The 72,089-nt window shown below is 41.3% G+C and overlaps 2 protein-coding genes, 2 long non-coding RNA genes and 1 pseudogene across 4 annotated transcripts; 3 read left to right on the forward strand and 2 right to left on the reverse strand.

Moving 5' to 3' along the window:
* Positions 1–24,150: 24,150 nt before the first annotated feature.
* On the reverse strand, positions 24,151–25,399 carry LOC143364053 (defensin-like). The gene is made up of 3 exons (XM_076804566.1): positions 25,249–25,399; positions 24,861–25,044; positions 24,151–24,448 (listed from the first exon to the last, which is right to left on the reverse strand). Exons 1-3 carry the CDS (start codon positions 25,316–25,318, stop codon positions 24,418–24,420), a joined length of 285 nt encoding a protein of 94 aa, XP_076660681.1. The 5' UTR covers positions 25,319–25,399; the 3' UTR covers positions 24,151–24,417.
* Positions 25,400–30,862: 5,463 nt separating this feature from the next.
* Positions 30,863–31,558, reverse strand: LOC143364057 (uncharacterized; annotated as a pseudogene).
* A 4,988-nt stretch (positions 31,559–36,546) lies between these two features.
* Positions 36,547–39,106, forward strand: LOC143364055 (uncharacterized). The gene is made up of 3 exons (XR_013083976.1): positions 36,547–36,649; positions 37,624–37,798; positions 38,888–39,106. It is a non-coding gene; the product is annotated as an uncharacterized LOC143364055 (long non-coding RNA).
* Positions 39,107–45,224: 6,118 nt separating this feature from the next.
* Positions 45,225–54,850, forward strand: LOC143364058 (uncharacterized). Its single transcript, XM_076804569.1, is given in 6 exon segments — positions 45,225–45,851; positions 46,393–48,738; positions 50,825–51,139; positions 51,617–51,740; positions 52,128–52,887; positions 53,583–54,850. Coding segments are annotated over 6 exon segments (5,097 nt in total). The 3' UTR covers positions 54,508–54,850.
* A 12,728-nt stretch (positions 54,851–67,578) lies between these two features.
* LOC143364056 (uncharacterized) lies at positions 67,579–67,970 on the forward strand. The gene is made up of 2 exons (XR_013083977.1): positions 67,579–67,782; positions 67,899–67,970. It is a non-coding gene; the product is annotated as an uncharacterized LOC143364056 (long non-coding RNA).
* Positions 67,971–72,089: the final 4,119 nt, after the last annotated feature.

The following is a 72,089-nucleotide window of genomic DNA, read 5'->3' on the forward strand; positions in this document are numbered from 1 at the left end:
CCGGGCACGACGGGAAATTCTGCAGGAATCGTCCCCGTAGCCCGCGATTCCGACGAGATTCGCGAGATTCGCGAGATTCGTCCGTGGAATCGAAGAAATTTTTAAACTACGATCGCGCTCACCGTACAGGCGACACGATGAGCGAAAAGAAAGAAGATCGCCCAAGATCCGTCCGCTTCGAAGAGAAACCCTCATCAAGGAAGCACCTGCACCACGGATCAAAATTACGATCCCAGAACTGGAATCAGGAACGGGAGAATTTTTAATTGACGGTGGAGCGTCCGTAAATTTGGTGGTCCTCGACGCTCTAGAAAGAACAGCAGAGATTTCACGAGAGGAAATCGAAATAACTGGACTCACCACAACCCCGATTTTCACCGTAGGAACGACGATTCTTCATATCCATGAAGCCCCAGCAATATTTTACGTAGTAAAACACCTTGCCATAGAAGCAGATGGACTAATCGGAAGCCCATTCCTAAAACAAGAACAGGCTGAGATTTCCTATTACCATGGAACACTGGTATTAAAGAACAAACCTATCAGGCCTATTCGATTTTCAAATTATTTGGAAGCATCAGAAAAAACAACTAAACACCACATTCCAGCAAGAACCTCACAACAAATCGCTATTCATATAGCTAATCCAAAGATCAAGGAAGGCTACTTGCCTCGTATAAAAACACACGACCGATTGTACATAGGAGAAGCAGCTGTCATAAATAATCAAGGAAGGTGTCATGTTATGGCAACCAACACCAGCGAAGAAGACCTGGACGTAGAAATAGAACCACAAATTCTGGAACCCTATGACATTTTAAGCACTTCAGACGAAGATATCTACTCAGAGGTACAAGGTCACGCTAATTTCAATAACAGAGAAGATAGGACACAGGGAATCTCCCAAATATTAAATCTCAAGCACTTGAACAAAGAGGAACTGTGCAGCATCACCGCTCTGGTAAAGGAGTTTCCCGACCGATTTTATCTCCCTGGAGATAAGCTAGGGAAGGCCTCCAATTTCAAACACTCCATACACACGACCGACGAAATTCCGATCAACACGAGACAATATCGTTACCCTCCGATACATCAACACGAAATAAAAAAGCAGATAGACGCATTATTATCCGAAGGAATAATAACTCCGTCGAAATCACCATATAATTCACCCTTGTGGATTGTACCAAAGAAACCGGATGCACAGGGAAACAAACGTTGGCGTATGGTCATAGACTTCCGTGCGCTTAATGATAAAACAATTTCCGATAAATACCCGCTACCACAAATTACAGAAATATTAGATCGTCTCGGTGGAGCTAAATACTTCTCCGTTTTCGATCTCGCAAATGGTTTTCACCAAATAGAGATGGACCCGAAAGATAGGCAGAAAACAGCCTTTACCACGCCTAATGGACACTATGAATTTTCACGAATGCCGTTTGGTTTAAAGAATGCACCACCCACCTTCCAACGCCTCATGGATCAAGTTCTAACTGGACTTCAGGGAACGGACGTGTTCGTTTACCTGGATGACATCGTGGTTTACGCATCATCATTACATGAACACAACGTTAAAGTGAGGAAATTATTCAATCGCTTACGAGAACATGGCTTAACCCTTCAGACTAATAAATGCGAATTTCTACGAAAAGAAGTCACATACCTTGGACACATTATTTCAAGACAAGGAGTAAAACCTGACCCCAGAAAATTAAAAGCCGTCAAGGATTTTCCAAGACCCACCAATCAGAAGAATATACAGCAATTTTTGGGATTAGTAGGATACTACAGACGATTCATATCAGATTTCACCACTAAAGCAAAACCGTTGATTAGTCTCTTGGGAAAAGGCATAAAATTCAAATGGACCGAAGAACAGGAAAACAGTTTTAAACTATTACGCGAAGAATTATGCCAGGAACCTATTTTACAATACCCCGACTTCAGCAAACCATTCATCGTTACAACGGACGCATCAGAACATGCCATTGGAGCCGTGCTTAGTCAAGGCGAAATAGGAAATGATCTGCCGATTGCTTACGCATCACGCAGCCTAAATAAAGCAGAGAAAAATTACTCAGCTACAGAAAAAGAATGTTTGGCCATGGTTTACGCCGTTCAATATTTCAGACCGTATGTTTACGGAACCAAATTCACTCTGGTGACAGATCACAGACCCCTAGTTTGGCTACACTCTGTAAAAGATCCGACGTCAAGACTCATGAAGTGGAAACTGAGACTTTTGGAGTACGATTATCAGGTTGTCCATAAATCTGGAAAAACGAATAAGAACGCTGACGCGTTATCGCGTAATCCTACCTCCATCTGTCTACCACTTATCCCGCGAGAACTCAGAGATCCTGATTTCAAAATCCAGATACCGAAAACAGACACTGGCATTGATGCAATTGGACAACGTATCAGACAATTACGTCTAGACCGAGAAAAACGACCGAGATATCAGGAAACAAGCAGTTCAGATGAAAGAGAAGAGCCCGCTCTTGGAAAAGTGCGACAATCTCCCATAATAAATAAAAACCGATCTCTTCCGACCTTATCTCGAGAGGTGATGATGCCGGATGAAGACCAGGACACCACACACCATTTTTTACCCGCAGCAAATTCAACAGAAATTTTTTCTACAGATAAGAACCAAAGCTTATCTGGCGATTTAATTTCATTTGAGGAACCGCTTGAAAATACAGTCATCGAAAATACCAACAATTTGCAAGTGGATCCACCTAATATACCGCAGGAACCATTATACAGAACAAGCGGAATTTTACAACCCACCATAATTCAACTACCCACAAGCGAAACAAGTGCAAGGCAGCTACCTGACCGTACAGCAGACCCTTATCCATTCTTTGACACCGCTACCGACAGTTCTTCTACCGAAACTGACCTGGAAGCGCCGCCAGAACCAAAACAAAAGATCATCGTTTCTTCAAACACCCTCACAGCAAAAGAAGACAACTATGTGCACTTTATATCAGCCGATTGCAATTTAATAACCCCCATCGGAAAATTACTTTTGGACACTGAATTAATAAACAAACAGGAATTCCTAGCTTCAGGACCGAAGAAGGGACAAGTTGTAATTTCAAACAACGGATTATTTAAAACATTCAGTATAATAATTTCCGACAATTTTTATGATAAACCAAATAGAATGGACATAGTCAACGGATTGAAAACTCTCCAACCAGCGTTAAAAGGAAACAGGATCGAATCTTTTCGAATATCAGCCACCGGAGATTTGCATAAATTACCACTCAACGAATTTCTCAAGACACTAGAAGAGACCTTCACAGAGCACCTTCCCCAAATCACAATATGCAATTGCATTATCACCACTCCTTCTGTGGAAAATAGACACGAGATTATTCACGAAGCACACGATAGTCTAATCGGAGGACATAAAGGCGTCACGAAAACCTACAATCGTATTCGAGCAAGATTTCATTGGCCACACATGCGTAATGAAATTCAGGATTACATCCGAAAATGCAAAAGTTGTCAGGAACAGAAATTAGTCCGTATAAAAACTCGCCAGCCTATGCTGATCACCGACACACCTTTGGACGCATTTGACAAAATTTCCCTGGACACCGTTGGACCATTACCAGTCACACCAGGAGGAAATCGATACATCCTTACCATGCAGGACAATTTAACCAAATATTGTATTGCAGTAGCAATACCCAACATCCGAGCCACTACCATTGCCGATGCTTTCGCAAGGCATTTCATCGCAGTCTATGGAACACCTCGAGCCATACTAACAGACAAAGGAACCAGTTTCGTCGGAAACCTCATGAAAAATTTATCTGAGATTTTCAAAATCAAACAGATCACCACCTCAGGATACAGACCGCAAACCAATGGATCATTAGAACGAAGTCATATTGTACTCACGGAGTATCTCAAGCATTACATGGATAGCTACGAGGACTGGGATTTGCTAATTCCTTTTGCAATGCTCTCTTACAATACCTCAGTTCATGAAGCCACAAATTTTACACCATACGAATTAATTTTCGGTAAACAAGCTCGGGAACCAACCTCGTTCCCAACTGGTACGAACTTGGAAACATATGGAGACTATCTAACAGAGTTAATAACTAACATAGTCCGAATACGTAATCTGGCAGGCAGTAAAAATGGTGCTGAGGGGCATCCGCCCACGTAACAACAGAGCCATCCATCGAATAAACATCATCTTCGGGCTAGTAATGAAGGACCGAAGCGGCGACGCTAGCGGAGTGACCATCACCAGTACTGGCCACGCTGAGGGCCACCTCCTATTGGACCGATTACCTGATCAACCCCCACTGGATGTTGCGGAACACTGGACTCAAATGGGCTACACAATCGAGACCACACCTAAAAATAAGTACACTACACTACACTACACTACACTACACCCGAAATTTTGTTTATCATAGTTTCCAGGACGTTTTCCTTTCTCAGATCGAAAGCATCACGCGAACCGCGATGTTTCATTTAAGGGGGGAGATGTTACGTATGGAGACGTTCTCCACGTTTATTTCGATTAGAATTTCTAATCTCTTTTCTGAGAACGAAAAGCGTCCCAACAGGCCCCTTTTATTAACGAAAGATACTGTATGCCTTCTTTATACCAAAATCTCTAAACACTCCCTTCTGGCATCCGTTAATCAATATTCTGATAGGAAATAGCCCGGATAACCTTCATTAACCCCTTTCAACGAAAATCTAACTGAGCCCTGCTTTTCATTAGAAGTGACAAAAAATGTGACTGTGACCCTACGCGATATCAAATCTTAAACAGAGTACCCCTTTCATTTTCAAGGTATATAAACCCATTCGTTTTCATCCTCTTCGGTTAGTCGAGAAGCGGTTCAGTCAAGATTCAGACGCGGTTCAGTACTCGTGCAGTCACGTCGTGTCAAGTCTAGTGAGATCGGGTTAAAGTCCCTTTCGAATCAATTCGTAACCTTATAGATTCCGTCAGTTCGGTATATATTCTATTTGGCATTCAACAATCGCTATCTAACCCCGCATTGCCAGTGCGTCAACACCGTGCAACATAGGTAAACAATTCCTCTAATTGTACATTTATTATATTCATTCGCGACACAAACAACAACACTTGTAGCAATTTCAATTCAGAATAAATTGTCTTGTTTGTTAACTCGCGTACCCTTAATTATTGCCTAAAATCCTAATATAATAATTGAACGTTCCCACACGATACAATCTAACCGCTCGGATTGTATCAATTAAATTATATAGAAGTTACGAGGCTTACTAATACTTAAATTCGATTCAACGAAGATTTCTCCAACCTAGTGGCTCCTCGATTTCGCATTGAGTGCGTCCACGAAATTATACCATCCTAGGCGGATCCCCGATTTCGCATTGGGTTCTTCCGCATCCTAGCAGCTCCCTGATTTCGCATCAGGTGCGTCCGCGCTCTTATACAACCTCCTTTCGTATCGGGTTCGCCGCGTGTTCCCTAGTGACTCCTCGATTTCGCATCGGGTGCGTGCACGAAGTTTCATCCTCCTAGTAGCTCCTCGATTTCGCATCGGGTGCGTCTGCGTTTGACACCAACCTCCCAGAGGTTCCCTGATTTCGCATCAGGTGCGTCCTCGACGTCAACTATCCTAGCGGCTCCTCGATTTCGCATCGGGTGCGTCCGCGTACCTAACTAACAATTGAAACCATATTCCTGGGGTAAAAATCCCCTCGCCGGCCTCTCGCGCTGCTCATAGCCCTGGCTCGTAACAATGTCTTCAAAAAGAAGTATAATGAAAAAGCGAACTGTGATTCTGGACAGTTCTGATTTCGATTCTGAAAGCGATGAAATTCAACAACCGCAAACAGTAGCACCAAGTAAGTAGAAAAAATGATGCATATGTTAAATCTTATTGTAAACATAAAAGTATCATAATCAATGAAATATATAATGGTAAGTATACTATACATATATGTTAAATAATAAACGTAACGATACGAATATTATATTTTATGCAATTGTACAGATAAAAATATGAATGATACGTCGACGTCGTTCACTGAAGGACAATTGACACTATTAAATCGTCAATATATAGAATTAAAATACGAAATAAAACAAATTTTCAATAAATTAGAAGGAATTGAAAGCCTATTAAATAACATAGCAGTTAATACAAATGCGCCTCAAAATATCGTGTGTCATGGCGAGGAGAGGTCTTTCTTAGACCAATTGCCACTGAAATCTGTCCAAGAAGTAACGGATTTTGATACCACAATATCAGAAAGTTCTGAAAAATTTAATTCACTGGTTTGTATTCACATAAATCCAGAATAATAAAATCGTAGTGCTGTATTTTTACAACTAATTACACTGTCCAACAAAATTAAACTTTTTTCGAGTTTTGCAATACCTGTTGGGTGATTCTTATACACTTTGTCATCCTAAAACCGAATCTGAAAGTAGAATTGCTCCATCACGCAACGTTTTCGAAAAATTTTGGTTTTTGTAAAAATGCCCGATTTTTATACGAAACAACGTGTTACGCAAAAACTAAACACGCGAGAAAGTTCAAATTTGAGTCAAGAGATAGAGGGGACTCTCCTCTACATATTCATATAGTCAATTATATTTTTATGTACTTCCTAATAGTTGTAAATGGTTGTTAAAGTTTGAAAATGTGCCGACGCGGGTACTTTGTACGCTCTATTTTTGTATTTATGTGAAAAATCCTTTATCTAGCAGGAATTTACTATACAGGAATGCATTCTACAGACATTTCTGGTAAAGAAACCATTCACGAAAAGTATTTGGTTCCCTTAATGTACGAGAAGGATCAGAAAATGTTAATTCACAGCGTGTGCGCGACGCGTTCGCGCCAGACGGCCATTGCAGCCTTTTCGCGACTCGCCAGGGCCGTCGCTATGCGAGTTGTCGACGTTGGTACCACTCAAGTATGTCTTTGCTTACTATGCTTAATTAAATACATTTTTTTTTTGTCTTTTTGGGTGCCAATCATTACAAAAGATTATAAAAATACGAGTTATATTCACATTTCATTGTGGAAATGCTTAATAAAGAAAATTGAACGCAGCAATGCGGTGACTGGAAAATTTTATTTTCAGTAATTGTTGTCTTATCTTTATAATTGTAATACCAATGGACATTCAAGATTCTTCCGATTAAAATAAGTCCAAACACTATGTAAATGGGACTATTTTTATCGATTTTATTGATCGAAGTACATAATTAAGACATAGATCGCTCTATATTAAATCGATAAAATCTCGCGGAGGTATATAAATCAGCCGGACTGTTTTTGTTATATTCATGACGAAATTATTTTAAAATCAAAACAAGGAATACAATTCCAGCATTAATCTTTCATCAAGATATTTCAACAATGGAAAAACGTTACAAAGGAAAAGACTTATGTGCGGATGCTTGCTGATTACTGCTGGACACTTATTATTGAAAATCGGGATACCAGGAACAAACGTCAAGCAAGGCGGAAACATTTTTAATTTGTTTACATCTGAAATAGGTAAGTTTTTGTATTCAATTTTCTTTATTAAGCATTTCCACAATGAAATGTGAATATAACTCGTATTTTTATAATCTTTTGTAATGATTGGCACCCAAAAAGACAAAAAAAAATGTATTTAATTAAGCATAGTAAGCAAAGACATACTTGAGTGGTACCAACGTCGACAACTCGCATAGCGACGGCCCTGGCGAGTCGCGAAAAGGCTGCAATGGCCGTCTGGCGCGAACGCGTCGCGCACACGCTGTGAATTAACATTTTCTGATCCTTCTCGTACATTAAGGGAACCAAATACTTTTCGTGAATGGTTTCTTTACCAGAAATGTCTGTAGAATGCATTCCTGTATAGTAAATTCCTGCTAGATAAAGGATTTTTCACATAAATACAAAAATAGAGCGTACAAAGTACCCGCGTCGGCACATTTTCAAACTTTAACAACCATTTACAACTATTAGGAAGTACATAAATATAATTGACTATATGAATATGTAGAGGAGAGTCCCCTCTATCTCTTGACTCAAATTTGAACTTTCTCGCATGTTTAGTTTTTGCGTAACACGTTGTTTCGTATAAAAATCGGGCATTTTTACAAAAACCAAAATTTTTCGAAAACGTTGCGTGATGGAGCAATTCTACTTTCAGATTCGGTTTTAGGATGACAAAGTGTATAAGAATCACCCAACAGGTATTGCAAAATTTTTTTGGTGTTGGACAGTGTTATCAACGTATCCTATGGCGGTCGTCCCCGTCTGATTCCGTCGATCGGTATCAGTTGTTGACCGTAACCTATGGCACATCACCGGCCCCCTTCCTGGCTCTTCGGGTCTTGAAACAACTCGTCGAAGACGAAGGGTCAAATTTTCCGTTGGCCGTGAGCGTCCTCCAAAACCATCTTTATGTGGATGATTGCGTTTTTGGCGCGTCCGACGAGTCACGTTTAACCGAAACGCGTAATCAGTTGATCACGTTGCTCAGCAAAGCGCACTTCTAGTTGCATAAATGGACGACCAACGCCCCACATCTTCTTCGCGACATCAGTCCGCATGACCGTGGAACAGGGCTTGAGAAAATATTACAGTTCGACGAAACTATGAAAGTCCTTGGAGTCGCCTGGAGTCCAGATGCCGATGCATTTCGCTTCCGCGTGACGCTTCCCCATCATTCCGCAGGCACCAAATGAGCGATCCTGTCCACGATCGCTCGCCTTTTCGATCCCTTAGGCTGGGTCACTCTCACCACCGTCTATGCCAAAATTCTTATGCAACAGCTGTGGTTGAAAAAATGCAGTTGGGACGCCCCACTTCCATCAACCTTTCTCGATCGCTGGACGATATATAATGCGGAATTACCTGCCCCAAAGTCCCTTGCGATTCCTCGATGGACGCACCAAAATCTCGATATCGCCTCATGCGAACTCCATGGCTTCGCCGACGCATCTACCGTCGCCTATGCCGCTGTCGTGTATCTGCGCGTCGTCACCTCGTCCGGTCATATTGTCGTGTCTCTTCTCGCCGCCAAATCTAAAGTCGCTCCTGTCAAACCGCTGACATCCCGGTCGCATCGCCTGACGCGCGCGCGGAGGAACGTCCGACCCTCTCTGTTAACCTTGTACTGCTTAGTACACCGTGGGAGCTACGTGACCGGTTTTCATCCTGGCCAAAATTATTAAGGGTCACCGCGTATATTTTCCGTTTCGTCGAGCGAATTCGGAAACGTCCCGTTTCGCGTTTACGCGTTGTAAGCCGAGCTCTCGACGCGTCAGAAATCCGAGGTGCAAAGAATTTCTGGCTCCGACAAATACAACGTGACCTTTTTCCTGAAGAGATTCAGTCTCTTCGTCAACATCGTCCTCTCAACAAAAAGAGCTCCCTGCTCTCCCTTAATCCATATATAGACAAAGACGGCTTAATTCGCGTGGGCGGACGTTTAAAAAACGCAAAGTTATCGGAGCAAGAAAAACATCCGATTATCGTTAAGTCGCATCCACTCTTAGCAGTCATAACGCTGAGCATTCTTCGTCAAGAATATTGGATTCTACGCGCGCGTCCAATAGTAAGAGCCCTTCTTCATAAGTGCGTTGCATGCGTCCGCGAGAAAGCAAAGCAACAAAGCGCGCTTATGGGAGACCTCCCGGATTTTCGAGTTACGCGCTCGTCTCGTCCGTTTTTGCATTGCGGTCTCGATTATGCCGGCCTAATTCAAACACGCACATCTCCGGGTCGCGGACATCATTCTCGCAAATCCTACATCGCCTTATTTATTTGTATGGTCGTCAAAGCCGTTCATTTAGAACTTGTTAGCGATTATTCGACTGTAGCGTTCCTTGCCGCGTACAACCGCTTCTGCTCTCGGCGCGGTATTCCAAACGCCCTGTACTCAGATAATGGCACAACGTTTACCGGCGCGAATCGAGAACTCGCGACGGCATTTCGAGAAGCCACTCGCGATCCTACAATGCTCAATCGACTAGCCACCGATAATGTCACGTGGCACTTCACGCCGCCTTGCGCTCCTCATTTCGGAGAATTGTGGGAGGCCGGCATTCGTAGCGTCAAATATCACCTCAAACGGGTTGTTGGAGCCCATACATTGACCTTCGAAGAATTTTCAACTTTGCTCTGTCAAGTAGAAGCATGTTTGAACTCCCGCCCACTCGCCGCGGCGTCGGAGAATTTCGATGACTATTGTGCACTAACGCCTGGGCACTTTTTGATCGGATCCGCCTTAACCGCTGTACCGGTTCCATCGTTGCTCGATCAAAAGGAATCGCGCCTCTCGCGTTGGCAATTGTTCCAACAAATGATGGAAAGTTTCTGGCACCGATGGTCGCATGACTACATGCATGGTCTCCAACAACGCGTCAAGTGGAAAACCCCTCAGTCGAATATTACCGTCGGACAGTTAGTTTTATTGCGGCATGCGAATCTACCCCCGTGTAAATGGGAACTTGGTCGCGTCTCCGCTTGTCACCCAGGCGATGATGGAATTACGCGCGTTGTCACGGTGAAAACCGCTAATTCCGAATATAAGCGACCCATTGTTAAATTATGCGTGCTTCCGATCGATTTACCGTCCGATTAATCTTAATCACAGCGTTGCATCGTGAGACGCATCGACACCGCCTCTTAGAATGCAAGAGGTTGATTGTACATATCTGTAAATAGGCATAACCGCCGTTTCAGTTTCGTGTGCGTCTTATTAGACTTATCTGCGCTTCTTTCGTCGTGTTTACGTTCCCGACATTGTACATACGCGTCCTGTATATATCTATATATATAGGGTGAGTCACCAAACGTTAGCACCTCAAATATCTCTGTTGTTTCTAAAGATACGTAAAATATGGTAAGGACAAAGTTGAATGGTACAATGGGGCTGACACGATGCAAAAAAATTTTGTTTTTATGTCATTTTTTTGGAGATATCAAGGTCACCTTGACTTTTTTAAATGGAACCACCCTTTTTTAAACACCTACAATGATAGTCCCTTTCATTAGGAATTCAGTGACTATAATTAGTCCAAGGTCATTCAAGGTCAAGGACAGAAAAAACGTATAAAACTAAAATATGGAAGCAGAATACCTGTATTTTATAAATGTTCGAAATGATGGCCGTCTGCGTCGATACATTGTTGTAAACGAGCTCTGAAGGAATGTTGAACTCTGATAAGTGTATCCGACGTGATATTCGTACATGCTGTGATGATACGCTGACGCATATCTTCAACTGTTGTTGGAGCATCCGTGTACACGGTCTCTTTTAGCAGACCCCATAAAAAAGAAATCCAGTGGATTTAAATCAGGCGAACGTGCTGGCCATGAAACTGTTCCGCCTCGTCCAATCCATCGGTTCGGATATCGAGAATCCAACGTTTCTCTTGCTACTCGTGCATAATGAGCAGGACAACCGTCATGTTGGTACCACATATCGTAGCGGTTTTGTAAAGGGACATCTTCTAACAAAATTGGCAGATCTTCTTGCAAAAATTGAGCGTATTTCTGTCCCGTCATCATTCCGTTAACGAAATATGGTCCAATTACTTTGTCGTTCAAAATACCACACCACACGTTTATTCTCCATTGTATTTGATGATCAATTTCTCGCAGCCAGTGCGGATTATCCACAGACCACTAATGGGCGTTCCGTAGATTAATTGAGCCATGATTAGTAAATGTTGCTTCGTCCGTAAACAAGACATTAGAAAAAAATGAATGATTTTCAAGCAATCCCCATTGACAAAAGTTAATTCTATTTTGAAAATCATTCCCGTGCAATTCTTGATGGTGCGATATGTGGAACGGATGAAATTTATGTCGGGCCAGAATTCGTATTACGCTACTTTGACTTATGCCTGCTTCCCGGGCAATTTTTCTCGTACTCGCGTGAGGATTGACAGCTATAGCTGCTAAAATATTAATTTCATTGTCTTCATTAGTCGTGGGATTCTTCCGTTTGTACTGTCTTGCATGTACACTTCCAGTACTTCGAAACAACCTGTACGTATTAGTGAAAGTATGTCTAGAAGGAGTGTTTCGCTCGGGGTACCTTTCTTCATAAAGGAGTCGGGCCTGCACTGCATTTTTTCTACATTCACAGTAAATCGTGATCATATCACACTTTTCAGTCATCGAATATAACATAGCGGAATCGCGTTTGGAAACAAACTGATAGTAAATAAGAATGCTGAATAACATTGAAGGACCTTAGTATGTTTACTTTAACTACGACCATAGTATGTTTACTATTTGCTACAAGTCTCAACCGTGATAAACGTATTCTGCTTCCATATTTTAGTTTTATACGTTTTTTCTGTCCTTGACCTTGAATGACCTTGGACTAATTATAGTCACTGAATTCCTAATGAAAGGGACTATCATTGTAGCTGTTTAAAAAAGGGTGGTTCCATTTAAAAAAGTCAAGGTGACCTTGATATCTCAAAGAAAATGACGTAAAAACAAAATTTTTTTTGCATCGTGTCAGCCCCATTGTACCATTCAACTTTGTCCTTACCATATTTTACGTATCTTTAGAAACAACAAAGATATTTGAGGTGCTAACGTTTGGTGACTCACCCTGTATAATTATTTTTACTAAATAATTACATGGCAAGATGGTCAAGGGAGTGTTTGTCGACATCATTGGCGAAGGTAATTGTTATAAACATTAAACAGACAGAAATATCAAAGTTATCAATAATTACTATCGCGGCGATCGAAATCTAGCGAAGTTAGTTTGGGGTGGGGGAGATGCGCACCGCGTACCGCGCACCTGACCTCGGCGGCCGCGCTCAGTCAGTCGAGGTGCGCATTCAGGAGGGAGCGGAAGTGCTCCGGGACCAGAAGGGCGAAGGACCTTGGAGTTGATCAGAGGTTCTCCAGAGCTGCCCTGGCCCAACCTGGGCTACTCAAAAAATACGTTACAAATCATGGAAATACCAATATGTTTCATACGTAATAATGTTCAAGAGAATATATACTTACCAGCAAATGCATCTGTCATCACTGTCGCAACGGCCACTCTTTGCACCGTCCTCCCTACACTTCTTATCGCAAAGCCAATCTCCGCCCCATTGACAGACGAGTAATGGTTGTACAGCATCTCCGTTTTCGGTTGCCTCAAGCCACAACAGTGTCGTATTTTCGCACATCTGCAACATATGTACGAGTAAGCAAAAGTCTACAGTTCCCCGTCTTTGTCGCGATAATTGTAAGTAGTGTTTATACTTGTGTATTAAGAAAAAAAAATCAGATATATTTGCTGCCATGGTTGGGCACATTTTACATAACAATTGATTATTTGAAACAATGAATTATTTTAAATACGTTATTAAAGACGACGATGTTATTATACGTTCTGTTATACGTTATCATACAAATAACGTGAAAAATTTATTTCTATTTGACGTGTGAATCGAATAGATTATTTTTCAATAATTTTTTATTTCGATTAAATCGTTCAAATAAAATAATAAATAATTTCACCCGAAGAACAGGTGATTGAAGCAACTAAAGTAATTTAATATATTGTAATGTAAGGTTTGCGATGGATGCTTGCGGAATAATAGGAGTCGGAATATCTGGGGACACAGGATATATTTTCCCAAATGTTAGTACAAAGGATGGGAGATAGGTTTTGTAATATAAACTAGATTCTTTCAAGAGAGTGAGAGAAAGCTAGCAACAAATGATTTAATAAAAGATTTTATATAATACGCGATACCACTATCGGGCCCATCCGGTTTATTTCAACCGTACTCTCCCTCTGGGAATACGACAACGACGCGGTTTCGCCGGTTTTCTCATGTCCGTTCGGCGGCCGGCCTTCATGGCCATCCTCTCCGAAACGTACAGAGGAAGCAGGCGTCCCTACTCTCAGGCGGCCAGGAAGCTACTCTGTTCTTTCCTCTCGGCAGGCGGCCGGCCTTCATGGCCGTCCTTTCCCATGTATCCAGAGAGGCGTCCAGGTGCAACCCACTGTCCTCTCCTGGGCTGCTGGGCGTCCGATAGCATTGCTTCCGTACTCTCCCATCCTGTGGGCGGCCGTGGTCTTACCTCGTCCTCTCCCACAGGTGCAGCAAGAGTGCTCGCTCCGCGGTAATCTACCGATATTTATACGGACTCGTTGCTAACTTTACCAATAACGCGTTACTAGGGGTCTAGAAGGTTCCACACCCCGCGGTTCCCCTTGAACCGCCGGCCATGCTGTCTCGGCGCAATTCTTCTGTTACATCGGGAGGGGGGGTGTCGAGGGGTCTTGACGCTTTATTGTTCCTCGTCGCGTTACAATATTAACCCCTTAGCTTACAATGACGCCTCAGAGGCGTCGTAAGTCTATCGGGCCAAACATGAATAAAACGCCTCAGAGGCGTCGTAAGTCTATCGGGCCAAACATGAATAAGACGCCTCAGAGGCGTCGTAAGTCTATCGGGCCAAACATGAATATTTATTGTTTAATAATCAAGTAATCGTAATTATTTATCAAACATCTTGCAAAGTTAATTGTACCGCGCACGTGTATATACAAATCATAGGAAGTTTTCGATTTGTACAGTTTCGAACGCTCAGTCAAGCTGTGTATGTCCCTGCGCGCGACCGACCTTGGTGTCGCTTTTAGCCCGCACAGTTGGAAATTAAATCCTAAGGCAAGGGGTTAAATTTCGATATTAACAATTAAGTTTTTTAAGAAACAGTATAATAGTTTTTAGAGAAACAACACCTTCTACACGAATATTAGCGAATCGTTATAATTTTCTTTATTTCTGACAAGTGATGCAAATAATTGTAAACATTGTTTTAACTAATAAGTCAACGCACCTTCGATATTCTTAGCGGAAGCAGCCGTAACTGCGACTGCGGCCAACCAGAAGAAAGCAAGGAAAAGTGAAACCTTCATGTTGTAGAAGTTCGATTGTAATCTGTTTACTACTTAATTGTTCACCTGCCTCGTGGTCTTTATATACCGATTTTGTTTCTATCCGAAGAGTGGGTGGGGTGACCTAAAGTTTTATCTAGAGAATTATATAATTGTGATCGCAAGAAGGGTTAGTTATCAGAAGGTTCGTTGAAGCAAATAAATTGATCGATAATCATACACTCTAATCAATTGATTTGGTAATCATTTAACAGTATTTAATTCTCCGATTCAACCATATCTAACATAATATCGGGTTAGAACGAAAGTTCGTAGCGTTTTTAAATTAAATTTTCAATTTATATGCAAAGATAAAATTAAGATATTTCTAAAATCTGAATAGTATTCTCAAGAGAAAGAATATGTTAGACGCGTTCAAACGGTCTTGTCGAGTCCGAGCACCGTGAACCCAACCCCCTTGTCGTTTCAGCACCTCGAAGCGAGCTCCCGGGTATGAAGGTAGTAGGGCACCCATCACTTCTGTAAATAGGCCCCCTGCCAAATTTTAAACAGTTCCGTTGTAACCTCCTCTGCGAGGACACGCGAAGTCTACGTTCGAGCGAATCCTTAAAACCGACTGGTATCGTCTCCCCTGCGAGAAACCAGTGGTTACGATAATCTCTCCTCTGCGAAAATAATCGGGAGCGCGAGTTCGTGGTACCTGACCATACGTGACGTCCGTTGTAAAACAGTGGTGTAAAGAACAATAAAGACGATTGGTGAAACCGTCAAATCTCTGTTGGAGACTAGATTCGGTGACTTCCCAGTGTTCTGTATCGCTGATTTCCGAACGTTTCCTCTTCTCTCTCCGTACGCGATCCCGCGCATTATCTATTTCGCGGACTCTCAACTCAGCCAAGGGTCGGTGAAACAAATAAGAACACTTGGGGCTCTATGTCCTCATTTCTTCAAATTTTTAAAAACTTCCCTGCTATGAAAGCATTGCATTTGTTTAAAACTATCGCAAAATAAATGGTGAAAAAAACTTTTAGTAGATATTCTTATGTTTCCGCTATAAGCTCCTAAAACTTATTCTCATCGGTTTGTTAGTTTTAGTCTTATAAATTTGTAACGAGTCCGTTTCCCGGCGGATCTCGTCACAACGGATTCCTCGCGGCCGGATTTGGCTCGCCGTGCCAGGGTTCACGACGGGATAACGCGAGGGTTACGGCGGGACGCGGACGGTCGGGCACGGGTGATCAACAACACGCGTCTTCGGAATATTCGCGACTATCCCGGCTTCGCATTTCGGCGGTCGGCGGTCGCGGTTCGTGACTCGTATCACGACGGGGTCGTGGCCGTACGCCGTGGCGTATCCGGACCAGGGTAATTTCGGCGGGCGGAGAGCCCGTGCCCCAGGACGGCCGGCGAGGGGCCGGCTGCGGGTGGTTCGCTCTCCGTGGGTGTGTGGGCGGAAGCGGAGGTATCGGGTTAACGGGAAAGTAAGGTACTTACCCTGGGTCCGGTCCTCGATCGCTCGGCGTTCGGGGCGGCTCTCCAGGTGGTCTGGCACGCAGCGGCGTAGATCGGTGTTCGCGGGTCGCGAATAACTCGGCACACTCGCGGTTATAAGACCCGCGGGTAAAATAGTATTCCGCGAGAATCGGCGGGCGGTTTCTCGGCGTCGGAACAGCGCGGGTTCGAGCGTATCCGTGCGGTCGATATCGGCGGCTGGGGAATACGGTTCGATCATCCGACTGATCGCTATGACGGCGGAAAACCCAAGAGACCGTTTTCCGGTTCGTCTCTCTCGTCTTGCCGGGCGAGGGGGTGCGGTGCGGTACGGTTCGCGGCCGGCTTTTCCGGTGTCGTCACGCATCCGGCGCGCCGGTGTCGCATCATGGCGGGTTCCGGTTCCCGCCAAGATCGGTTCGGTGATGCGGGGCTCGCGGGGGCGCTCGCGGGTACCGGCGGATCTCGGTATCCGTCGGTCGTGTTCGGGGGCTCGGATTCGGGCGCGTGCGGTCAGGAACAGGCCTGGCGCAGCCAGGTCTGTTACAAATTAACAAAAAAAAAAGGGTGTTCAGGATTAGCCTAAAATTGTGAGATTCAAACGAAGGGGGTTTCGACCGTTGGTGGCCGGTTCGTACTTGTTTTCGTGTTGTGAGCGCGAAACCGAGCAGCCGTTGTCTCGGTCGCGTAAACAGCCGTGTCACCGGCGACAAACACCTTTGTTTGAATTTCACCTCACGATCAAAGGTGAACCGAATTCACCTATGGAAAACCCTACGATCAACGGTTCTCCCGACGTCTCGTGCGTTACCGTGCGCGAACGCACGATCAGACGTCGTTCTAACTTCGCAGCGCTCGCTTGCTTTCTCTCTTCACTTAATATCAAATTATTAGTTGTCTATCTCGTGACTTCGTCACATACTCGAAACTCATAGTGTTTTCTCGCGGCGTCGTCGCTTATTTTATATCGCGTTCATTGCATAATGTCCAGCTCTTTATACATTTTCGACGGTTTGGCCTCGTGTGCCAAATAAAGTGTGTTGAAACAACAATCGGAGTTCCCGTTTATCGCCTCCTGTCTACACCACCTTCCTCAGCGTTCAATTCTGAGCGGTCCCGGCCTCAGGCAGCTCGAAGTCTCGTGCATGCCGAAACATTTTGGTCCTTCGAGCCGGATCTGAGGAAGTAGACTTTCACGGTTCAACATACGACCATGGCCGAACATCTGGAGCACCAGCTCAATCTACAACGGGCCATCGAACGAGCTGTATCGAATTTTAAAAAACTGGGAAAGGAGAAGTGGACGAAGAGCGTGGTCCAGACCCGGATCGTCCACATCAAGGATCAGTGGAGGAAGTACGAGGCTGGTCATGGAAAGGTCGCAGCTGCCCTTTCATCGAAGGAGCAGATGAACCACCCGTACTTCACCGAGGACCAGTTTGCAGCCACGGAGGAGGTTTACTTGGACAGCCTCGCCTTCATGACGGACGTCCTCGAGCAGCAGAAACAGGAGGATGTAAGTGCTGCTAATTCCGTTTCGGCCGATTCCCATCTCTCGATGGAACCACCCGCGCAGCTCCCGCGAATCAACCTCTCACAATTCGAAGGTCATTGCGAGACCTGGGAGGCGTTTCGCGACCGATTCAACGCGCTCATAATTTCCAACCGGTCCCTCACGGATGTTGCGCGCATGCATTATTTAGTCTCATCGCTAAAAGGCCGCGCTCTTGATTGTGTGAGCAATATCCCGGTCACCGCGGCGAATTTCAAAATTGCGTGGGATGCGCTTAAGGCACGTTACGATAATCCGCGCCGCCTCCTGACCGTTCATCTCTCAGCGTTACTACAGTTGCCCGCACTAAATCGCGAGTCTGCGTCGGACCTGCAGGACCTACGCGATCGGGTATGCATGGCCGTTTCGTCGCTCAAAAACCTGGGTCGAAGTTCCGACGAACTCTGGAACGATATTCTCGTTCATTTAATATCGCAGAAGCTCGATTCCACCACGAGGAAAGCGTGGAACATAAAAACCAGCGATGACGTGACGCCGCCGTCGTTCGATACTTTGCGAGCGTTTATCGATTCCCGTGTCCGAGCTCTCGAGGACTTCAAGGGAGGTTGTGCGAGTCCTCCCGTTTCGCGTCCGAAATCTCCCGCACGTCTCAAAGGCGGAATTCCGGCGAGTAAATTCCAACACGAGTCCACTCGTGTTCATACCGCGGCGGTAAAAGGGTCATCTCCGGTAGCGTGTCCGATCTGTCGCTCGCGTCACTATATGAACGCGTGCCCATCGTTTCTAGCGAAAAGCGCTGCCCGTCGTAGCGAAATCGTTAAGCGATTATCTCGGTGCTCAAATTGCTTGAGCCAATCGCACGCCGCTCAAGATTGCACGAGTAAATATTCGTGTCGCGTATGCCATCAGCGGCATCATACGTTGTTGCATGACGAGAGACACGCTCCCGATTCGACAACTTCGGCCGAATCAATCGATAGCACGTGCCCGACCGCCGAAGTACAGTCGCATCTCGCGTCCGCGAAATCTACCTCGTCTAAGACAATTTTACTAGCCACTGCATGGGTGCATGCAAGCGTCGAATCCGGCCGCAACATAACAGTTCGTGCGTTAATCGACCAAGGATCGGAAACAAGCTTCGTAACCGAGGCTGTTGCTCAGCTGTTACAGGCGAAGCGTCAACGTGTCGCGACGACGATTTCGGGAGTTGGTGGGGTACGCACAGGCACCGCTCGGCATGCGATACGTTTGCGTCTCTCCCCGCGCTCTTCTCGCTCTCCAACGGTCACAACAACCGCGCTCGTGTTACCGTCTCTGTCCACGTACACACCGCGGCGCGTAACGGATTCATGTAATTTCGAGCATCTCTCGGATTTGAACTGGGCTGACGCGGATCCTTCGAGTCCCGACTCAATTCAAATGATTCTAGGAGCAGACATCTATCCGCATATAATCCTTGACGGAATACGAAGGGGCGAGCCGGGGAAACCTATTGCCCAAAATTCCATTTTCGGATGGATAATCTCGGGCCCCGTGGTCGCGAATTCGTCGCGCCCGAGCGATCCGTCGACTTTCGTTGTCACGCATCACTGTCTCGCTGACCACCAGTTGACTTCAGAAATGCAACGATTTTGGGAAGTAGAAGAAATCCCTCTCCAGTCTCTCCTTACACCGGACGAAGAAGCGTGCGAGCGTCACTTCTGCGACAACACGTCTCGCGCTCCCGACGGACGGTACATCGTTCGTCTGCCGTTCCGATCAGGACCCCCCATAGAGATCGGGCAATCGCGTCGGGTCGCAGAGAAAATGATGCACTCTCTATCGCGCCGTCTAAAGACGAGTTCCGCGATCTCAAAAGAGTATAGCGAGTTTCTGGACGAATACGAGCGTCTAGGTCACATGCGGCTAGCTCAAAATTCGACTGCATCGTCTCGGCAATGCGTTTTCATCCCGCATCATCCTGTCTTTCGAGCTGACAGCGCTACGACCCACCTTCGCGTCGTGTTCAACGCCTCCAGCCTCACAACCAACGGCTCTTCCTTAAACGACCACCTTTTCGCCGGTCCGAAACTGCAAAATGATCTCGCCGCAGTTATTCTCCGATGGCGAAAATTCCGGTTCGTCTATACAGCCGATATCGCGAAAATGTATCGCCAAATTCTCATTGACGAACGGGACGTCGATTACCAGAGAATTCTGTGGCAGCCAGCACTTTCCGCCTCGTGCCGAGAATATCAGCTTCTCACCGTCACATACGGGATGACGTGCGCTCCATATCTTGCCCTTCGCGTCCTTCAACGGCTTAATGAGGACGACGGGCATCGTTTCCCTCTCGCGCAGCACATTCTTCAACACCACATCTATGTGGACGACGTATTGTTCGGGGACGATGACCTCGAATCCCTTCGCCAGTCTCGTAATCAGCTGACCGCGCTCCTCGACTGCGGGAACTTTAGGCTCCGGAAGTGGGCAAGCAATTCGTCCGAGTTGCTGACCGATCTCGATCCAGCGGATCACGGTCTCGCGTGCACGAAGCTTCTCGCCCCTGACGACCAGCTCAAGGTCCTTGGAGTCAGCTGGAGTCCAACCCTTGACGCCTTTCAACTTCGAACCATCGTGGCTGACCCATTGCCGTCGACGAAGAGGTCGATTCTTTCCACGATAGCCAAACTCTACGACCCGTTAGGCTGGGTCACTCCAGCAACCGTGCTTGCGAAGATCTTCCTTCAGGATCTCTGGCGAATCCGCATTAGTTGGGACGGAAAACTACCGGAGGCACTTCTCGACAAATGGCGACCGATCTGCGAGCGCCTATCTCTCCTCGACTCGGTCACCCTTCCTAGGTGGATCGGCTCCTCTATACGGTCTCCTAGCATCGAACTTCACGGCTTCGCCGATGCCTCGACAGTCGCTTACGCCGCCGTCGTGTATGCCAAATGCACCTCGCCTTCCGGCGAGGTCACGATTTCTCTCCTCGCTGGAAAATCGAAAGTAGCACCTCTGAATCCCTTGACAATTCCTCGACTGGAATTGCAAGGGGCCCTTCTTCTCTCGCGTCTCATGGAATTTGTCCAGTCGACCCTCGGCACGCGAAATCTCTCCTGCGTGTGCTGGACCGATTCGACCGTGGTCCTGAATTGGGTCCAACAGCATCCCTCGCGCTGGAAGACGTTTGTGGCCAACCGGGTTTCCAAGATTCAAGCCCGGCTCCCGCTCGCGGAATGGCGACACGTCTGTACAGAAGACAATCCTGCCGATTGCGCCTCTCGCGGTCTCCTAAGCGACGACCTTCTTCGGTCATCCCTCTGGTGGCAAGGTCCCGCCTGGTTGACCCGCGATCGCTCCGAATGGCCACCGCTTCAGATTCGGATCGACGACACCAATCCGTTAGAGGCAAAGGTCATACCGGCTCATTCCGCCGTCCTATCTCAACCTTGGGAACTGGAAACAAGGTTCTCTTCATGGCCAAAACTCATTCGCGTCACAGCGTACCTCTTCCGTTTCGTGTACGCGTGTCGACGCAGTAACCCGGAGACAGGTCGAGCTCCGTCTCGCGGTTATGGTCTCGCGCTTTCGGCTGACGAATGCAGTAACGCGAAGTTCTGGTGGATCCGCCGGATCCAATCCACTCTATTTACGTCGGAACGCAAGACTCTCCTACAGAACCAACCGCTGCCGTCGAAGAACCCTCTGAGTGCTCTTAATCCTTTCCTCGATAACCAAGGGATCCTACGCGTGGGAGGTCGGCTACACCGTGCTCCCTTACCGTATCATTCGAAACATCCGATCATTCTCGCGTCGCATCCCCTCGTTCGACTAATCATCGAACACGCGCATCTTCGTTCGCTGCACGGTGGGCTCCAGCTCACCTTGAGCACCCTCCGCCAGAATTTCTGGATTTTACGAGCGCGAACTCTTGCGAAATCGGTGATTCACACCTGCGTCACCTGCGTTCGAGAGCGAGCTGCAATTCCCGCACAAATCATGGGCCAGCTTCCGGAACCTCGGGTCTCTCCTCCCGCGAAATGCTTTGCTCACTGCGGTCTTGATTACGCTGGCCCCGTCCAGATTCGAGCATCCGCAGGTCGGGGCATCACCTCTCGCAAAGCTTACATCGCGTTGTTCATATGCCTAGCAACCAAGGCGATCCATCTCGAGCTGGTTGCGGATTATTCAACACCCGCGTTTCTCAACGCCTACTGTCGATTTTGCTCTCGCCGAGGAATTCCAGAAGCAATGTATTCAGATAACGGTACCACGTTCATCGGAGCTAATCGCGAACTCCATCTCGCGCATCGCGCAACTCTTAACGATCCCGAGTTTTTAAATAAAACTGCCACCGACGGTGTTTCATGGCACTTCATACCCCCTTCGGCCCCGCACTTCGGAGGCCTATGGGAGGCCGGCGTGAAAAGCATGAAGCATCATATGCGTCGTGTTTTAAAAGATCGCACTCTCACATTTGAAGAGTTTACCACCCTTCTCTGTGCAATCGAAGCCTGTCTCAATTCTCGTCCGATATCTCCGCTATCCGACTCCTACGATGATTTCGAGTCATTGACTCCCGGCCACCTTTTAATCGGTTCGGCGCTCACGGTGCCCCCTCAGCCATCGACGCTAACCCTTGCCGAAAATCGCCTCTCGCGCTGGCAACTTATTCGGCACATGACCGAGCGATTCTGGAAACTCTGGAGAGACGATTACGTCAACACTCTCCAGCAGCGCAGTAAATGGCGTCGCGAACGACCTTCACTAGCGATCGGGCAGCTCGTCCTTCTGCGCCTTCCGAATCTTCCTCCCTGTAAGTGGGAGCTCGGTCGAGTAACGCAACTACATCCGGGCGAAGACGGATCTACGCGCGTGGTGACCGTTAAAACAAGCACCGCCGAGCTCAAGCGGCCCATCGTTAAACTGTGCCCGCTGCCGGTTTCTTGTCAAAACCCAGCGGAATAATAAGGTACTTCCTCCGTGCGTTATAGATGGAAGTCGCGCTCCCTAGATGTAAGTTGCGTGCGTTAGATTAATTATGCGATCGTTAGACTAAGCTTTCTCTTGTTTAAAATTAAGGTTGCGTGTGCTTGCGTTAAATTCATTCCCCCGTCTCATCATGGCGGGCGGCTCGAGATTCTCGCGTCTTCCGATTCGGCATCTTCCGTCCACAGAGCAGTGTGCGTGCGTTTCGAAACTATCGTTTCAAGGCGGGCGGTATGTTCAGGATTAGCCTAAAATTGTGAGATTCAAACGAAGGGGGTTTCGACCGTTGGTGGCCGGTTCGTACTTGTTTTCGTGTTGTGAGCGCGAAACCGAGCAGCCGTTGTCTCGGTCGCGTAAACAGCCGTGTCACCGGCGACAAACACCTTTGTTTGAATTTCACCTCACGATCAAAGGTGAACCGAATTCACCTATGGAAAACCCTACGATCAACGGTTCTCCCGACGTCTCGTGCGTTACCGTGCGCGAACGCACGATCAGACGTCGTTCTAACTTCGCAGCGCTCGCTTGCTTTCTCTCTTCACTTAATATCAAATTATTAGTTGTCTATCTCGTGACTTCGTCACATACTCGAAACTCATAGTGTTTTCTCGCGGCGTCGTCGCTTATTTTATATCGCGTTCATTGCATAATGTCCAGCTCTTTATACATTTTCGACGGTTTGGCCTCGTGTGCCAAATAAAGTGTGTTGAAACAACAATCGGAGTTCCCGTTTATCGCCTCCTGTCTACACCACCTTCCTCAGCGTTCAATTCTGAGCGGTCCCGGCCTCAGGCAGCTCGAAGTCTCGTGCATGCCGAAACAAAGGGTGACACTGTTTTTACAGTGTTGAGATTCGTTCATAGGTCACTAGTGACTACAACATATTCAAATTTGAACAAAACAATACATACTTCAAAAAGTGTCCGATTTCGCGTGGAATGACCCTTCAGAGAACATACTACATCCGTAGGATTATGTTTTTTTTAGAAGTGCAATGGTGCACGTGTATTCAACAATTGCATTATTTTTTTTAATGGAAATGCATACTTTTTATATAGACGGATATCTCTCGTCATTCTACGTAGAAAGTATTCCGGTACAATAGTTAAAAAATCATTAGTTATCGAGGTATTTTAAGAAAATGTCTTTTTTGAAGTATTGTAGTATAAGAGGATACGAAAGTGTAAGAAATTTTAAACCAAGCAATGTATTTCTGGGTTACCAAGTCAAAGATAATTAGAAAAAGACGAAGGTCGATTTTCGGAAGCGTAAGCAATATTTATTGAACACGTGTTTCTGCACCATATAGAGTGTTTATTGTCTAAACAAAATTGTGTTGTTACATAAAACGGAAGTCCAAGGCCAATGGAAGTTTCAATGTTCGAGGATCCTTTGTTGGTCAAAAATAGGACCGTGTAATACGTTGTTTTTCGCAGAGCATTGTTGTTCTTTGTCAGGTTACGTAGAAAAATTCCATCGATCCTCGGCGGTGGTCACACAAGAAACTTGATTCAACCGAATCACTTGTCCCACAGATCTTTGAAGTTAGTCCTGAAAAAAATAAACGTTACAACATCCTGCAGTGCAAGCCGTATCTCTCTGAAAATTGTTGCAGTAAAACTGTAGATTAGAAATACTCGATAACTGAATCAGCGTATCGTCAATTAACTAGTTATTTTTACACTCGGAACGGAAGCAGAGTATCGGATACATACTTTATCTACTTTATAGATCTCAAGGGTCGTATCACTATTGGCTGTGCAAAGTTCGAGAAGAATCTGGCTGTTGATTCGTGCCAGTGATCGATCTCCAATAGATAAGTTAATGTACAATGCGTTAAATTGGATCACGCGTGTTTACGCCTAAAGGTATGCGATTTGTACATCGATAAAAATTGTTTGATAAATGTTTGATAATGTCCGACAGTTGTCCCCGTGTTATCAATATTTAGAAAGTAACGTACTTGCGGCAGAGACAGACACCATTCTCGCAGCGACCGCTAGCTTTGCCCATGCTGAGACAATTGGCAGCGCAAGCACTGTGCTCGGCGATTCCTTTGATCGAGAGAAGATCGCAGGTCACTCTTCTTTGCGTAACGGCACGCTCTTCCGCAACTTTGGCGAGTTCGAGAGGTTCGTATTCTTCGTCTGGAATTTATGGAACGTTAAATGCGGACAGTGTTGGCCGAACATTATTCAGAATAATGAATAAAATATTAATGAATAAATCCAATTATTTTTTTTTTAATTACGTTTAGTTAGAGCCGCATCAACATTTAAGCGATCGTAAGGTACTTTAAGAAATTATGTTAAATTAACGTATAAAATGAAATAGACAAATTTGTATATTACCGACGGGGATGGCGACGACAGCGGCAGCAGCCACAAACAAAAAAGCGGCAAGGATGTAGAATTTCGCCATTTCAGTTATCGATTAGATTTCCGTTCTACTTTGAAGAGAAGCTGGAAGACTGATGATGGATGTAAAATCTGCATCGCTTTTTATACTATAATATTCTTCCACAGATGTAACGCGCTGGTAAATCCCGCGACAAGTATGTGCGCAGTTGTAATGAAAGGGAAAGTAAACAATTAAACGGTGTTGGCACGTGCGGTAAATCGTCCCTTATGGCGACAGACACAAATAACGGTGAACGTAGTAATTCCCCGTTCTTCCCCGTTACATTTGTCTCAGGTTTTCCTGTCCCTTGTGCCGTTTCTTCAAACCATCGTTGTCTGTGTACAATAGCCATGTTCTCGAAACCAGGTACTTACATATGTACACTAGTACTCGTGTATGCCATCTTTAATATTGTTCTTCGAAGTGACTGAACAGATCTGGTGGAAAATGAAACAGTATAATCGTTGAGCAGTAATCTGCAGCGTTTAAAACGAAGATGGAAACCTTCGGGTATTATAATTTCCGTAAGCAAATTGAAACTGATTTACTTGCCAACACATTTTTACTGTTAGTGCGTAAGAACAGAGTTGTGCAGAATTACAATTGAATTACTCCAGGAATTATATTTACAAAGTAATTGAATTACATTGTAATTAAATCATATTGTAATTTATAATTCAGATCTTCATTCAATTAAATTACAATGTAACTTGTAATTGCAATGGAGTACAATTACAAAATACTTTGTAATTAAATTACATTACTTACGAATTACGATCAGACTTGTGCAGATTTACAATTGAATTACTCCAGGAATTATAATTACGGTCCGATTCGAACCGTCATCGAGTGAGGACGTGTTTACGAGTTTCGTCTCTGCTGTGTCTCTGTGTCCGTGGCTGAGTGAGTGTGATAGCTTTAGTGTTATTCGCGAGTGTAAACACACGCTCAACCTCCGTGTTGGAGCACAGCGTAGCGTCGGAGCCTCTGATTACAGGAGCTGGCGCAACGCATATTCCGATATACCATGCCTTCATCTACACAGAAAAATTCACTCCCTGTTTCTTATGCGCAAGTAACGCAAAAGTTCCTTTTTTCCTACAAAGGAGCAAGCAATAATCCTTGATGCTATCGATGGAATCACTGTGCAGGAATATACTGTTGCAATTGCAAGTCTAATTGGCCCCAGTAGTATCAGATTTGTCTCCAGGATTTCTCAAAGGCGAGTTTGTTTGTACCTCAGCAGTAAAGAGTTAGCAGATAAACTCTCAGACAACCACACTAAAGTCGTTATTGGTACCCACACACTGACAATCAGACCGCTCATCTCCAAAGCCAAAAGGATTATTTTGTCAAACATTTTAGAAGAACTTCGCAAAATCATCATCTCTCCTGTTTCTCCAATCAGCTTCATTAAAGCAGGAGTTATTGATCCTGGCTTTTCTCATATTTTAAGTTTTCCGAGACAACTTTATGTAAATCCTGATGAGTTGCACAAAGTTCCGGAATCAATATCCATAACGTATGACGGCACGGTCTACTGGATTTATTTGTCTACCGACAAAGTATCTTGCTTTTTGTGCAAGGAGGAGGGGCATCTCGCCAAGTTCTGCCAAAAGGTGATCGCTCCAGTTGAAAACTCCTTTAAAGACACCCAGAATAAGGAGAACGCTACTCAGGAAAGTGTTATTCAACCCCAAGGTCCAGATTGTTCAATGCCACCTCCTCCACGTGTTAAACGACCTCTCTCCGAAGCAACGAGCTCCAACGACAGTAATCACTCATCGATAAAAGATATAAAACTTGATCGTGTTATGAAGCCGTCCAAAAAATCAAAAAATCAACCTGACGCGGGAACATCTATGGAGGAAGTTGCAAATCTTCTTTCACCAATCAAAGAATTTATCCAGGAAAATTCCCAAAAATTTCCAATTGACATGAAGAATATAACAAAATTTCTAGTCTCAAACTTTGGGAAGCATGATGTCCATTTTATAGCCTTGAATTATACCGAAGATATTCCATCCTTGATTAAAATGCTATCCGAGGTCGGTGCTCGTCTCCCCGGTAGGAGGCTTAGAGGTCGTGTGATTCGAATCATGAACCGTCTGTCCAACCCTGATACACGAGAATCCTCCACTGAAGACCTCAGCTCAATAGAAGATATTGAATCATCTTAACCTTTTCTATCCAAATGAACTAACTATGGAGCCTACCTCATTGAAGATCATTTTCTGGAACATAAGAAGTGTACGACAACGGGCTGAAGAGATCGAAACCATCCTAAAGGACGTGGACATCCTCATCTGTGTTGAAACCTGGTTAGCACCGGACAGCACCTTCAGAACCTTTCCAGGTTTTCTCACGCTCAGGAGAGACAGAACTCACGCCAGGGGCGGGGGCATTTTGATGTTCATACGTAAAAGCGTTGCCTATCGCGAAATTAACAATCTTCGATCTCCAGATGATTCCGTAGAGCTGTTAGGCGTTCAGCTAAGTCATCTCAATCCACCGCTCGATCTTATAGCTTGTTACAGAACTCCTGGTCAATCTCTCACACAAATTCAATGGGATCTCATTTGCTCGAATGTTGCAGCAAATGCAAACTGCATTTTCATGGGAGATTTTAATGCTCATAATACAAATTGGAACTGTAACTATACTGATTCCAATGGTGACAGATTAAGCAATTCCATAGATGCTCATGACCTTTTTTTGCATAACAATTATTCTCTTACACACCTGGATTTATACAGGAACAATAGATCCAATCTGGACTTAATCTTCTCGACAATAAATATTTCTGATAAGGTAAATGTTGTTGTGGGAGATGAAACCTTGGGTTCTGATCACTTTACCCTATTAGTTATGTACTATACAGAAAGATATTTCTATAAGAAACATTCGTTCAAGCTGAAGACAGTCAGAACCGATTGGAATAAATTTATGTAAGTGCGAACTAGATTCTCAGTATTCCAAATTTTGTACCATAGAGTATGAACAATTAGAGCCGCACTCTAGATATGAATTTTTTGCCGATATTGTGACTGATTCTATTGGGTCGAGCACTCCTACCAAAAGAAAAAAGATAAAAAAACAAATTGTGGTCAAACTCGATATTCGAATCCAGTTTTTTGGTGGGACTCGGAGTGTGACAAGATCAAGAGACTTCGCCGGGGGTCATTTAAAAAATGGGAACACACCGGAAATTTAGAAGATCTAATAAACTACAAAAAGTACGCAGCATTAGCAAAGAAAACCTTTAAAAACAAGAAAAGAGAATGTTTTAGAAAATTCGCGGAAAGTATTAGTTTTCACACAAATCCAAGTTATGTCTGGGACAAATGCAGAATTCTTAAAAACAAGTGGGTTAGAGCTACCTCCTCGGCTAACTCTGAAAATTTACAGCAAGGCGTTGAACGCTATCAAGCCTTAAACAAGATTAGTCCTCCTTGAGTTCCAACTAACCCTGAATGGCTTCCTCCTTGTGACCAAAACGGTTTCCTAGACAGCCCATTTGATCTAGTATAATTCAACATTGCCCTTGACTCTAAAAATTCTAAGTCGGCATCCGGTATGGACGGTATAGATTACGAAATTCTCAAGAACCTTCCGTTGAAATTTAAACTTCTTCTAGCATATTCAATTCCATGTATACCATGAATGAATTCCCCCTAAGCTGGAAAAAATCCTTTGTTCACTTTATAAACAAAACAGACGGCAACGGTTTGCGTCCCATCTCTCTGACGTCGTGTTCGTGTAAACTTTTTGAGTCCATGGTCAAGGGCAGAATGCAGGAACATGGTGGTGGGGGAACATGAGTCACTCATTCCTCCTAGCCAACAAGGCTTCAGGAAGGGGAGGTCCTGCTCTGACAATTTAGTTAATCTGACTCTAAAAATTGAGGAAGCCTTTATGGAAAAAAGTGAAGTGTTAGCTGCCTTTCTGGATGTTCAAGGCGCATTCGATAATGTTGATTGTAATATCTTATTGGCGAGACTGGCGGACTTAGATTGTCCTAGAAATCTGCTGTTGTTCATTAAGTTCTTGACACACGAAAGACAAATTTATTCGGCTACCTCTCCATCTAAGCCCAGGCTAGTTTTCAGGAGTGTTCCACAGGGAGGAGTGCTCAGTCCCTTGCTGTATATTCTGTATGTTTCAGACATAACAAGAAATGTACCTCGCAATGTCTACGTATCACAATTTGCAGATGATATCGCAATATATGTGAAATTTAAAATAGTCAAAAGAGCCCAGAGTACATTAACTAATGCCATTAACATAATCAGCAAAAACCTCCACCAAATTGGGCTTACTCTCACTCCGCATAAAACCAAACTAATTCGTTTTAACAATAAAAAAAATATTGCCATGCACTACACAAATTAAACTCTGTAATTGCAGTATAGTCTCTAGTGAATCTGTTCGCTTTTTAGGGATTGTCTTTGACTATAGACTTCTGTTTAAAATGCATATTGATTTAGTCATAAAGAGATGTTCCAGAGCTCTCAATATAATCAAATATCTTCGTGGTACATGGTGGGTGTCCGATCCTGAAACGCTCATCACGCTATACAAAAGCTTCATTCGCTCCACTATAGATTATGGCTTCTTTATCTATTTTCCCTCTCAAAAATACCTAACTGCAAAATTAGAAAGCATTCAAAATACCGCGATTAGGCTTGCCTTAGGCTACCGAAAAACTATACTTAATATCTTGATAGGAGAGTCAAAACTGTCTCTGATTAAAGAGGGCGCTTCCCAGCTATGCTACTGTTTCATGGCCAAGATCTTAACAAATCGAAACTCTCTCACCCTCAGGGCCATCAAAACGTATTATAATTTGTACAAAAGCAAAAGGACCTCACGACAACGCAGATTGCTCTGTAGATGCCTCACGTCTGCTCTAGAGCACAATGCATCCAACATTCGTGAAACTAATATCTATTGTCATGATTATAAAACTTTCATAACTTCAATCCCAATTGGTACCGAACTGGGTACTGATATAAAAACTACAAATAGTGCTCAGAATATTCTTCAGGATGCATTTGGGATCAGTGACTGCTCCACTATTTACACGGATGGTAGTCAAATTTCTGGGGCCAATTGTGTTGGTTCGGCTTGTATCTGTCCTGAACTTACAAGGAGAGACCACGTCCTTCGGGTCACCGATTCGGTTGAAACTTTGCACACTTATAGATCTCGTTCTCCTCTTTACGAATATATAGCATTATAGGGGCAGATACCCAATACTTTTTGAGATATTGACGATTGAAGTTTCATTATTTCCCATGTAATGTCGTATTTTTTCTAGCCTACAACAAGAGTAGGTGTGGCGCGACGGTAGCGTGCCAAGTTTTCAGCCAGACGACCAGGGTTCAAATCGTGCCGACTAACACATTTTTTTTTTAATTTCATTATATTTTATCATTGCATATTTATATTATTAATTTCAAACGATTAAATTTCACGCATAAAATTGCATTTTGAATTACAAATAACATGTATTTATTTACTAACAGAAGTAAAATATTTATTGTAGAATACTTACAGTTGTTGTTATGTACAGCAGTGGTATTTGTCGTAGAAGCAAACAAAACACAATGAAGCGAAACATCTTGCACATCGTATAAATACACTTTGGTCACATGAACATTTGTTTTTTAATAGTTCCATTGGGAAGCACACCTGGTTTACATTTTCAAAAATTTCCCTATCGTTCGATAGTCCAGCGGCGAACCATGCGTATTGTAACATTGGTTTCAAAATTACTGCAGACAATTGTTTATGAATGAGAGAATGTATTTTAATTGCATCTTCTCTGCTTGCAATTTCTCGATTTTGTTCAATTAAATATGTGCAGTTTTGAATTTTTTTAAATAAATTTTTTACCTATCTATAAAAGTACACGTCGCAAGGTTGTACTAGTGGTGTACATTTTGGTGGAATAACTCGAAGAGTACATGTGGTGTTTCCTTCTTCGGTTAGAAATAATGTGTCGTACATTCCCTGATTTGTCTGTCCTCCCCAGGAATCAATCAACAGGAGAAATTTGTTATCTTCCACATAAGGTTTCATTACCAATTTTAAATAGTCTTTATAAATATCCTATGTAAGTTTTCCGGATTTCGAACAAGTTACTATTATGTTTGTGTGATGTGACATAAGTTCATCTACTCTTTTTTTAACAAGTGACCACTTGTTAAAACCACTCATCTTCAGCAGATTCGTCAGCTGTAATTTTGGAGAATACATTTTCCCTATCTATGTCGTAATTAGAAATGAGATTCTCCTCCGTAACTATTTCGTGATGATCGATCATATCCAGGATCAGTTCAAATATTTTCTCGCCTATTGCTATCGCTGCACGAGAAATTACGGATGATCCTTCTGATGCAATTAAATTTTCATTGCGAAGGAGTCCTTCCGCATATATAAAAGCGTCCTTTAAACATTGCTTTTCATTTTCAACAATCGCACTTGCATCGCGTACACAATCATTTTCACTCGCGATAGAAACACTACGAGATGAAAATCTCGACGTAGACGCTCGCGTATTCATTTTTAGAAGAAGTTCTTGCTTTGACTGTGAAACAAAACTGACTGTTCAACTGACTGGGAAAATGCAATTCGGAACTTCGTGGGTTGGATTATCATCCCCAATATAAACATTCAATAAACAGTGACATCGGAGACGCTCTTGAGATAGAGGAAACTCTTGAGACCGCGACGCAGTTTGAAAACGGCGGGTCACATTACTTACCATTCGTGCTCGTAGTGATAAAGTTTGAATTTTCCTCTAATGATTAGTTTTAAATTCTTTTTCTTCAATGCATATGATGATAAGTACCGGTTTCATTTTGATAAAATATAGCAGGCCGCCGAAAATGATCGGAAAGCAGTAAAATATATCACCTCGCAATTCCATTTAAATTATATAATCAACACGGATCAGACAGGATGTCAGTATCAATCAACGTTCGAAAGGACAATAACATATAAGGGAGTAAAGACCGCACTTGTTTAAAAAAAGGTAGATGAACTTATGTCATGTTACGAGCCAGGGCTGCGAGCAACGCGAGAGGCCGGCGAGGGGTTGTTACCCCAGGAATATGGTTTCAATTTGTTAGTTAGGTACGCGGACGCACCCAATGCGAAATCGGGGAGCCGCTAGGATAGTTGACGTCGAGGACGCACCTGATGCGAAATCAGGGAACCTCTGGGAGGTTGGAGTCAAACGCAGACGCACCCGATGCGAAACCGAGGAGCTACTAGGAGGATGAAACTTCGCGAACGCACCCAATGCGAAATCGGGGAGTCACTAGGTTGGATACGCGGCGAACTGCGGAGCTGCTAGGATACGGAAGAACCCAATGCGAAATCGGGGATCCACTAGGATGGTATAGTTTTCGTGGACGCACCCAATGTGGAACCGGGGAGCCACTAGGTGGGAGAAATCTTCGTTGATTTGAATTTAAGATTAGTAAGCCTCGTAACTTATATAATTTAATTGATACAATCCGAGCGGTAAGATTGTATCATGTGGGAACGTTCAATTATTAGATTAGGATATTAGGCAATAATTAAGGGTTGTAGATTACGCGAGTTAACAAACAAGACAAATATATTCTGATTTAAGATAATTACAAATGTTGTTGTTTGTGTCGCGAGTGAATGTACAATTTGAGAATTTGTTACCTATGATGCACGGTGTTGACGCACTGGCAATGCGGGGTTAGATAGCGATTATTGAATGCCAAATAGAATATATACCGAACTAACGGAATCTATAAGGTTACGAATTGATTCGAAAGGGACTTTAACCCGATCTCACTAGACTTGACGCGACGTGACTGCACGAGTACTGCACCGCGTCTGAATCTTGACTGAACCGCTTCTCAACTGAACCAAGGTGGATGAAAATGAACGGGTTTATATACCTTGAAAATGAAAGGGGTACTCTGTTTAAGATTTAATGTACGTAGGGTCACAGTCACATTTTTGTCAGTTCTAATGAAAACCAGGCCTCAGTTAGATTTTCGTTAAAGGGGGTTAATGAAGGTTATCCGGGCTATTTCCTATCAGAATATTAATTAACGGATGCCAGAAGGGAGTGTCTAGAGATTTTGATATAAAGAAGGCATACAGTATCTTTCGTTAATAAAAGGGGCCTGTTGGGACGCTTTTCGTTCTCAGAAAAGAGATTACAAATTCTAATCGAAAGGAACGTGGAGAACGTCTCCATACGTAACAGTCACATAACACAAACGTAATAGTAACTTGTTCGAAATCCGGAAAGTTAACACAAGATATTTATAAAGACTTCTTAAAATTTAATATCTATATTTAATATATAAATTACTATTACTATTTAATTACTATTAATTATTATTTAATATATAACAATAGTAAATAATCCTGTTGTTAGTAAATAAATACATGTTATTTGTAATTCAAAATGCAATTTTATGCGTGAAATTTAATCGTTTGAAATTAATAATATAAATATGCAATGATAAAACATAATGAAATTAAAAAAAAATGCGTTAGTCGGCAGGATTTGAACCCTGGTCGTCCGGCTGAAAACTTGGCACGCTACCGTCGCGCCACACCGACTCTTGTTGTAGGCTAGGAAAAATACGGCATTACATGGGAAGTAATGAAACTTCAATCGTCAATATCTCGAAAAGTATTGGGTATCTGCCCCTATATATATATATCTGCCCCTGTATATATTCGTAAAGAGGAGAACGAGATCTATAAGTGTGCAAAGTTTCAACCGCATCGGTGACCCGAAGGACGTGACCTCTCCTTGCGCGAGAAGCGGCAGCTATTCGGCAGAGATCGGTTACAAATTCAATGTCGCCAATCAAAGGCTGCGACGACACTTAGCCAAAGACGCGGGGTCATAAACCAAAAACCTGTCAACAGTCACGGGTGACTGAATCTCGGCACGGTTGGAGACAATACCGTCTGGAGCAACCGGCGAGCTATTAATAGCGATTTGAACGTTATTCCGCTTACGCAGACATGGTTTTAAACAATATGAAAAAATTTAAGATAGTGTATGTATGTATGTATTCATTTATTGTTCCCCTCAGGGTTACAATCCCATTACATCACATCTGCTTCAACTCGCAAAATCGCAGACCACTAATTACACCGATAGAGAGAGAGAGAGAGAGCTACTGTCGCTTTTCAACATAATAAGTATAATAACATAATAAAAACGGACCTAAAAATATAAAATAATAACAATATATCACAATAAAATAAAATAAAACCAATCTACCATAACGCTCGCCATAACGCTCGCCATAAATACAATATAATAAAATAAAATAAAATACATTTAATATATTACATTATGTAAAATAAATAAAATAAGTAACTGCCGTAATTTTGTCATCAGCAAAAAAAAAACAGACAAATAAAACATAGCATACCACTCTTTTCTCTCACACACCCACACGCACACACACTCCTCCTCCTACACCTCCCCTTCCCTAACCCGCGGACCACCTCTTCCGGTCGCTCACCATACATCCCAATCCTCCATTTGCACCTTCCCTCCATTCCTCCACCCTCCTCATCCACTTCCCCCCTCCCCCCTCATCATCCAACACTTCCCCCATCTTCTCCTGCCAACCTCCTTCCTCATCCAGCCGCATACATTCCTCCCATACATGCTCCCACGTCTCACTTATCCATCCACACACTCTACATTTTCTCTCCTCCTCATCCATCCAATATTTTCCCTCTTTCATACCATTTCCTAACCTAAACTTTGCCACCCTCTGCCATCTACTCTGCCCCCATCCTTTCTTTAAGTAGCCCGGCAGACCCTCCCCCTTTACCATCCCATACCACTTATTATATCTTGATTTCTTTATCTTTTCCCACCTTTCCTCCCTCTGCCTTTCCTTCTCCCTTTTTACCAGCTCCCCACTTACCTCATCTCTCCTCTCCTCCATCATTTCCTCCATCTCCTGTATTGTCCACCCCTTATCCTCAAAGAAATCCCGTCTTTCCTTCTCCCACCCTTCTCTTACTACTCCCCTCCTTTCCCTCCCTCTCATCTCTTCCCAACACAATCTCGCTAATTCCCCTCCTTTGCCCTCTCTTAACTTCTTTTCATACCCCCATGCCCTCAACCCCGCCCTGCCCCTCATTAACTCTCTTTGCAATTCTTCCCTAACCATATACCCTGGCGTACACTTTTCTACTTCTAACACCCACTTTAGGTATCTCTCCTGCATCCTTTCCATACCCTCCCTTTCCTTCCACCCCCATATTTCTACTCCGTAACTCATCACCGGCCACACTAATTTATCAAAAAGCCAAATCCTCCTACCCCAGTCCTTTCCAAACCTCCTCTTCCCTATTCCCCACACTTGTCCCATCACTGCCGCCCCCTTCCTTATCCTTTCCGCCACTTGCTCTTCCTGACCCCCGTCCCTCTTTATTACATATCCTAGATACCTATACCTACTGACCTCCTCTAGTGCCTTACCTTTCCACATCCACGTCACCTTCTTCCACCTTCCCCCTCCCCTCCTACACCTCATTATCTTTGACTTTTTCGCGTTTAGCTGCAGCCTTTTCCTATCCATATAGCGCTCTAGCACCCCTATCATCCCTTTCATCCCTTCCTCCTCTTCCGCCAGCATCGCTATATCGTCCGCATACGCTAAGGTGTATACTCTTCTTCCTCCCAGTTTCACCCCTCCCCATCCACCCCAAAATTTAAGATAGTGTTGATGACAATAGCTCATTATTAAATTAATATTCAGGGTGGTCGCTTTTAAACTTCGATATGAAATCTGTATTTGTTCGAATTTTTCCGAGTTTTCCATTTTTTTTTTACAACTAGAGTTTGCAACTACAAAATTGGAAAAAAAATAAAATACGTATCATTACAATTAATATTATACTTAATTTATATTAATTAGAGATTTTGTACACAAGATTTACATGTTAGTTACATATTTCATATAAAACAATTAAGCTGTACGTTCTAGTCCTGGTTAAAAAAAAATAATGTGCGTTCGGTTTTATGCTAAAAGACGGCCCGGTTCTGTTCTAGGAAAGACGGCCCGGTTCTGTTCCAGAAAAGACGGCCCGGTTGAGTTCCAGGAAAGACGGCCCGGTTCGAAAACATAGTATATATATTAGTGTGTAAATGCAACAAACAGTAAAGGCAATGCTGCACTGAACCATGCTGTAAAAAAAAAGTTGTAAAAATCTGGGATTAAATAGTTAAAGAATTATTAGAATATGGAGCTGAACATAAGAAATCGTGAACGCCGGCTTTATGATAATTGTTCCACATCTTTAGATAACGCTGTAAGTGATCTGGCATGTGCTAAATTGTTGATTAAATTTACTTTAATAAGGAATTTAAATAAGGATTACGGAAAAATTATTGATTTTTCTCCTTATAAAGGATGCAGTAATTACAGTAAATTATCAAGTTATCAAATGAAAACAGATGAAATAAAAGATAGGCTTCCACTATATATGTATATATATATGTATATGAATTTGTTACAAATAACCTCAACATACATGTACTATATAGTAATCAATTATCTGTAAGACTAGCAAAAATTTATTATTCCGTACGCTATCGTATATATAATGATATCATATTAGATAAGGTAAAACCTTTTTTAGATAGATCAGATTTATTAAATAAGTTAAGTAAGATACAATTTTATACTAAATTAGATATGGCAGATCAAGATGTCAAAGAAAAAAAAATTATTCTGGACCATGATTCTACATATAATATAACTGAATATCTATCTAATGACAATTTGTTAAACTTTATAGTAGCGTTTGATGATTCCAATAAATGTACTTTTCAATCTTTAAGTTCTTAAATGATCTTGTAGTATCTGGTACAAGACTTTATGAAACTTCTATAAGTAATTATACCAAACGTGTAAGATTAGAATAAATACATTTTTTATCAGTACTAGGGTTTTTTATGAACAAAAATTAGTCGTATGGTTCCAGAGAGGTGATACATGAGAGATTGCTATAATGCTTAAAACACTAAATTTAGTGCTTTTTTATGTAAGTTCATCACTTCTCTTTGTTGTTTTCAAATATGTTATTATTAGGTGTTACTAAAAATTTAAACAACCAACACATTTCCCGCACCCAAAACGAAATGTTGTCAGGGCTTTCGTCTTGAAATTGCACGACTAGTAAATGTTTCTCTCGAAAATCTTTTATTAATAAAAGATGCTATTTTAATTTTTGCCATATTAAGTAAACTTTGCTATTCTAATATTGATGTAAATATATTCCAGAGTGTATCTAAACAACGAACCAGTTTTTATCAAAAAGATAAACAGTTTCTATCATGTTCTTACACATCAAAAGCGGAGTTTATTGGAGAATATAAAAAGCTCTGCTGCAAAAAAGCAAAAGCTGAAGAACTTTATCTCCTGGTTTTAACTGAACTCGAAGAGGCGATATCAGATGGTAATGTCGATAGCTTAAAAAAATTAAGCAACTTCATTGATTACATAAGTGATGCAGAAGATCAAGTAACTTTGAGAGATTATTATGATAATGCTAACTGTTTGTGCGACCCTCGAGGGTCAGTTTATTAGCTTGAACGAAGTGCCCGTCTTGCACATTTGGCAACCAAATGTCCCAAGAACGGAATCTTTACAAGGTCATTTACAACCGGGAAAGTAAAAATCACGCTTCGGGGATTAGGACTCGGGAAGTAGTTTATTACCCTTGCACGTGTGCTTCCCTGGTCTTCACTTTCGAAATTGCCGTTTTCACCCGTCTCCATAAAATACTTAGGTCATTGTCACGTGTCCCCGAACGGGCCTTACCTGCGTTGCGCCGCCTGAGTGCGGGTTTTTCCGTCAACACGGCTTGCCAAATGTTTCTTACGCTTTTCCACCACTTTCTCTACCATCGTGGGCGTTGGCCAGTCACGTCACCGCCCATTGACAATTCGCTTAAATATCGGTGTTTGGCAAGCGCGGGAGAGATTTTAGAAAACACACCGAAGTCCAAGCACTTCCCTTACGGCCACTGTTTCGTACAGTCTTCAGTTAGAAAAACATACCGAAGTTTTAGTACTTCTCTTAAGGCAACTGTAACGTACAGTTATTAAGACAAGAGCATCTTTCTTGTAATAATCAATCGCGCTAAATATATACAGTCCACAAAGTTTGTTTATATTAACGTTAAATAAAGTGATAGTTTTCTTACTTTGTTAAACCTGGAAATCACAGTCCATACACAACAAACCCCTCCCGAACAACGAAGCTGACCATTCGGCGCGATCACTAACAACCCTGTTAAGAGTACTAACTTAGTTATCTTAGCTTGTAAACATAATAAGGTAATGATTTTAGAGTACCTACTTGGCAGTGATAGTCAAATTCTAAGTAATTTATCTATTGGCATCAGAGCAACTACTATATTACCAGATGATGAGGATGAAACATGCCATAATGCATTTTATTATGCTATACGTTCAGGCAATGTTGAACTTCTTGATACACTCATTAATGAATGGCCAGGCAATTATTTTGCTGTTCATTTCAGGGAATTAGATGAAATTCTTTCACGAGCTTATGAGGAATTAAAACTAAAGAACGTACCATTGTCAGAAGAGATAGAAATTTTTGTTGAAAGTAAATTAATAAACCTCCGTTTCTTCTCTAGTACTTCTGGACAAGATCAGAATGTGAAGAGTTATCTTAATAACATAAGAGAGCGGATTGAGTTAGTACTTCAAAATTTCAGCCTGTTAAAGGCAGAGTACTCAAACACAGAAAAAGTAGATGAAAAGTTTTTATTCATAGCAAAATTTATTGCACAAAATATTCATATATTAAAGCGGCAGTTGAAATCAACCTACGATAGACTGCCTTGGGAAGAAATGGAATTTTGTTTGATCAGTTTTGTTTCTTCTCACATAAAACGACAGGAAAATAATCTATTCTATAATGCCACATGAAATAAAAGTAAAATACTAAACCACTTGAAAAATTTTGCAAAGGAACTTAAAGAAGAAAAAGATACTATAGAAGGTATGGACATTGGTAAATTTGCTGATCTCCCAAAGTTAAAGCGTGAGAGAGTTGTTGCAGAGATCGTTAGCAATTATCCTCAATTTGGAGAGTTGTATAGCGATTATCAACAAATAAGGGATATTCACTCTTTAGAGAAAATAAATGATTATATAAAGTTGGCGTTATCAGCTGATCCTAAACAAAGGGAAGGATAGTTAATTATTACAAGGGTTTTACAAGTTATTGGTGAATATTTAAAAAACACTCTAGAATCACCTGAGTTATCTAGCACTGTAAGCGAGCTTCTTCTACTATCATTACCAAGGAACACAAGAAAAGTCATTATAGATTTACGTAATTCACTATCACATGCTTACTCGCTCTCTAAGAGAACAGAGATTGAGGAAAATACAGATGTTAGCTTTTTTATTGGTGTTCAAAATGATACTAAAAGAATCGATAATGTAATTTCTGACATTCTTTATGTAGTGACCGTAATCAGGAAGGCTAAGGGTTCTAAAGAGGTTCTAAAGATTTCGTACACGTGTTGGCTTTGGTGCGTCTTTATTTGAACTGCCGATTCATACGATCGGTCCTGGCGTGTCGGGAGGTCCGCGCCCTCTCGACACGCGTCAACCAATACATATCGGTTACCGACTGCTGGTGCTATATACTACAGTTCGTCCATCCTGACAACATGATTGCCCTCAATCATCGGTTCACGCAGAAAACACAAACATCTTATTGTCTACAAGAACCTCATTAAATTAAAATATAACTCTGATTAACATACACATTCCTTTCGCATGAATGAACAAAACAAAATTTCTCGTTTAACATAAAAATAATCTAATGTTCAGTAAACTCGCACTCTAAACCTAAATCTAAATTAAAACGTAAAATTAAATAATCATTTTCTTAACAAACTTTTTCCAACGATAATACACTTAAACTAATCCGGATCACCTTTAATCCATGGTCTCATATTTTCGACAGAACAAGTTCCTTCATAAGGCATTTGAGTTAACTGGTTATTTTCAGGATCACATACAATATAACGGTCATGGTCTAATACACATTTCACTACATAGGGTCCTCTATACTTAGGTAATAATTTCTTATTCACACCCGCAGTTGTATCTACATTTTTTATCATCACATAGTCGCCTAATTGATATTTTGTTGGTTTTTTACGCTTCTTATCATAGTATTTTTCATTATACGCATTACTCGCTTGAATTCTCTCGCCTGCGCTTTGCCTAATACTATTTAGATCTCGATATTCGTTCTTTCTCTCTTCAAGAATTTCGCGTAAATCATCACTACATTGTCCTAACTGATTAGTTCCGAAAAAGAGTCTAGCCGGTGTATCTCCAATTGATCGGTTTATCGAATTATTTAACGCAAATTCTGCCTGCACTAAAACGTTATCCCAGCTACGAGATGTTTCAGTAAGTTTCGCCAAAATCGGTGTCAATGACCGATTTATCCGCTCGATCTGACCGTTTGCGTGTGGTGTGGCAGTCGCAATAAGAACATGCTGTATACTATTCGCTGCCATAAATTCTTTAAATTTTTCGGACGTAAACGCTTTACCTCTGTCTGATACAATTTTCTTTGGTTTACTATAATTCGAAAAATAAGATTTCAAATGTCGTATTACTTCATCAACGCCTGTACTAACGGTTGGATAAAATTTAACAAATTTCGTGAACGCATCAATGATTTCAAAGATATGTTTCTGGCTGTGTTTAGTTCTTTCCAACGGACCATAATGGTCGATGTGGATGCACTGGAAAGGTAAATTTCCTTTTTCCGGGCAATGTAACTTCCCTTCAATCTTATTTGCAACTGTCGCGAATGTTATGCATTTTAAACAATTTGAAATATGGTTTTTTACTTTATCTTTTATACAGGGAAACCAATATACTCTACATATATATTCTACTGTCTTATTCATACCCTGATGAGTAATTTCTTCATGGCTTGCACGTATTACATTTTCCTCCATGGATGATGGAACGTAAAATAACAATCTACCATTCGCTTTACGATATACTAAACCGTTACTTAATTCAAAAAATCTATCCTCCTCTTGTTCTAATTTAGATCTGATCTTATTAATTTCCGGGTCTAAATTTTGTAAGATTTCTAAATTTCTCTCAAAACTATTTTCCGTAATAACTAGTATACTATACATACGACTTAATGCATCGGCATGCTGCATTCGCTCGCCTTTTCTATGCTCCAATACATAATCATAATTTCGCAATATAAGTGACCATCTAAGAATTCTAGGATTAACCTCTTTTCGCTCCAAAGTTAACTTTAAGCTATTGCAGTCTGTGACAATAGTAAACCGTATGCCCTGTAAGTATATTCTGAATCGTTCCAGAGAATAAATAATCGCTAATGCCTCCAATTCGAAGCTGTGATATCGTGATTCTATTTGCGTTGTGCGCTTACTAAAATAACAAATAGGGTGAAATTTATTATCCGATTGTTTCTGTAAGAGCACTGAACCAAATCCTGAAGAACTTGCATCGCAGTGCAATTCTGTATTAGCTGTTGGTGAATAAATACATAAAACTGGTTCGGATATCATTAACTGTTTCAAACTTTCAAAAGATTTCAGAGCTTCATCATCCCATTTGAATTCCGTTTTTGATTTTAACAACTCATAAAGAGGCTTCGAAATATGTGCAAAATTTCGAATAAATTTTCGAAAGTATGAAATTAAACCCACGAAGCTCTGCAATTCGCGGAACGTTCGCGGTATTGGATAATTTGTCACTGCATCTACATGCTCGGTACTCGGTTTAACACCGTTGGCACTAATTCTATAGCCTAAATAAGTAATTTCAGTAAATAAAAATGTGCATTTTTCTAATCGTAACTCTAAACAATTTTCCACTAAAACAATCAACACTTCCTTCAAAATCTCTAAATTTTCTTCTATCGTTTTCGTTGCAATCAATAAGTCATCAATATAAATTAAAATCTTTCCTTGATCCAATAACGTACGAAAAGCTGCACTTACAAATCGCATGAAAAAAGAGGGTCCATTTGTCAATCCAAATGGCATTCGAACGTACTCGAATTGACCCATAAAAGTAACGAAAGACGTATATGGTATAGATTGCTCTTTCAATTTAACATGGTGAAACGCATCTTTTAAATCTAGTCGTGTGAAATACTGTTTATCGCGAAGTTCATCAATTTGATCATCGATTCGCGGAATTGGGAAATTGTCTCGTAATGTTATTTTATTTATCTCTCGATAATCCACTGCCATACGAATTTGTCCATTCTTCTTTTTGACTAGTACAATAGGACTGCTATACTGTGATGTACTTGGACGTATTATCTTTCTTTCCATTAAATTGCGAATAATATTCTGAACCGCTGTTTTTTCGAGGTACGACAAACGTCTAGGATTATAATAAAACGGTTGATGGTTTGGTTTAATCGAAAGTTCCATTTCTAATTGAGTTTTTGGCGTTTCCGGCCTCTCAGGTTTTACGTAATAATTATCCATAATAGCATGAACTTTATCTTTAACGTCCCAACTAATACTATTGTTCACATTAGTCTCAAGCGATTGTACAGAATCCTGATCTATGTCAATAGCTAATATTTCAGGAATACCGACACTCGCCTCTCTTTCTTTCAACCGCTTCGAAATTTCAACAGTTTTTCCAAAGCTTATCCGAATATTGTCGCTCGCGATAAAATCTCTACCCAACAAGCATGCATTACTCATCGTGATCTTTGGAACAACATAAAAATTAATATAAACTTCGCAATCCTGTACTTGTACCTTTTGCAATAATCTACCTAATATAGTAATTTCGCTTTTGTTAACTCCTTCATAACGTACGGCTTCGTTATAAGGTTCAATATTTGTTCCACTAGGCAACAAATCATTATTCAACAACGATATTGGACTACCTGTATCGAGAACGGCTACTGTTTCGCTTATCTCTAATTGTATTTTAATTGTATAGGAAGGAACAATACTCAAAGTTTGTCGAACTAAATGCGTAGTAGTGTCCCCTGTTGAAGTCGCCGGTCGGTGCTTTGAACTTGTCGCTCGCTGCGGACAAACACTCTTTTGATGATCGGCCGCTCCGCAGATGTAACACGATCCCCGTTGTCGAATCGGCTTCGGGCACGATGTTTTGAAGTGTCCCACTTCATTGCAGTTGAAACACCGTGTTTCGTCCTTCGACTCGTTCCTCTGCGCCGCTGTTTTGTTTTGCGACACGACCTTCGTTGGCGCGGTGACTCGTACTGGAACATTCTTTCCCGCCTGAATATGCGTCTTCTTCCTCAGCTTACCGTAGACTTCTAATTTTGTCTTCAACTCTTTAAGAGTTTGCGCTTCATATAAGGACATTTTACGATAAGGATCATCAGGAATTCCATCCACGATATACTGTATCAATGCTTCTGCTTCAATAAAACCTCTTGACGCCAATTCCTTCATTTGCAAAAAGTATTCCTGTACTGTTTCATCCCGATTCATTCTTCTATTAGATAGCATATTATGAAGATCAGCACTGTTGACTTTTTTCGAAAATTCCTCAAGCAAGCACGACTTTAGCTTTTCCCATGACGTAAGTCCTTTTTCACTCTGCACCAGAATTTTAGCCAAGCCAATCAAACGCTTTTTGGCAAATAATAATTTCTGAATATCTGACCATCCCAATAACGTGGCATTGTCTTCGAACTCAGCAATCCAATTCTCCACTAAATAGTCATCACCACCATCGAACAGCCTAACAGAATCTTCGACGTCACGAAAGCTCAAAGTAAATTTTGATGCAATCGCACGATTTTCTACCTCATGGAATACGCTTTCCTCTTCTTCGTCTGACTCCTCTTCCGGGTCACTTCCACACAATAAATCGAAATTTGCGAGGCACCCATAAATACGTTGTGCAATTTCCTTGGATGTCCCGTTGTAACTAATTTTTAGCACGTGACAAATAGCAACTAGATCACCCAACTCCAGCTCCTTCTCTGCCCACGATACCTTGGCTTCTGCTTGTACGGATTCTTCGGGTTCTGGAAAACCTTTGAAGTCTCTTAAACGCATTCGATTTCGTCGATCACCCACTTCACCGAACACAAATTTATGAAAAGCTTTTATCGTTTTCACTGACGCCTTCGTAATCCTTTCGTCTAGTCCGGGAATTTGCCGCAAACTTTCCATCGTATCACGTAAATACTAAATACTAAAGTACGTAAAATAATTCCACAAAATTATATAAAGACACCCGAATCCAATCCCACTTCTGAAAACTGTAGTGACCGTAATCAGGAAGGCTAAGGGTTCTAAAGAGGTTCTAAAGATTTCGTACACGTGTTGGCTTTGGTGCGTCTTTATTTGAACTGCCGATTCATACGATCGGTCCTGGCGTGTCGGGAGGTCCGCGCCCTCTCGACACGCGTCAACCAATACATATCGGTTACCGACTGCTGGTGCTATATACTACATTTACAACAACAAGATTAAAATGATCAGAATATTGCTAAAAAAAATTACCGGGAGTGAAAGCTTTGACGAGATAAAAGAAGTTGTTAGAATATTTAGTAACTTTGAAGTAGATGAAACGATTACAGAGAGTTTTAAACTGATGGAACATGATAAGCTTGAAAAACTCATTAAAGAATTAAGCAATAATATAACTGACAAGACGAATTATGAAAAGGAGCTGTTTAATAAAATTGATAACATAATCAATTTTGGAAAAACTAAATCAAAAAATATGGGAACTGATTATAATATGGGGTTTACGTCATTAAAGAGCTTAGTTGTTGGTTTCAACAACAATAATATTGACCATAATGTTATTAGAGTAATGAAATTCTTTGCTAATAAAACACTAGAGAATATTTCTTCCCAAATAGAGTCTCACAATCTTAAAGAAATTGCCAAACTATCAATGGGAATTTCTCATTGTGCTAGGTCAAGAATAAAGGATGACAACCTTAATGAAGTAAATAGATTAACTTGTGAGATTTTTTACATTGCTGAAGTTGGAACAGGTGACCTTAAATGGATCGAGGAATTAAGAGACAAGTTAAATGAGAAAGGTTCGTTTATTCCTATACATAAACAAAGGAAAGCTTATAATATAACAGAAGGAAAATATAATAAACAGCTCGAACTGAAGTTATCTGAACTGAAAAGTATTTTGAGGAATAACGCATTAAGTGGCAAGTTAATTGAAAAGCTCTCTTCCTACAAGAGGAATAAAAAGTTGCAAGCAGTAGTAGAAACGCTTGTTCTGGACATAATGTCAATCTTAGGTAGATCAGAGAAGCATCTAGAAAACAATCTACTTTTTTTAGATGAGAACAATCCTTTATTAACTGGAAAATGTTTGCGTAATCACTTAGCACACGATAATACCTTAGTTGATGTATTGTTATCTGATCCCTCGATAGCAGTTATCTTGAACGCTAAAAAACTTATTTCAGAAAATGTAATAATTATCATATTAATTATCTAACAATTATCTAATAATTAGTAATAAGTAAGGATATTTTGATGATATTATCGATGGATATGCAAGTTTATTCGGAGGAACAAATTCGTCAGAATGCCAGAAATATTGTCTCTTAAATTTTTCACGTGTAACGTGCATTATTTCAAAATTTAATACAAATAAAGATTACGCATATGTTTGCCAATTATACCTACGGTAATTATAAAAAAGCCAAGTATATTAAAAATTACGAATTATTATCATTATGTATTTCATAAGAACGCAGAGTTGAATCTCAGGTATTGTGATAACTCGCTCGCTCGAACTTGTCCGATTCATCCCAAACCCGCCCGACGAAGTCGAGCGGGCAGCCCGAAACTCTCGGGTAGCCCGAAATGCACGGGCCGCCCGAAACGCTCGGGCCGCCCGAAACTCTCGGGTAGCCCGATGTGTCATGAAGTATCGCGCGCCCGAATCGAGTCCGCCCGACTTTCTGCGACCCGAACCGAACCCGAATATCGGGCGGCCCGCACATGCCTATTGTACACCATTACACTATGCAATAGAAAACGGTCATGAAAAGATAGCTAATATTTTATTGAAGCATGCAGCTAATGTTAATGTTGTTGACAAAACCTATAATAACACACCTTTGCACTACACAGCAAAAGATGGACATGAGAAAATTGTTAAGGCTTTACTGACAAATAAGGCAAATGCTAATATTGCCACTGTGAAAGGTATAACCCCACTACATTTTGCAGTGCAGAGTGGCTACTTAAAAATAGTTATTGCTCTTCTCGAGCATGGTGTTAACATTCGCACTAAAGATAAAAATGATGCTACACCATTACACTATGCAGCAGAGAGTGGTCATAAGGCAGTTGCTGAGCTTTTAATAAAAAATGGAGTAGAAATCAATGATAAAGCCAATAATAATCTAACACCATTACATGTAGCTGTTCGGAAAGGTCACAAAGATATTATTGAACTCCTAATAAGAAATAAAGCTGAAGTTAGAGCTCAAGACATTAAGGGTAGTACACCACTACATGCAGCTGCAATAAATGGTAGCAAAGATATTATTGATCTTCTAATAAAAAATAAAGCTGAAGTTGATGCTAGATCTAATGATGGCATGACGCCATTGCATGTAGCTGCTCTAAGTGGACATAAAGACGCTATTGCTTTTCTAATAAAAAATAAAGCTGAAGTTGATGCTAGATCTAATGATGGCATGACGCCATTGCATGTAGCTGCTCTAAGTGGACATAAAGACGCTATTGCTTTTCTAATTAAAAGTAAAGCTGAAGTCAATACTAGTGCTAATTATGGTATTACACCTTTACATGCGGCTATTGTAGGGGGTCACAAAGATATTGTGAACCTTTTAATAAAAAATGAAGCCAAAGTTAATGTGGAAGATGTTGCAGGTAGTACACCATTACATGTAGCTGTGGAAGGAGGTCATAAGGAAATCGTTGGGATTCTTGTAGCAAATAGAGCCAATGTTAATGTTAAGAGTAACAACCTAACACCATTGCTATCTGCTATTAAGCATAACCACAAGGAGATCGTTGAAGTTCTTATAGAAAATGGAGCTAGTGTTAATGCAGAAAGTGGGTAACCTTTAGCAGTAGCAGTGCTCTATGGTTATAGGGATATTATAGAGATTTTGCTAAAAAACAAGGCCCGTATTAATATGAAAGGTCCTGAAGATGCTACACCATTACATTTGGCTGCTAAAAGAGGCCACAAGGAGATAGTAAATGCTCTGATAGCAAGGGGAGCCAATGTTGATGCTATAACTATTGATAGTACAACACCATTATATCTTGCGGCACAAGAAGGCCATGAAGAAGTTGCTGAAATTTTGATAGCAAGCAGGGCTAACGTTAACGTTGTAAATTTTGAAGGTACTCCACTACATATAGCTGCAGGACAGGGCCATGTTAATGTTGTTGAAGTCCTATTAAGTAATGGAGCAAAAGTTACTGTTAAGGACAATAAGAGCAGAACACCTTTAGAATTAGCAGTTGCACATGGTCATTTGCAAGTGGTGAAAATGTTACTGCAATATAAAAAAGTAGATATGAACGCTAAAGGCAACGATGATTGGACGATACTACACATTGCTTCACAAGAAAGTAATTTAGAAATGGTAAAATGTCTAGTAGATGAAAGGGCTAATATTAATGTTAAAAATGCCTCTGGATCAAAGCCTATACATATTGCAGCCAGAGAAGGGTACAAAGACACTGTAAAGTTTTTCCGTAGCAAGGGGTTAAGTGTTAATGAGATTGGTACAGCTAACCAGACAGTACTGCACTATGCTGCAATGAAAGGTCAGCTAGAAGTTGTAAAATACTTGATAGCACAAGGTGCTGACGTTAATGCTAAAGATACTAATGGCTTAACCCCTATGCATATTGCTGCTAACTTTGGTTATAAAGACGTTATTGAAGTTTTATTAAAAAATTGCGCAATTTATAATGCTGTTGACAAACTTTATAGAAGACCTATAGAAATGACTAACAACAAAGATGTTATCAATTTATTAGCATCAACTGAAAAATTATTTGAGTCTGTAAAACGTAATAGCTCTTCAGAGGTTGAAAATGACATTAGAGCAGGAGCATTTATTAATGCAAGAAATGCTGATAGTGGAATGTCATTACATTATGCTGCATGGAAAGGCTATGACGGAGTTGTCAAGATTTTATTACAGAATAAAGCCAATCCCAATGTGGTTAGTAGCAAGAGATGTACTCCTATACATTATGCTGCTAAGTTCTCACATTTAAAAATTGTAAAAGCTTTACTGTCTCATGGTGCAGTATATAATGCTGTTTCTGACAGCGGTAAAACACCATCAGACTTCACTGTAGATAGAGTGTAACCGTATCGATTACATGTCGATATGTATCGATCGGGCGACGTGTCGCATGAGCAACGCGGACCCCCACCACGACGTCCCTGGTCGTCCTGTCATCCTTCTCTTAAGGAAGGATCGCAGGATCCCCCACTAATTAGCGTGCGCGCGCATCGATCCCCACGCGATACGGATCGAATGAGGTCGATGCGCGACAGAATTAGGCCACTCTACGTCTGGGCGCGAGCTTGTTCGGGTTCGGGAATTTCGGGCTGTTCGGTACGCAGCGAGCGAGTCAAACCGACTCAGGGGCGATACAGTCAAACCGACTGCGTTCCTTCGTCTCGTGATATCCTCAAACTGAGGAAGTGTCGTATAAACCGCACGACACGGGTCCATAAAGTTCTACGAGCGGCAATCATCGGCCGTAGCGATTAATCGAATAATAACTCCAACGAGACGAGGGAAACAGCATCGGTCTCGAGTCGTACTCTTCACAAAAGGAAGTTAATTCTCAAGTTCGTTCGGGAAATTCGCGATACGGTAATCAAAGTAAGTACGGTTAAGGTCTTTCCACCGATACCGGATAGTCTCCGAACCCACTGACTAGTGACGACGGAGGCGATCCTCAGGGTCGGGTGTCTGACCGACGCCTTGTACGTGTCGTCATTCGGGCACTTTTCCTGCGTCAGCAGCGAGTGCTCGTATGCTACGACGGCTCACGTTCGTCCGGGAAATTCGCGATACGGTAATACGATTAGAGTATCAGAAAAGGACCCAGACGTGGAGCCAGGATAGGGCTCGGGCGACTGCCTATGCGAAGGCACGATTCTACGAAGTCACGATCGAATAGGCGCGAATTGCGAACAGCATTGATCTCGCAACCGTCGTATTGCGATTACCGTACATATAAAGATTGCGATTACTGTACATATAAAAAATAACAGAATATATCTTACTTCTACCTCCAACATCGTCTCCAAATGATTCAAAGTTAGTTTGAACCTCTCCGTCTTCCAGTGCCTGGAGGCACGAACCTTGTCTTACTAGGGTTGTAACCGTCCCTATCTATCTATCGGAAGCTCAACATCGATACGATTTCTCTCACGTGCCTTCTTCGTGTGGAGGCGACAGCCTGCGCGTGGAAAGACACGGCAGGAACGCGAAGAAGCAGAATAAAACGGTTACAAGAGATATAACTAGCTTATTTAAATTAATTAGTGAGTCATTTAAAAAAGTTAAAGAAGGTAATGCTCAAGTTATTAATGACCTAAATAAGATAAAGGATATTTGTTCAGGATTCAAGCGTTGGAATTCGGCGGCTATTGTCTTGGCGGGCGACCGCTGTTTCATACGGTTTTTGTCTCGTATGTCAACACGCGGCAAGAACGCGTGTCGCTCTCATTGACCGAATTTCAACGCTTGAATCCTTCAAATCGAGACAAACAAGGATTATCCGATTCGGGAGCACCAATCACGGTGCTCCACATTCGATGGTCCTTGTTATTTAAGGCACCTGTGCGTGCCTTCTCGCTCTCTTCATGTTCGCCTCTCGCATCGCTCTTGTAACTTTCGTCAGTCGTCAAGGTATATTCGAATAGTACTGTACTAGTTCTCGCGCCCGTTCGCTGATCTCTCGCGCTCACAAAATACTCGTTTGTATTTTTCTCGCGCTCTTTCGCGCCGCGTTCCGAGCCTTCTGCTTCGCGCCAAGATCTCCGTCGTCCGCGTCGAAGATTTCCGCCTCGCGACGGCACGTGCTTCGTGGCGTCCAAGATCTCCGTTCCGCGATCCGACGGCAGAAGTTTGCTCGCGCCAAGATCTCCGCTCGTCCGCCGGCTCGCGCTTCTCACGGCGCATTGTAATTGCGAGTACCATATTAAAAGTGCAGTTCCACCTTTAATCCTCGCTCTCTCTCTCTCTCTCTCTCTCTCTCTCTGTCTCAACCTCTCATTGACCCATCCCGTGGATTCGTTTGCGCGCTCAAATCTGAGTGGTCCCGGCAGCAGGCTGCTCCGACCGTCGGTCGACGCCGAAACATTCTGGTCCTTCGAGCCGGATCGCGAATAATCCACGTGGTCCGTGAGAAACGAAGGAGAGATCGTGCATCATGGAAGACGCGATCGAAGTTCAGCTGTTGACGCAGCGCGCGATCGAGCGCGCGCTCGTCAACTTCAACAAATTGGGGAAAGCGAAGTGGACTCGCTCGACACTAATGACGAGGATGGCTCATCTGAAGGCCAACTGGACGCGGTTCGAGGCCGGGCACGCTCGACTCCTCGCCTCCACCTCACCGGACGCAAAGGCTGCACACCCGTACTTCTCCGACGACCCTTTCTCGACGACGGAGGAAACGTACCTCGACCCTCTGGCCTCCATGCAAGCAAAACTCGACGAGCTCCCCAGCACTTCTGTAAGTCAGCTTGAACATACTTCCGACGGACAAGCGAGTCCCACGTCCGCCGCTCCGCTCCTTCCGAGCATCCATTTGCCGGAATTCGACGGCCGTTATGAGGCATGGGAGGCGTTCCGCGATCGCTTCACCGCGCTCATTATAGCGAATAAATCGCTCGCGGATGTCACGCGTCTCCACTATCTCATGTCGTCGCTCACGGGCCGTGCCCTCGAATGCCTCGGAAATCTCCCGGTAACTGCCGATAACTTCGATATCGCGTGGAAGGCGTTAACCGCGCGTTACGAAAACCCTCGGCGCCTCATTAGCTCACATCTGACGTCGATGCTTGACTTGCCAGCGCTGTCTCGTGAATCCGCGTCCGATCTCCAAAATCTACGCGACCGAGTTTCTGTAATTGTTGCTTCACTCAAAAATCTCGGGCGGGCACCTGCCGATCTCTGGAACGATTTCCTGGTACATATCGTGTCGCAAAAGTTGGACGCGCCGACTCGCAAAGCGTGGAAGATCAAGACGGGTGACGATGTAGAGCCTCCCACGTTCGATGCACTCACGAAATTCATCGACTCTCGCGTTCGCGCCCTCGAGGAATTCGCTCCCAGTGCACCAGCGAGCTCTTCTGCGTTTCCCGTCGCATCGAGTCAAACCTCCGCCGGTCGAGCTCGTGTACATGTCGCCACAGCGTCGCAGTCCGACAAAAATTCAAAGCCTCCGTGCCCCGTCTGTCGAGCCTCGCATATGCTCAGCTCCTGTCCGAAATTTAACGCACGTAGCCCTCGCGATCGACGAGATCTCGTTCACCGTTTCTCGAGGTGCGTAAATTGCTTGAGTTTAAAGCATCTTGTGCGGGATTGCCCGAGCAAATATACGTGCCGCGTGTGTCATCAACGTCACCATTCACTCCTCCACGACACTGAAGCTCTCCCCGCGTCACCTTCTCCGGCACCGACGCCCCTTCCAGAGGTGAAGTCTCACTAATGGCTGTGAGCTACTAATGGCTTAACCCCTATGCATATTGCTGCTAACTTTGGTTATAAAGACGTTATTGAAGTTTTATTAAAAAATTGCGCAATTTATAATGCTGTTGACAAACTTTATAGAAGACCTATAGAAATGACTAACAACAAAGATGTTATCAATTTATTAGCATCAACTGAAAAATTATTTGAGTCTGTAAAACGTAATAGCTCTTCAGAGGTTGAAAATGACATTAGAGCAGGAGCATTTATTAATGCAAGAAATGCTGATAGTGGAATGTCATTACATTATGCTGCATGGAAAGGCTATGACGGAGTTGTCAAGATTTTATTACAGAATAAAGCCAATCCCAATGTGGTTAGTAGCAAGAGATGTACTCCTATACATTATGCTGCTAAGTTCTCACATTTAAAAATTGTAAAAGCTTTACTGTCTCATGGTGCAGTATATAATGCTGTTTCTGACAGCGGTAAAACACCATCAGACTTCACTGTAGATAGAGATATAACTAGCTTATTTAAATTAATTAGTGAGTCATTTAAAAAAGTTAAAGAAGGTAATGCTCAAGTTATTAATGACCTAAATAAGATAAAGGATATTGATACAGTAAAAGCAGTGATGAGTGCTCGTAACAAAGAGAACAAAACGTTAGTAGTTGCTGCAGTACATAGTAACTTTTCAAAGGTCGAGCAGTTGAAGCAGATATCGCAAAGTGGCGTATCCGCTCAGATTGATGCAGCTTTAGTGCTCTCGAATCCAAAGAGCCTTAAGTATTTTCAGAAGCGCATTTGAAAGAAGAAAAGAAATACTAGGACCAGATAATCCTGGTACTTTAGATATTCAGACATATATAGCCAAAGTGCTATATAAGCAAGGAATTTACCAAGAAGCTTTAAATATGCTTGAAGAGATTTTTCAGAAACAAAAAGAAATGCTGGGTTTAAATGATAAGGACACTTTAAGTACAAGAAGTACAATCGCTTTAGTGCTGCATAGACAGGGGAAAGATGAAAAAGCTTTTAATATTTATCAAGAAGTCTATCAGAGACAAAAGGAAATATTAGGGTCAAATCATTCAGATACCTTAAACACTCAGTTTCACATGGCATTAGTATTAGATAGACAGGGAAAATATGAAGAAGCGTTAAATATCAATAGGGCAGTTTTTGAAAAGAGGAAAGAAACACTAGGTACACATAATCTAGCCACTGTGAGTGCCAAAAATAATATAGCAATGGTACTAGTTAACCAAGGTAAATACGAAGAGTCCTTAAAAATCTATAAAGAGGTTTTTGAAAAGAAGAAAATAATTTTAGGTATTAATAATGCTGATAGCTTGAGAACTTTATATAGCATTGCTGGGGTACTCTTCCAACAAAATAAATATCATGAGGCCTTGAAAGCTTTTCAAGAGGTTTTCAATATCCAGAAAAAAGCTTTACAACAAAATCACCCAGAAACCTTGAATACTCAACAACATAGCAAATGTACTTTTTGCTCAAGGCAAATGGATCAGCGCACTTAAAGTCTACAGAGAAAGTTTTGATCAAAGAAAAGCTGTTTTTGGACCAAGTCATCCGACTGTTTTAGATATTTTAAAAAAGATAGAGATAATTAATTCTAGATTTAAGCTTCAGGGTAGCGAAGCATCAGAGGTTCTCCAGTATCTGCAGAAAGATATCAACATTGCTGCTAGTAAAGGTGATATACAAGCTGTTCAGCTTTTATTAAAAAATGGAGCTGATGCCAGTGATAAAGATATTGATGGAAGAACACCATTACATTATGCCGTTAGCAATGGGCAGATGGGTATTGTGAACATCTTACTAAAAAACGGAGCTGATGTCACTCAAGTTACTAATAAAGGCAATACACCATTACATACTGCTACTTCCAAAGGTTACAAAGAAATTGTTGAGGTTCTGTTACAACATATCAGTCGTGATAAATTAAATGACTTTATTAATGCTAGAACAACTTCTGGTGGTACTACATCACTTCATGTTGCGGCTAAAAATGGCTTCTTAGAAGTTGTAAAATCTTTATTAAAACATGGTGCAACTTACATCATTGAGAATAAGGAAGGCAAAATACCTATTAATCTTTCCAAAGATCAGAAAGTTGCTAATTTCCTGAAATTAGTTGAAGAATTGTTTGAAGATACAAAAAAAGGTAATGTTGAAATTATCAACAAGTTAAGGGTAGTAAAGCAAGATGAATTTTTAGCTGTAACGAGAGCCCGTAATAATCAAGGGAATACATTATTGCAAGTTGCTATAGCTAATGGACATAAGAATGTTGCGAGTAAATTGTTAAAAATGTTGAAGGAGCCAGATCAAAATTTAAAAGACGTTAACATAGAAAGTGGAGTTAAAAGTTTGAAACTTTGAATAATACTATGAAATATTTATACATAACCTAAGTTAATGTTATATTACACTTAAATCAGTTACAATATCTGAGTTTTAGCAAGCCATAGAGTCAAATTAAGGAAAAGTAGATATAGAAAAAAGCACAAATTTTGGTATATGGGCTACTTTATACTTCATATCACAGCTACAAGTTTACCATTTGATTCTATTAGACATATTTATTGCGTTAAAGGAGAGTGTATATAAACACCCGAATTTATTACAGAAACTAAAACATTGCAAGATAGTAAAAATATTATGTTTAAACTAGTTTGACTTATATTATATACTGTGGATAATATATCATCTATTTATGATTATATCAATATAAGGAAAATGTTATAATCTGGAGGGCAAGTAGTTATGCTAGGTAATCAGGATGTAAACTACAGTTTAATCTCTGTGGTTCTTGAAGGAAAACTAGAAAGAGCAAGGGAGTTAAGGGGGCCGGCAGGAATTTGACCTTGACTGTCACGCCAATTCTCGAACGGTCCTCGAACTGTCAGTAGGGAAAACTCATTGTGGAATGGTTAAAATTTTTTTGTGGAACTACGTCGCGTCTACGAGATATCGGTAAAAAAGAATATATGCAATGCCGACTTGAGTAGTAGCAGAAGAGAGAAACGAAAATTGAGAGAGAAAGCTTGCGACTAGACATGGTTGCCACATATCATCCTTCGCCTCACTGTTGCCATGTCGTCAAACCCGTAAATGTACAAGCGTTTCGTGAAACTGATTCCTGCCTCATGAGCCCAATTCAGCCGACCAACACATGCTAACACATACATTGCCACGGGCGCGTAGATATACGCAGGACTTGTTATCACATTACCTCTGCAGTTTTTCGCTAATATCTCTGTTGAAGTATTATCACGGGGTTCACTGGGCATACGAAACCCGGCATTGAGAGGTGCCAACCTCGTGTTACTGGTCTTTCCTTTGGGTTGGCATGCCTACTGAACAACACCGGCTTGGGTGTGCTTTCTGTTGTCTTTTTTGTTCATGCTCAACGCACGTTTTGTAAAACCTTTCTCTCTTTCTTTATTATTAAAACTGTTTATACAATTATTCCTTGACGCTTTATTTCCGCAACAATCATAACAACAGGTTATGGGCCCAGGAGACTGGAAAAAGAAAGCGTAGTAAAAAGATTTAAGGAAGTAATAAAAAAAAAAAACCCACGTGTTGAAAGTGCAAAGAGGTTAATTTTCTCCGGCCCACGTGCAAAAGGTGAAAGTATAACTTCGTCAGCCAGAAAAACGAACACGATGGAAGGCGACAGTTCAAAAGAGGGGTTAACTATAAAGAAATTGAAGGGTGTGGAGAACTGGAACGTTTGGAAGTTCCAAGTTAGCGTAATTCTTAAGGCCCAGAGAGCATGGGAAATAGTCTCAGGAGTCAAGGTTCTCATACAACCCGCGGCAGAAACAGCACCAGATGCTGAAGAGCGCCAACTGTAGAGCGCACAAAAACCAATCTTATTGCTAGGCTCACAATAGAAGAGTTTAGGCTTAACCAAAGAGAAGGTGACAGCGGTAACGCTCTAACCTCAAAAACTAAGTATAACCGAGGTGAGTCAGGGAATCAGTACCAAAACCGAGGTAAACGAGGTACTTGGAAACCAGGCAAGTGCAATATATGTAATAAGCCAGGTCATTGGGCACGAGAGTGTCGAAACAAATTCGCAAGCAACAAAGAAAGAAGAGAAGCAGTGCACGGAGATGGCTTAATAAGTGAAGCTCTAGTATCTTTGCAGCGTAGAGGTAAAATTGTAGATACATGGTACTTAGATTCAGGCGCATCTGAACACATGACGCACAACAAGGAATGGTACGCATCATATGAATCACTAAAGAAAAAATTTATGTTCGCATTGGAGATGGAACGTACCTAGAAGCGTGTGGTCGAGGCAATATTAATGTGCTAGCTTTTGATGGAAAAACCTGGACAGAAAACCATCTAACAAATGTGCTATATGTACCAAAACTCAAGTACAACCTTTTTTCATTGGGAGTAACTCTCGATAAAGGGATAAGGTCTGTGTCGGACAAAAATTGTTGTCAATTTCTTAAATGAAATAGGGTTGTTGCAGTAGGAGAACGTGAGAATTCGCTATTCGTCATGAAATTCAAAGTTGTTAATCCAAAAATTCAACACAGGTCAGACGAAACACAACTCATGACAACAGCCACAGCAGCAGAAACAGATACGTTGACAAGCTGGCACGAGAAGTTCGTACACCAAAACTTTACCAGAACAAAGGAAATCCTGAAACAGCATGGTATAAAAGTCAAGGAAAGTAAAAGTGAAACATTCTGTGAAGCTTGTGCAATGGGTAAAAGCCAAAGATTACCCTTCCCGCAGAGTCAGTCAAAAACTAAACGCATAGGAGAAATAATACATGCTGACTTATGTGGACCAATCCAAGAAAAGTCCATGAAAGGATCAAGGTATTTTTTGCTCTTCAAGGACGATTATTCTCACTATCGTCAAGTTTATTTTATAGCAGCCAAATCAGATGTGTGTGGCTGCATGGAGAACTTTATTAAAAAAACCGAAAAACATTGTACCAAAGGGATTAAGTATATTAGGACCGACAATGGATTGGAATTCGTCAACAAAAAAGTAGACAGCTTAATAAGTGAACATGGTATTCAACATCAAAAAACAGTTGCCTATTGTCCTGAACAGAATGGATCAGCCGAAAGAGAAAACAGAACACTGGTAGAAGCAGCTCGAACGCTTCTTCATTCGAAAGGCTTCGAAAAAAGGTTCTGGGCTGAAGCAATAAACACTATCGTCCATGTGTTAAATCGTACAGGTACAAGCTCGGTGAAAAACGCAACACCATATGAACTATGGTATGGCAACAAACGTCACATACAGAATTTCCATATTTTTGGCGAAGTGGTTTATGTTCACATACCAAAGGAACATAGACAAAAATTAGATGTAAAGGCCAAGGTAGGCCGTTTTCTAGGTTATGAGGACTTAACCAAAGGATATAGGGTCTGGAACCCAGAGGAGGATACGGTTAAAGTTGTAAGGAATGTCTTTTTCAGTGGAAAAGCTGAACCTATAAAGAAAAGTATACCGACAGATTATATCCTGTTGGAATTACCTCAGACTCAAAACGAGCCAGACAATGAAAATCAAGGGGAAGAAGAGGACAATGAAAGTCATGGGGAAGAAGAGGACAATGGAAGTCATGGGGAAGAAGAGGACAATGAAAGTCAAGGGGAAGAAGAGGAAAATGAACCAGAAAATAATGAAGACCAGGATCCGCCTGCAGAAAACCAGGACGGGGAAGAAGAAGTTAATGGCGAACAAGAAGATCAACAACCAGCACAGGGGAGTTGGTTGAGAGACAGGAGATTGTTGAGAAAACCAAACAGGTACAATGATTTCATATACATAGAAGAAATATTTATTGCAGAAAATGACGAGCCAGCAAACTACAAAGAAGCCATAACTAGCAGTGAAGCTGATAAATGGAGAGAGGCGATGAGAGAAGAAATTGAAGCCTTGAACAAACAAAAAGTCTGGGAGCTAGTTAAAAAGCCAGAGAAGCAAACCATAATTAGGAATCGCTGGGTTTACAAAATTAAGAAGGATGCAAACGGAAATGCACTGAAGTACAGAGCAAGACTGGTGGCTAAGGGTTTCAATCAGAAAGAAGGAATCGACTACCGGGAAGTATTCAGTCCAGTGGCAAAAATGGACTCCATTAGACTATTAATAGCCATAGCAGCCAGAGAAGGCTTAACACTCAGGCAGTTCGACGTAAAAACGGCTTTTCTCAATGGAGAACTTGAAGAAGAAATTTACATAACTCAACCGGAAGGTTTTTCCGATAGAACCGGAAAAGTCTACAAACTGTTTAAAAGTTTATACGGATTGAAACAAGCAGCTAGATGCTGGAATCAGAAGTTAACAAGTCTTTTGAAGAAATACAATTTAACTGCAACAGGCGCAGATCCATGCATTTTTCACAGCGTGAAGGAGGACAAGAGGATCATCCTAGCATTACACATAGATGATGGCCTAATCGCAGCAAGAGAGCTTCGAGATATTATGGATATATTGGAAGATTTAAATCAAGAATGTGAAATTACACACACACCAGTTGGAACTTTTCTAGGTATTGAGATTGAGCAAGCAGAAGACAAATCAATCTTTATTCATCAATCAGCTTATACTCGTAGAATAATTGAAAAATTCAAAATGGAAGAAGCAAACGCAGTTTCTATTCCTGCAGATCCAAACCATCAAATGTGTACGGAAATGCATACTGCCGAACAAAGAGTACCTACTCAGGCACCATATCGAGAAGCTGTAGGTAGCTTGATGTACTTAGTAATGGCGACGAGACCAGATATTTGCTATGCAGTAAACAAAGCAAGTAGATATCTGGACAAGCCTACAAAGATTCAATGGAATGCGGTCAAAAGGATCATAAAATATTTAAAAGGCACACAGCATTATGGTTTACAATTCAAAAGAGATACAAATGCTCAGCTAGAAGCATTTAGTGATGCTGATTACGGCGGAGATTTGGAAACAAGGAGATCAACCACTGGATACATAGTAAGATGGGGAACGTCTTTAATTTCCTGGTGCACTCAACGTCAAGAATCTGTATCATTATCGACAACAGAGGCAGAATACATAGCCGCATGCCAAACATCAAAAGAGATTATGTGGCTACACAAACTGATGAGAGATCTATGCAGGGAAAAGGAAGTCAATGTGGTCATGTATCTTGACAACCAGAGTGCGATAAAGCTGATCAAAAATCCGGTTTTCCACCAGAGGACGAAGCATGTGGACATGCAGTACAAATACGTAAGTGAGAGATATAGAGAGAAACAATTCCAGGTGGAGTATGTCAATACCAACGAACAACTGGCTGACATGTTCACCAAGGCACTAGCCCGTCCACTGTTCCAGAAGCATTGCAGCGAGATTTGTACAACGATTACTGCATAACACCTGTAAAATTTTTCGTATGTCAGTAAACAGGGGGAGTGTTGAAGTATTATCACGGGGTTCACTGGGCATACGAAACCCGGCATTGAGAGGTGCCAACCTCGTGTTACTGGTCTTTCCTTTGGGTTGGCATGCCTACTGAACAACACCGGCTTGGGTGTGCTTTCTGTTGTCTTTTTTGTTCATGCTCAACGCACGTTTTGTAAAACCTTTCTCTCTTTCTTTATTATTAAAACTGTTTATACAATTATTCCTTGACGCTTTATTTCCGCAACAATCATAACAACAATCTCTGAAATGAAACTCGAATGGCGGTCAGTGTATGCAAAAGCTAAGGAAATCATTTGATTTATATTAAATTGAATCAGTTTATTCTTAACATTATAATAATTTTATACATATTACCAGAACTTCTTGAAAATGAGCCGGAATTTACTTCCTGTCAGAAAGAAAATTATATTCAAATCCCATTTAAATGAAATTTAAAGCAACTCTTTTTATGCCACGAAGCGCATAAATGTAATAATATATTTATATTATTATATATATGTATATATATATGTCTCATATTAAGATATTATAAATTGTATATATATAAATGTATATATCTTCTATGTCATGCCGTATTTGTTCTAGACTACAAAAATTGGTGTGGCGCGACGGTAGCGTGCCAAGCTTTCACCCCGACGACCAGGGTTCAAATCCTGCCTACTAACGCATTTTTTTTAAATTTTATTATGTTTTATCATTATGTATTTATATTTTCAATCGATTAACACGCATAAAATTGCATTCTGAATTATAAATAGCATGTATTTATTTACTAACAACAGGATTATTTACTATTATTATATATTATTATTTATATAATAATCATATATTAAATTTTATAAATTTCCTGTGATTTTCCGGATTTCGAACATGTTACTATTACGTTTGTGTGATGTGACATAAGTTCATCTACCTTTTCTTGAACAAATGCGGTCTTTTCTCCCTTATATGATATTATCCTTTCGAACGTTGACTGATACTGACATCCTGTCTGATCCGTAATTAGAATTGCGAGGTGATATTTTTTACTACTTTCCGATAATTTTCGGCGGCCTGCTATATTTTATTCCGCGCTTCTTCATTATGGACTTCAAGCTTCATGCATCAGTCATTTGTGTACCGAGGTCATTCCACGCGAAATCGGGCACATTTTCGAGTACTGCTGTGGGATTTTGTTCAAATTTGAATATGTTGTAGTCTTTGGCGACCTATGAACGAATGTCAAAGGATTTCTCGATATCTTAAAAATTGTTGATTTTAAATAGACGTGTTAAAAAAAGGATCACCCTTTCTTCATTACATTATAAAGTCAGAAAAGTAAAACCATAAAAGTATCTACTAAAAATGTTTCCCCTTCGTAATGACCCCTTTAGAAGGATGGAGAATTGAACATTGGCTTCACAATGAGCTGGAAAAGGACGCGGAGTGTCCCCGTTTCAGGTAGGTGAGTGGTGCGCTCCGCAATACCTGCAGACTTCGTTTACGACTAGACATGTGCGGGCCGCCCGGTATTCGGGTTCGGGTCGGGTCGCAGAAAGTCGGGCGGGCTCGATTCGGGCTACCCGAGAGTTTCGGGCTGCCTGCTCGACTTTGTCGGGCGGGTTTGGAATGAATCGGACAAGTTCGAGCGAGCGAATTATCGCGATACCTGAGATTCAACTCTGCGTTCTTATGAAATACATAATGGCAATAATGATACTTCTTTCATAGCTTAATTAACGTCATTTTTAATATACTTGGTTTTTTTTAAATTACCGTAGGTATAATTGGCAAACATATGCATAATCTTTATTTGTATTAAATTTTGAAATAATGCACGTTACACGTGAAAAATTTAAGAGACAATATTTCTGGCATTCTGACGAATTTGTTCCTCCGAATGAACTTGCATATGTATCGATAATGTCGTTAAAATATCCTTACGAAATTACATACAACTAGAACGTATGAAAATAAGGTAAATTATGACAATTTTTTACATTTTGTGCTGTTTTCTCTTAAATTTTTCACGTGAAACGTGCATTATTTCGAAATCATATATCATTGTTACCATTATGTATTTCATAAGAACGCAGAGTTGAATCTCAGGTATCGCGATAACTCGCTCGCCCGAACTTGTCCGATTCATTCCGAACCCGCCCGACGAAGTCGAGCAGGCTTCCCGAAACTCTCGGGTAGCCCGAAACGCTCGGACCGCCCGATGTGTCATGAAGTATCGCGCGCCCGACTTTCTGCGACCCGACCCGACGATTCGGGCGCCCGACAATCGGGCGGCCCGCACATCCCTATTTACGACTAAATGACCCTTTTTTTACCTCGAGAACTATGGGTCATCCCTGTTGTAGTAATGTTTCGGCTTTTATTCAAATTTTAATATATGTAGTGTTTAGTGACCGAATCTCAAAGTATTTTTCGATCTCTTATAAATTGTTGATTTTACAGACATTTCAAAAAACGTGTCGCCCTTTTTCCATTAAATTCTAAGACTAGAACTCCCAAATCGACGATATGACCTTCCAATGACGAATAAAATTTTTTTTATCTTTTATTCGTTATTTGAAATTTTTATTTAAACATATATATTGCAGACAGTACCTTGCAGACTGCAAAGCCGACAACATGAAATTCTGGTTTTGAAGTATATTTTATGAAACCCTAATTGTCAAGTAAATAATCACCACGTTCTCGTGGTTTTCATTGAGAAATGACACCTTTCTTGTAGAACATATTCAATTCACATACAAACTCACATCTATACATAATCAATCAGAATTCTCCATTCTTCTGAAGGGTTCATTTTGAAGGGGAAATTTCAGGGAATGTGACCACATTTTTTCCAACATGTGAATCACTGGCTCATCATCGAAAAAAAACGCAAAAAAAGAATTTGTTTACATTTTCCTACACTATAAAGTTACTTGTCATGGTCGAAAACATTATTTTACAACAGTCGTATCCTTTCCAAATTAAACAAAAAGATGTGTAGCTGAAGTGGAGAATCAGTTCCGGTGATAATAATTCGCAAGCGAAGCCCGTTCATCGACAATGTAGGCAGAAATTTCTAAAATTAAAAACAGTAATTTCTAAAAATAGTCCTCAAGCTGCAAAAAAGAAATTATTGCTAAACCTCTTCTACTGTCACATGGACAACAACATATTTCATTCTAGTTAGTTACTCGAATATAACGGATATTTCGAAGCAACCTGGCGTTACGAGACGCGTAGCGACACGTACAAGGGTCAGAAACCTTTCCAAATTGCCGCATCAATGTTGCAACGAGCAGTTCATAAATGATCAATTGTCTTTGCCAAACGTTCAATACATGTCTGTACAGAGCCCAAATTTCGAATTTCCACCTCATCGGGGAGTAATTAACAATATTCGGCAGCATGCCGCCGGTCGCGAGGCGTACGAAACAAGCCTGACGTTACGAGCCGCGTAGCGGCAAGTGCAAGGGTCAGAAACCTTTTCAAACTATCGCTTCAATATAGCAATGAGCAGTTTATAAATGGTCAATTGTGATTCCCAAAGGTTCAATACATGTCTGTACAGAGCCCAAATTTCGAATTTCCACCTCATCGGGGAGTAATTAACAATATTCGGCAGCATGCCGCCGGTCGCGAGGCGTACGAAACAAGCCTGACGTTACGAGCCGCGTAGCGGCAAGTGCAAGGGTCAGAAACCTTTTCAAACTATCGCTTCAATATAGCAATGAGCAGTTTATAAATGGTCAATTGTGATTCCCAAAGGTTCAATACATGTCTGTACAGAGCCCAAATTTCGAATTTCCACCTCATCGGGGAGTAATTAACAATATTCGGCAGCATGCCGCCGGTCACGAGGCGTACGAAACAAGCCTGACGTTACGAGCCGCGTAGCGGCAAGTGCAAGGGTCAGAAACCTTTTCAAACTATCGCTTCAATATAGCAATGAGCAGTTTATAAATGGTCAATTGTGATTCCCAAAGGTTCAATACATGTCTGTACAGAGCCCAAATTTCGAATTTCCACCTCATCGGGGAGTAATTTACAATATTCGGCAGCATACATATCGTACATACGTAAAACTGTACTATCGATCTGCATTATCGACCGTATTCTATCGCAACGTACAGTGTTTGCCGCGGAGAGACCGTGGCGCTAGTAACCGGAACCGCAAAATTGTGCCTTTTTTTTCTATTCATTTTACGTCTTAAATAAGTAATTAATCAATTAAAAATGCATACGACCGTGTTTGTACATGTCTTCGCTATGTCTGTATAGAGCCCTTTTTTCGATACGAACACTAAATCTCGCGAAATTAAGAGAATCTCTCAGCGGCAGCCATCTTGTGACGTCATACTTGCTTCAGAATTCGAATTTTCTGCCGAATATTGTTAATTACTCCGCGATGAGGTAGAAATTCGAAATTTGGGCTCTATACAGACATAAATTGGACTTTTAGCAAACACAAGTGACCACTTTTAAACTGCTCATTGCAATATTGAAGCGATAGTTTGAAAAGGTTTTGACCCATGCATAAGCATATGGATTTCAAACCCTGCCGGCTCCCTTAAGGAACAGTTTTCCTAGGTGGCCTTGAACAATCGATAGTACCGCTATAACGGCCGCTAGAAAAAGCTAAATAGTAACATTTTCAACCAGTATGGGGAGCTGGGTGCACTTTCCACATTCTGTGTCGAGTGACATTTTCCGAGTATCCTCTCTGATTCGGTCGCATGATCCCTGTCAAAGAGGCGATCTGAGCACGCGTGGTCGACATCGTAAACAATGGCGCTGCCGTAACTTCGTTCGAACAGCCGTGCCGCGGCACACTCACACACCGCCAGGTCGACGTGTACGTGTACCGATGGGAATAGCAAGGGTCCGGGATGCCGCGAATCATTCCTCGATAATGCAAAGATGGGGCTTATCAGTAGTCAAAAGCGCTAGATAAAGGATAAATCTAGTGCGCTCGCCATCAGACAGGTCCTACTTTTGCTTTGTCGAGCAACATTTTTCATTATTCGGTTGCATGATGCCTGCCGTAGCTTCGTTCGAACAGCCATGCGGCGGCACACTCACACACCGCCAGGTCGGCGTGTACGTGTATCTACGAGAATCGCAAGGGTCCGGAATCCGCCTGTCATTTCGCGATAATGCAAAATGGCAGAGTTGGGCAAAATAATTATCTATATAAAAATTTCGAATAACTAACAAAAGATAAAGAAATTTTTATTCCTCATTCGAATGTTCGAATAAAGAAAGTATCTTTATTCGACGAGTATCGAATAAATAATTTTATTCGACGAGAATTTATCCGACGAGTAAAGATAATTTTTTTTATTCGAAGCGGATTTCTTGAAACTTCGATTAATTTTTTCTTCTTTTATCTTTATCTTTTATTCGAAGGCTTCGAATGAATCTTCGAATAACTTTTGCCAGCTCGATGAATAAACGGCGGCGACGCCCGACGAGAGCCGAACGTTGAAGACCCAGCGACTGACAATCGGCATATGTACAATGTAAGCAGATGAAGAATCGTACATGAATGAAAGTTTAAACTTTGTAATCGAACAATTTTCATTGATACGTAATGTTACGATAAAAATTACAATCTTATTGAAGATAGTCCAAATGATGTCGTGTTTGGACTCATTTTCATCGGGATATGCTCTACAACTTATTCGTATTAACAATATCATTCTAATTAAAAATATAAAAGCATAAATTGCCAATAATGCGCGATTCTCCATCGGCTTACATTGTAGGCTGTTGGTCGGTCGCTGGTCTTTGAAGTTCCGAGCTCGTAAAGTTGCGAGATATCGGTGTGAAACAACTACCAATCCAATTGCAAAACTTCTTTATTTTTCATTATTCTTTCATGGGACTTGCGCCTACTAATTCGTGGCATTGTTCTGATTAAAATGACACTAAACACGGTACAAATTGGTCTGTATATAGTATTTTTATCCGTAAAATTCGACGGTTTCGAATAAATCTTCGGATAACTTTTGCCAGCTCGACGAATAATCGGCGACGACGCCAGAAGAGGACCGACAGGGACTGCCAAACGGCATACAATGTAAGCGGATGGAAAATCGAGCACTATTGGCAATTTATGGTTTTATGTTTTTAATCAGAACAATATTGTTAATACGAATGAGTTGTAGAGCTTATCCCGATCAAAATGCGTCCAAACACGACATCATTTGGTCTGTCTTTAATGAGATTGTAACTTTTATCGTAACATTACGTATCAATAAAAAAAATCTAGAAGTTTAAACTTTCATTCGTGCGCGATTCTCCATCCGCTTACATTGTATGTCGTCCGCCGTCGCTGGGTCTTTGAAGCTCGGCGCTCTGCAAAAGTTATTCGAAGATTTATTCGAAGGATTCGAATAAAAGATACAGATAAAAGATGAAAAAATTATTCGAAGTTCGAATAAATCCGCTTCGAATAAAAAAAATTATCTTTATTCGTCTGATAAATTCTCGTCGAATAAAATTATTTATTCGATACTCGTCGAATAAAGATAATTTTTTTATTCGAACCTTCGAATAACGAATAAAAATATTTTTATTTTTTATTCGTTATTCGACATTTTTATTTAGATAAATATTTTGCCCAACTCTGCATGAATTCGGCGGAACGCGTCGAACAGTCGAGCTGGCAGCTCACGCGGACAGAATAGAGGTACGCTTGTGTGTAGCGCGTGCGTAGTATAACCAACGTAAGGAGACGTACTGTTGCGTTCGTCGTTTATTTTCTCACTACAAACGTGAAAGAAAATAATACAACTACGTTCTCAGTCAGTAGTGAAATAGATTGACATCTTGCAAAAAAGATCAACTACATAATTATTGATTAATTAATTCTTAACTCTATCGAATTTCACAACTAATATTAATTAATATTTTGGATGATTCTTTAAAGCTAAAGTTTATGTTTTTTAAATTAAATATACATGAAAATATATAGTAAATTTCAATTTAGTTTCTTTTTCAAGTTCAGTTACAAAATATATTCAAAATGGTTGCGTATTAATAGTGTTAAAAAATTGTAGAAATGCGAATAATAATTATACGTATGGAGAAATGTTATTTACGTTCAAGGTTTATGAAAATTGTATTTCTATTATTTGGAAACGTAGTATCTATATTTATTAATATTGTATTGATAAAGATTGTAGCGTGAAGATCGCTAGGAAGCTTCTCCTAGCGGCCGTTTGGAGCGTGGCGGATCAAGGCCACGTAGGAAAACTGGACCTTAATTGGTAGGCGCACTGACTGAAGCGAGAAGAGAAGAGAGCACGCCGTCGCCTGTCTCTCTCTTTTATTGGCTCGATCCTTCTGGAACGTTCGTCGCGAGTCAAAGCTTCCGGTTTAACCACAGACGAGGTATAGGACTAGACCAATCACCATATGGGGTTTCGTGTCTCACGATCTGAAAGACCGACATTGTTAACAACAACCAGATTTCTTACGCCCTCTACTCTGACGAACGATAAATCTTGTAACTACCCAGTTAGCCAAATGCCTACTCGACCAAATCAACTGGAATGTGTGCTGCACACATTGCGAGCAAAAGACATATGTATTTGGTACCAAACCCTGCTCGAAGCAGAATTTGGTCCTCATTTGGTATGATTTTGGCACTGAAATTTGTCGCCAAATTCCTAGTCAAATGCGGAAACAGATGGATGTCAAAATCCATGCGAAGTCTCCACGTAAAATTCCATGCGGAATCATGCGGTATTTGGAGCCAAACTGTGGCTTCGTTATAGAGGGCAGGTCCGTCACACTAAGAACGGACGTAACCTTGTTCTAACAGTAAATATCGGGAAAAATTGAAGTAAATCTTCCTGTGTAGGGTGGGAAAAGGTATTTTATTCAAGTTTCGATGCGTGATAAAGACAAAGTGATGCGTAAACACTAGAGAGAGAGATAGAGAGAGAGAGAGAGAGAGAGAGAGAGAGAGAGAGAGGGAGAGAGAGAGAGAGAGAGGGAGAGAGAGAGAGAGCAAAACAAAATCCAAGCGGTGTTCGCGCGATTCTATTTTTTATGATTCTTATGAGAGCGTTCAGTTGTTGGGCGGATTTGGCGCGTTTAGGATGTATCTTAGCATGAATCGCTTCGTATGTAACCTCTCTCGTATTTACTTCGAGATCGTGTCTGCACTGTGCTGTGTAGTTATAATTGAAGACATTTCACCTCATAAGTCGAAATGGCAAAGTGAGTATATACATTATTCTAGAATTAAAAAAATTTTTTTTCTTCGAAATATGTCGATTCTACAATGAGAACGGAACACACATCACGTCCTAATGTAAGGCCCTTTTTGTTTGTAGGAAGGATAAACTTCAAGAGTGGTGCTGTCCGTGTCTGCTGATGGTAGAATGCATCGCGAAAATAAATAAATACATACATTGTAAATAACCTAATAACCTATAACCTAATGGCCTATATTATGTATTATAAATTAATTAAACTCTTCTTAAGCGTTCCCATACCTTATTTTCTATTCGAGGGTTTTATTTCCATTATTTTAAGATTTGAATATTTATTTTTTATTTTATAACAGTTTTGTTATGATAATTCAATTTTATATCATTTTTATTTCCTTCGTGTAACTTGTACAGTTCATTTTTAAAAATTTTATTGTCTATTCGTATTCTTTCTTAAGATTATAAATATAAAACAAATAAATAATATAATACAAATATATGTAAAATAAAAATAGATTAAGATTAAAATAAATACGTTTGTAAATTTAATTCAATTTTCCCTCTCGTCGTTTATTCCGATATTTACTTTCAGAACAAGGTTACGCCCGTTCTTATTGCGACGGACCTGCCCTCTATAACGAAGGCTGACCGAAGCCAAAGTTTGGCTCGAATTTGGCATGGCAGACTTTCCACTGGAATACCGATGGTAATGCGGAAACAGATGGATGGCAATTCCGAGTCAAATTTTGGTGACAGATTCAAACCATTTTGCTTACTGGGTAGATCCACGAGAACTTTAGACCATATACCTATGATAAATGATGAAGATACGACTCTGAACCCCATACACGAGTACGGCCTACCGTTCTCGCACACGGGTGTAAACAGGTGTAAATCTAACCCGCTGAGAGGAGGAAACCTAACACTAACCTAACGCTCGCTCAACAGGGCCAAGCTAACCCTTTCTCATTGAATTAAAAGGTATTCCGAAATAAAAACTGTGTGTTTCGATTAATAATTGAAAGGAGCTGCCTTGAAGGTGAAGATGGGCCAAGAGTAAACAAGGAAAGCATTGAAGAACCTTCGGATCATCCCGAGGTAACCTAAAGTAAATTCAGACACAATTCAATTAAATACACAAGTTTTTATAATTAGCAAGTCTTAAATTCTATTTTACAATGTTATAGGAAATTATAAATGAGCAGCTATTAGCTTGGTATTATTCTCTAATCGCAAGATTACTAGAAGTTCTTACAAATAGAGAATAATACCGATTGTCCAGGTCTCACCACAAACTAAATTTCGCAGATCGCTGAATGGGAAAGATTACTTTTCCACAGACAGAAAAGGTCACTTCACCATTTAGCGTATGTCGAGTAATTATTACGGAGCAAAAGGTGTGAATCTGAGAAGAAGTCTCCGATGTACGGGGGATCAAGAACCAATCAGGCAGAAGGCTCTGATTCTTTCAATGAGAGAAACAAAACCGAACCAGAGCAGAAGGCTCTGGTTCAAGGGTTACGCGACGCGTACAATGTGTTGTGGCGTCACCAACGTCGTAAAAATTGTGATAATTACGATGTGACGCGTGCTCGCACAATCTTTGGTTGTAGGGTTCTTGTGATATCTTATCACGGCAATGGTCACAACACTGTTTAATAACAATATATATGTATTTAACAAGAACGGATAGTTATTGTACAGCGACGTGATTACAAAGAATCGATGTTACAAAGGCGAGAGTTCGATGGTATCTGAAGAAAATGGAAAAGAATCTGAAAAACATTGACTAGACAGATTCCCTCCGCGGATAGGGTTCGAATAGTGGGGAACCAATAATTGCATTTAGGGGCGGTTTTCGGCATTATACAACGCCCACGAGCTGGTATATTGTTCTGTGTAGACACATAGCGGAGTCCGTCGAAGGAAGACGACACCAAGTCCCGCGTGTCTGGAAACCGTCCCATAAATTACGGGCCCCCTGGCGCTACAAGTGGGTCCACGCTACGTCACGTGCCATCGAGAGCGGTACGGTCGAGCGGATTTTGCCCATGAAAATCCGCTGACATTTACCAGTCGTACCCTGGTCGTAAAGAAATAAATTTGTTAAGGATGCAATAGGAGACTTATTCAAGAGTGACGTGGCGTAAACCCAGACTGAAATTGGGGCTGGCGACGCAACACAATGCTTGCAAGCTATCTGCCGACCAGTACGATACCCGACGCTTCCTCACAGAGAACGTCGTTACTGTGACGTCGAACGTTATGATGTAATTCAATTACTTTGTAATTATAATCTTTCTTTAATTTAGCATTTGAAACCCTTCTGGGTTTATTCTGCTTTACAGGAATAATATACGTGGGTACAATAATATAGAATACAGAGATAGAACAAGAAGAGTACAATAAAACAAGTGAATACGATAACAATGTCCGTTAATACTAAATATGTAGATTGCAATTTTTGAAAAGGGAATTAATACTAAGCCAAGCTTCAATATTTGGCTTCGCTATGAGTGTGTCTACATTAAGAGGTAGTTGAAGGCCCATACTAAGTAGGGCCTTTGTTAGCTTGCGTCTTTGTGGATTATACAATTCGCAATGCCATATTATATGGTCAAGCGTTTCGCAGTCCCGATTGTATTTGCACTGGCTATCATTGACAATACCTACTCGCGCTAGTGAAGCAGCCAGGTTATAGTGATCGGAACGCATTCTGTTAACTGTAACAATAAAACTTCTCCCTAGTTTTAAATGGGCGAACCAGGGAACAGGGCTTTCATTAAAAAATGTTTGAAAGAATATTTTACCCTTAAAGAAACCTTGGATTTTTGTAACTTCGAAAGTACGATCTTTGGCTTGTTTTTTAAACTTCTCAAATAGATCAGTGTAGGGAACCGCAGGAATATTTACAGTGTTCATTGACGTCGACTTAGCTGCCCTGTCCGCATTTTCATTGCCTTGAATTCCGATATGCGACGGAATCCAGAACAATTTAACGAAGCTGTTATGATTATTATTGGTCAGCAAATTGTATTTTCTTTTGATTTCAAGAATGTATGGGTTAGTTTTAATATCTACTTTGGTGCTTTCCAACGCCTGGAGCGCGCTGAGAGAGTCCGAGAATATGAGAAAACTGAGATGTTGATGTTCCAGAGCAATATCAAAAGCATCATTTAGGGCAATACATTCTGCGGTGTACACAGATGCAGATGGGTTAATGGAGCGAGTTATTTCGAGGCTAAGTTCAGGACAGATACAAGCCGAACCAACACAATTGGCCCCAGAAATTTGACTACCATCCGTGTAAATAGTGGAGCAGTCACTGATCCCAAATGCATCCTGAAGAATATTCTGAGCACTATTTGTAGTTTTTATATCAGTACCCAGTTCGGTACCAATTGGGATTGAAGTTATGAAAGTTTTATAATCATGACAATAGATATTAGTTTCACGAATGTTGGATGCATTGTGCTCTAGAGCAGACGTGAGGCATCTACAGAGCAATCTGCGTTGTCGTGAGGTCCTTTTGCTTTTGTACAAATTATAATACGTTTTGATGGCCCTGAGGGTGAGAGAGTTTCGATTTGTTAAGATCTTGGCCATGAAACAGTAGCATAGCTGGGAAGCGCCCTCTTTAATCAGAGACAGTTTTGACTCTCCTATCAAGATATTAAGTATAGTTTTTCGGTAGCCTAAGGCAAGCCTAATCGCGGTATTTTGAATGCTTTCTAATTTTGCAGTTAGGTATTTTTGAGAGGGAAAATAGATAAAGAAGCCATAATCTATAGTGGAGCGAATGAAGCTTTTGTATAGCGTGATGAGCGTTTCAGGATCGGACACCCACCATGTACCACGAAGATATTTGATTATATTGAGAGCTCTGGAACATCTCTTTATGACTAAATCAATATGCATTTTAAACAGAAGTCTATAGTCAAAGACAATCCCTAAAAAGCGAACAGATTCACTAGAGACTATACTGCAATTACAGAGTTTAATTTGTGTAGTGCATGGCAATATTTTTTTTATTGTTAAAACGAATTAGTTTGGTTTTATGCGGAGTGAGAGTAAGCCCAATTTGGTGGAGGTTTTTGCTGATTATGTTAATGGCATTAGTTAATGTACTCTGGGCTCTTTTGACTATTTTAAATTTCACATATATTGCGATATCATCTGCAAATTGTGATACGTAGACATTGCGAGGTACATTTCTTGTTATGTCTGAAACATACAGAATATACAGCAAGGGACTGAGCACTCCTCCCTGTGGAACACTCCTGAAAACTAGCCTGGGCTTAGATGGAGAGGTAG

This window comes from Halictus rubicundus, unplaced genomic scaffold (genome assembly GCF_050948215.1).
Source record: "Halictus rubicundus isolate RS-2024b unplaced genomic scaffold, iyHalRubi1_principal scaffold0223, whole genome shotgun sequence".
Classification (NCBI taxonomy): Eukaryota; Metazoa; Arthropoda; class Insecta; order Hymenoptera; family Halictidae; genus Halictus; species Halictus rubicundus.

Bases quoted from the DNA above. Each gene is read 5' to 3' on its own strand.
- LOC143364053 (XM_076804566.1), bottom strand. From the start codon at position 25,318: ATGGCGAAATTCTACATCCTTGCCGCTTTTTTGTTTGTGGCTGCTGCC. The intron at 25,045-25,248 runs GTAATATACAAA...CATAAATTCCAG, and splicing joins TGTCGTCGCCATCCCCGTCG to ACGAAGAATACGAACCTCTC. The intron at 24,449-24,860 runs GTACGTTACTTT...TATTTTTTTCAG, and splicing joins GGTGTCTGTCTCTGCCGCAA to GACTAACTTCAAAGATCTGT.